Source organism: Rattus norvegicus, chromosome 17 (genome assembly GCF_021556685.1).
Source record: "Rattus norvegicus strain SHRSP/BbbUtx chromosome 17, alternate assembly SHRSP_T2T, whole genome shotgun sequence".
In the NCBI taxonomy this organism is placed as follows: Eukaryota; Metazoa; Chordata; class Mammalia; order Rodentia; family Muridae; genus Rattus; species Rattus norvegicus.
Window position 1 is genome coordinate 3,282,200 of NC_141550.1, and position 72,089 is coordinate 3,354,288.

The following is a 72,089-nucleotide window of genomic DNA, read 5'->3' on the forward strand; positions in this document are numbered from 1 at the left end:
AGGATACTAAGCAGGTTTTTCTTGAGCCTGGAATGTGACCAGAAGTGGTGATTTCCCCATGACCCCAGGATTATCTGCAATTCTGAGTTTCCAGCTCTGTCCCTAGGATTTGAGTATAGAGAGCTGTGGGATAGGTTCAGTTCTAGGCATAGGCAGAAACCAGAAAGTTCCTGTCCTTACTGCTCTTATGTTGCTATATCCAGAGGGCACTAGGCAGGTTCCTCTTGGGCCAGGAATGTGAGCATAAGTGGTGCTTTCCCCTGAGATCTCAAGGTTGTCCACACTTTGAGAGTCCGGCTCTCTCCCACTTGGGATTTGGGTACAGAGAACTGCACTATGGTTCAGTTCTAGGCACAGGCAGAAAACAGAAGTTTCCTGCCTCTGACTGCTCCTAGGTTCTGGTATCTAGAGGGCACTAAGCAGGTTTTTCTTTGGCCAGGAATGTAAGCATAAGTGGTGGTCTCCCCTGAGCTCTCAGGGTTTTCTGCTGTTCTGAGAGTCCAGCTCTGTCCCCCACAGAATTTGAGTACATATAGCTGTGGCAGCCTATGTTTTTTAAAGCTACACAATGCAACTACAGCTATTTTGTCAGTATGGATGGAGAAAATTTCATAATACACCAAGGCTAGATTAAGTGATGAATGCAATCAATGGCTACTGAGATGTAGCAGCAGTTTTCTCCAGTAACCTTCTTGGAGTGCTTTAGTCCCAAGCACTCAGTCTCAAATGCACCAGGTAGATATGATCATCAAATTCAACTAGCTATGTGATGTGATGTGATGTGATGTGATGTGATGTGGTGGTGGTGGTGGTGGTGGTGGTGGTGGTGGTGGTGGTGGTGGTGGTGGTGTGTGTGTGTGTATTTTATATGGAGCAATAATACTTAAGGAAGTGTTTATGAATTTCAGAAGGAGTGGTACACATGTAAGTATTGCAGGGAGAAAATGAAAGGTACAATGATACAAATACAACACTCACATATGAAATTTTGAGAAAAATATGAAGTTAAGAAATGAACTACTTTGTAAACTTTGAGATAATGTACAATTTTAGTCACTGTATTTCTGCTCCACTTTTTTTTCCTGGAAAATATTCCATTTCTAGAAATTGACTCATTACATTCTTCCCATAACTCTAAGTTATATGAACTATATTTATTATAATATTGTTGTTACAGGTGTCTGCCAATATACTCAAGGTTGATTGTAATCTGTACATAGATTTATAAGACCAGGGATGGTTGTTAGTGATGCATTAAAATGAGGGATTCCCTGGTGCACTGAAGCTCCCGGAAACGGCGGCACAGATCTTCCTGGTTGCTGCCGCCGCAGAGAGCTCATTGGCAGCACCCCGTGAGCAAACTTGAGCCTCGGGACCACAGGTAAGACCAACTTTTCTGCTGCAAGTGACCTGCCTGGTGAACTCAAGACACAGGCCCACAGGAACAGCTGAAGACCTATAGAGAGGAAAAACTACACGCCCGAAAGCAGAACACTCTGTCCCCATAACTGGCTGAAAGAAAACAGGAAAACAGGTCTACAGCACTCCTGACACACAGGCTTATGGGACAGTTTAGCCACTGTCAGAAATAGCAGAACAAAGTAACACTAGAGATAATCTGATGGCGAGAGGCAAGCGCAGGAACCCAAGCAACAGAAACCAAGACTACATGGCACCATCGGAGCCCAATTCTCCCATCAAAACAAACATGGAATATCCAAACACACCAGAAAAGCAAGATCTAGTTTCAAAATCATATTTGATCATGATGCTGGAGGACTTCAAGAAAGACGTGAAGAACTCCCTTAGGGAAACACAGGAAAACATTAATAAACAAGTAGAAGCCTACAGAGAGGAATCGCAAAAATGCCTGAAAGAATTCGAGGAAAACACAATCAAACAGTTGAAGGAATTAAAAATGGAAATAGAAGCAATCAAGAAAGAACACATGGAAACAACCCTGGATATAGAAAACCAAAAGAAGAGACAAGGAGGTGTAGATACAAGCTTCACCAACAGAATACAAGAGATGGAAGAGAGAATCTCAGGAGCAGAAGATTCCATAGAAATCATTGACTCAACTGTCAAAGATAATGTAAAGTAGAAAAAGCTACTGGTCCAAAACATACAGGAAATCCAGGACTCAATGAGAAGATCAAAAGGTAGATAATAGGTACAGAAGAGAGTGAAGACTCCCAGCTCAAAGGACCAGTAAATATCTTCAACAAAATCATAGAGGAAAACTTCCCTAACCTAAAAAGAGAGATACCCATAGGCACACAAGAAGCCTACAGAACTCCAAATAGATTGGACCAGAAAAGAAATACCTCCCATCACATAATAGTCAAAACACCAAATGCACAAAATAAAGAAAGAATATTAAAAGCAGTAAGGGAAAAAGGTCAAGTAACATATAAAGGCAGACCTATCAGAATCACACCAGACTTTTCGCCAGAAACTATGAAGGCCAGAAGATCCTGGACTGATGTCATACAGACCCTAAGAGAACACAAATTCCAGACCAGGTTACTGTATCCTGCAAAACTCTCAATTAACATAGATGGAGAAACCAAGATATTCCATGACAAAATCAAATTTACACAATATCTTTCTACAAATCCTGCACTACAAAGGATAATAAATGGTAAAACCCAACATGAGGAGGCAAGCTATACCATAGAAGAAGCAAGAAACTAATCGTCTTGGCAACAAAACAAAGAGAAGAAAAGCACACAAACATAACCTCACATCCAAATATGAAAATAACATGAAGCAATAATCACTATTCCTTAATATCTCTCAACATCAATGGCCTCAACTCCCCAATACAAAGACATAGATTAACAAACTGGATACGCAATGAGGACCCTGCATTCTGCTGCCTACAGGAAACATACCTCAGAGACAAAGACAAACACTACCTCAGAGTGAAAGGCTGGAAAACAACTTTCCAAGCAAATGGTCGGAAGAAGCAAGCTGGAGTAGCCATTCTAATGTCAAATAAAATCAATTTTCAACTAAAAGTCATTAAAAAAGATAAGGAAGGACACTTCATATTCATCAAAGGAAAAATCCACCAAGATGAACACTCAATCCTAAATATCTATGCCCCAAATACAAGGGCACCTACATATGTAAAAGAAACCTTACTAAAGCTCAAAACATACATTGCACCTCACACAATAATAGTGGGAGATTTCAACACCCCACTCTCATCAATGGACAGATCATGGAAACAGAAATTAAACAGAGATGTAGACAGACTAAGAGAAGTCATGAGCCAAATGGACTTAACAGATATTTATAGAACATTCTATCCTAAAGCAAAAGGATATATCTTCTTCTCAGCTCCTCATGGTACTTTCTCCAAAATTGACCATATAATTGGTCAAAAAACGGGCCTCAACAGGTACAGAAAGATAGAAATAATCCCATGTGTGCTATCGGACCACCATGGCCTAAAACTGGTCTTCAATAACAATAAGGGAAGAATGCCCACATATACGTGGAAATTGATCAATGCTCTACTCAATGATAACCTGGTCAAGGAAGAAATAAAGAAAGAAATTAAAAAATTTTTAGAATTTAATTAAAATGAAGGTACAACATACCCAAACTTATGGGACACAATGAAAGCTGTGCTAAAAGGAAAACTCATAGCGCTGAGTGCCTGCCTGCAGAAAGAAACAGGAAAGAGCATATGTCAGCAGCTTGACAGCACACCTAAAAGCTCTAGAACAAAAAGATGCAAATACACCCAGGAGGAGTAGAAGGCAGGAAATAATCAAACTCAGAGCTGAAATCAACCAAGTAGAAACAAAAAGGACCATAGAAAGAATCAACAGAACCAAAAGTTGGTTCTTTGAGAAAATCAACAAGATAGATAAACCCTTAGCTAGATTAATGAGAGGACACAGAGAGTGTGTCCAAATTAACAATATCAAAAATGAAAAGGGAGACATAACTACAGATTCAGAGGAAATTAAAAAAATCATCAGATCTTACTATAAAAGCCTATATTCAACAAAACTTGAAAATCTGCAGGAAATGGACAATTTCCTAGACAGATACCAGGTACCGAAGTTAAATCAGTAACAGATAAACCAGTTAAACAACCCCATAACTCCTAAGGAAATAGAAGCAGTCATTAAAGGTCTCCCAACCAAAAAGAGCCCATGACCAGACAGGTTTAGTGCAGAATTCTATCAGAGCTTCATAGAAGACCTCATACCAATATTATCCAAACTATTCCACAAAATTGAAACAGATGGATCACTACCGAATTCCTTCTATGAAGCCACAATTGCTCTTATACCTAAGCCACACAAAGATCCGACAAAGAAAGAGAACTTCAGACCAATTTCCCTTATGAATATCGACGCAAAAATACTCAATAAAATTCTGGCAAACCGAATCCAAGAGCACATCAAAACAATCATCCAACATGATCAAGTAGGCTTCATCCCAGGCATGCAGGGATGGTTTAATATACGGAAAACCATCAACGTGATCCATTATATAAACAAACTGAAAGAACAAAACCACATGATCATTTCATTGGAAGCTGCGAAAGCATTTGACAAAATTCAACACCCCTTCATGATAAAAGTCCTGGAAAGAATAGGAATTCAAGGCCTATACCTGAACATAAAAGCCATATACAGCAAACCAGTTGCTAACATTAAACTAAATGGAGAGAAACTTGAAGCAATCCCACTAAAATCCAGGACTAGACAAGGCTGTCCACTCTCTCTCTACTTATTCAATATAGTTCTTGAAGTTCTAGCCAGAGCAATCAGACAACAAAAGGAGGTCAAGGGGATACAGATCGGAAAAGAAGAAGTCAAAATATCACTATTTGCAGATGATATGATAGTATATTTAAGTGATCCCAAAAGTTCCACCAGAGAACTACTAAAGCTGATAAACAACTTCAGCAAAGTGGCTGGGTATAAAATTAACTCAAATAAATCAGTTGCCTTCCTCTATACAAAAGAGAAACAAGCCGAGAAAGAAATTAGGGAAACGACACCCTTCATAATAGACCCAAATAATATAAAGTACCTCGGTGTGACATTAACCAAGCAAGTAAAAGATCTGTACAATAAGAACTTCAAGACAATGAAGAAGGAAATTGAAGAAGACCTCAGAAGATGGAAAGATCTCCCATGCTCATGGATTGGCAGGATCAATATAGTAAAAATGGCCATTTTACCAAAAGCAATCTACAGATTCAATGCAATCCCCATCAAAATACCAATCCAATTCTTCAAAGAGTTAGACAGAACAATTTGCAAATTCATCTGGAATAACAAAAAATCCAGGATAGCTAAAGCTATCCTCAACAATAAAAGGACTTCAGGGAGAATCACTATCCCTGAACTCAAGCAGTATTACGGAGCAATAGTGATAAAAACTGCATGGTATTGGTACAGAGACAGACAGATAGACCAATGGAATAGAATTGAAGACCCAGAAATGAACCCACACACCTATGGTCACTTGATTTTTGACAAAGGAGCCAAAACCATCAAATGGAAAAAGATAGCATTTTCAGCAAATGGTGCTGGTTCAACTGGAGGTCAACATGTAGAAGAATGCAGATCGATCCATGCTTATCACCCTGTACAAAGCTTAACTCCAAGTGGATCAAGGACCTCCACATCAAACCAGACACACTCAAACTAATAGAAGAAAAACTAAGGAAGCATCTGGAACACATGGGCACTGGAAAAAATTTCCTAAACAAAACACCAATGGCTTACGCTCTAAGATCAAGAATCGACAAATGGGATCTCATAAACCTGCAACGCTTCTGTAAGGCAAAGGACACTGTGGTTAGGACAAAATGGCAACCAACAGATTGGGAAAAGATCTTTACCAATCCTACAACAGATAGAGGCCTTATATCCAAAATATACAAAGAACTCAAGAAGTTAGACCTCAGGGAGACAAATAACCCTATTAAAAAATGGGGTTCAGAGCTAAGCAAAGAATTCACAGCTGAAGAATGCCGAATGGCTGAGAAACACCTAAAGAAATGTTCAACATCTTTAGTCATAAGGGAAATGCAAATCAAAACAACCCTGAGATTTCACCTCACACCAGTGACAATGGCTAAGATCAAAAACTCAGGGGACAACAGATGCTGGCGAGGATGTGGAGAAAGAGGAACACTCCTCCATTGTTGGTGGGATTGCAAACTGGTACAACCATTCTGGAAATCAGTCTGGAGGATCCTCAGAAAATTGGACATTGAACTGCCTGAGTATCCAGCCATACCTCTCTTGGGCATATACCCAAAAGATGCCCCAACATATAAAAAAGACACGGGCTCCACTATGTTCATTGCAACCTTATTTATAATAGCCAGAAGCTGGAAAGAACCCAGATGCCCTTCAACAGAGGAATGGATACAGAAAATGTGGTACATCTACACAATGGAATATTACTCAGCTATCAAAAACAACGACTTTATGAAATTCGTAGGCAAATGGTTGGAACTGGAAAACATCATCCTGAGTGAGCTAACCCAATCACAGAAAGACATACATGGTATGCACTCATTGATAAGTGGCTATTAGCCCAAATGCTTGAATTACCCTAGATGCCTAGAACAAATGAAACTCAAGACAGATGATCAAAATGTGAATGCTTCACTCCTTCTTTAAAAGGGGAACAAGAATACCCTTGGCAGGGAAGAGAGAGGCAAAGATTAAAACAGAGACTGAAGGAACACGCATTCAGAGCCTGCCCCACCTGTGGCCCATACATATACAGCCACCCAATTAGACAAGATGGATGAAGCAAAGAAGTGCAGACCGACAGGAGCCGGATGTAGATCGCTCCTGAGAGACACAGCCAGAATACAGCAAATACAGAGGCGAATGCCAGCAGCAAACCACTGAGCTGAGAATAGGACCCCCGTTGAAGGAATCAGAGAAAGAACTGGAAGAGCTTGAAGGGGCTCGAGACCCCATATGTACAACAATGCCAAGCAACCAGAGCTTCCAGGGACTAAGCCACTACCTAAAGACTATACATGGACTGACCCTGGACTCTGACCCCATAGGTAGCAATGAATATCCTAGTAAGAGCACCAGTGGAAGGGGAAGCCCTGGGTCCTGCTAAGACTGAACCCCCAGTGAACTAGACTGGTGGGGGGAGGGCGGCAATGGGGGGAGGGTTGGGAGGGGAACACCCATAAGGAAGGGGAGGGGGGAGGGGGATGTTTGCCCGGATACCGGGAAAGGGAATAACACTCGAAATGTATATAAGAAATACTCAAGTTAATAAAAAAAATAAAAAAAAAGAAATACTCAGGTTAATAAAAAAAAGACTTTAAAAAATAATAAGGGATTCCTTAGAACAATAATGAATATAAAATCAGAGCATTTGTATGACTTGAAGTTTTTTAATATTCTGGATGTAAGACACACAAAGATTCATTGTTTATGCATAGAAACACATGGGGTTAGGGAGAAAGAAAGAGAGAAACTCACAAATAATTATCATATAATGTAGGAACAGTGCTACTATAGGACAACAGAGGTTAAAAAATAAAACATCCATATCAGATCAGTAAGAAGTATCTTCCATAGGTTTTAGTCACTGCGGTCCCATATAACCGTCACAATGCAAACTATAGCCAATTCTCTTGGTTACCCCGACAATATGAGTATAAGAACATACTTCTGAAGACATCACCTCTTTGAGTAATAGAACATAGAGAAATCAAGCTGGTACCTTTTAGGAAATTTTGTCTCAACTCTCTCTCTCTCTCTCTCTCTCTCTCTCTCTCTCTCTCTCTCTGTCTTGAGATGTTTTCCAAGCTAATGGGGGAAGAAAGTAACATCATTCATATGCAGCCATCAACTCTGTGAGACACAATAATAACCAACCTGGTAAGAAATATTCACTGGTGAAATAGTGGCATGAATATTGTGAGAGGAACCATTAATTTTTTACATCATAATATAAACCTATAACTGGCACATTATTGGACCAAGGGCCTATTACTAAACAGATCATAGGATGCATACCTAGTAAATGTACATAATATTAAATGTATTTCTAATGATTTATCATTATACCTATAGGTTATTATATTTCTCATCCCTTTTATAGATGTATCTATTTGGAGTAGATGATACTTAGCACTAATATTCAAAATATACAGAACAAGAAACATGCAGAATGTTAAACCCTAAATAGAGAATATTTATCCCACCATCTTCTCCAAAGGCTGAGGATTCAGTATTGAAGAGCAGATGGGAAGAGTGTAAGAGCCTGAGGCAGTTTATGATAAGAAGGAAGTGTCTTCATGTCATAGCAGGACAGCTGCATAGATAAAATCACTTATTGCATTGTCATGCAGTAGACATGTGCAAACCCATGTGAAACCAAACCAGTATGGATAGGGAGACAGAGATCTTACAGACATGTTGCTTTACTTGTAAGTGTTCAGAGCATTTTTCTTTCAATGATATCTTCCTGTTTTCAGACTATTAATTGGTAAGAATTAGAGCTCTCCTGTCTCTGCACCACGGTTTAGTCATATGGGTGTGTCCTTTCAGGAGTTTCATGACATCTTAAAGAATCTACCCTTCTATAAATACAGGATGACCTAGAAAGGCAAAAGAAAAAAATGGGCTATCATTTATCTCCTTGCCCTTCCTGAGTATATATAAGACTCTAGACATTTTAAGTACTGTTGCTGGAATGGCAAGTTTGTGTTTCTGTTAACTTTAGGCAAATGTTTGTCATGCAGTAAATTATAATTATCCTGAATTCATAGTTTAGTTGGGTATCTTTGGTGTTAAACATATAATTTATTCCTGAGTTTTCATTCAGCTGAATCACCCTGGTAGAAATGTCTTCAGTAGAGGTTTGCATATTAGAGGCAGCAGAGGAGTAGAAACAGACAGCAGGTAAATTATGAAGTGGTATGCTTCTTCATTGGAGTGTAGGGGATTCTCTCATTCACATCTACTCAAAATTATCCAAAAGTGTCACATTACTTTTAACTAAAATGAGTATTACATGAACTCACAGTGTAAAGAGTAAGAAGTCACATGATTTCAAATATATATTTATGACTAATTTTGTCAGAAGTGGAGTTTGCAGCCTGAAGTAGCAGTCCATAATGAAAATGTGTGTGGTTAATGCAAGGATCTGGTTTTTGAGATTACCATTTTACACAGTTATTAGTGTGGTACTATTTTATTTGTATTTTGGAGGAAGCCAAGACACCAAGAGGCATAGGTGGCCCAATATCAACATGGGGACTCTCACAAGTATTACTTGTAGATGAGCTATTGGAGTTCATTTCAACATAGAAATAGTGTGTGTGTTTCCAATGAGAAACTCCATGCAACCAGAGACTCTGCAGGCATTGTACTCTAGCCATGTACTATGTACTAATCTAGAAACCTAGATATATCTATTGTGGGATCCAATAAGCTCTTCAGGGTTTTTTTCCTGTGTAGATAAATCTTTTTGTGTTTTTTTCTTGATTTTTTGTTTCCCCTTTACTTCTCCCATTTTCTTCCCACGTCTCCTCCCATTCAGATTCACTCCTTTTCTGTTTTTTATTGGAAAACAAAAATGTTGTAAGGGATAGTAATAAAATAAGACTCAAACTATCACATCAAAGGTGGAAAGCACAAATAATCAGAATAAAAATTGCCCAAGAGAAGGCATAAGAAAGAGGCCCACTAATTCATACACTCAGGGATTTCATAAAAAGACTGAACTGGAAGCCATAATATATATGAAAAGGCCTTGGCGGAGACTATCCAGGCAATAGCCATGCTTTCTCCAGTCTCTGAATTCATATGAACATTGCCCTCCCCTCTTTTCTACCCTTTTTTTCTTTCTTCCTTTCTTTCTACCTTCCTTCTTTTCTTCTTTCTCTTCTCCCTTTCTTTCTTTCTTCCTTCCTTTCTTTCTTTCTTTCTTTCTTCCTTTCTTCCTTCCTTCCTTCCTTCCTTCCTTTCTTTCTTTCTTTCTTTCTTTCTTTCTTTCTTTCTTTCCTTCTTTCTTTCTTTTCTTCTTTCTTTGCCCACTAGAGAGCTGCTTGCTTTATATTAGTTTGTAAACATCATATTTTTTCAGATGTTGTAGACATCCAGTTTTATTTTGTGGTGATCAGATAGGATGCAGGAAATTATTCTATTATTATTATTATTATTATTACTTTATTTTTGGTATCTATTGAAATTTGCTTTATGTCTAAGTATATGGGCAGTTCTGGAGAAAATTTTCTAATGTGAAAAGAAGGAGGATTACTTTTCTGAGTTTGGGAAAAGTGTTCTGTACACATTTGTTTGGTCCATTTGCTTTATAATGTTCTTATTTTTCTGTTTAGTTTTTATCTGGGTGACCTGCCTATTGGTCAGAGTGTGGTATTGAAGGCTTCCTCTATCAATGTGTAATTTGACCTTCAATAGTGGTTTTTGTTGGTTTTATTTTTGTTTTTGTTTTACAGATGGTGGTGGACTCATGTTTGGAGCACCGATGTAAAGAATTGAAATGTCATTTTGGACTGATCAGAACTAATCCAACAGCTACTTGCACCCAAATTCTTTAGGGGTTGAAAGATGAAGACCCAGAAGTTCAAAAAATCCAGAGACTGCAGGGCAGATCATCACTTCTGCCCACCTCTCCCACATAGGAGCAGTCAGTGGCAGGAACCTTCAGGGTCCTGCCTGTGCCTGGAACTAAATTGAACTGGTCACACAGCTCCCTGCACCTAAATCTCAAGGGGGAGAGAGCTGGACCCTCAGAAGTGCAGACACTCCTGAGATCACAGAGGAGACTATTCTCTGCCCACATTCCCAACCCAGGAGGAAATCACTTAATGCCATCTGTGCCCCCTGGGCACAGGGCCCTAGGAGCAGTCAGGGGCAGGACCATTTGGGTTTCTGCCTGCACCAAGAGCTGAAAGCCAGTCGCCAGGAGCACCTATACACCTGAGAGCAGAGCTCTCTATTCCCAGATCTGACTGTTCCCAGGTCTACACAGGTGCTGACACACAGGTCTATAGGAGGGGTCAAACCACTTTCAGAGTCACCAAGACAAGCCAACACTGAGCCAACCTGATAGCAAGAGACAAGTGCAGGAACATAAGCAACAGAAACTGAGACTACTTGGCATCACTAGAGCACAGCTCTTACGACAAAGCAAATATTGGATATCCAAACACACAGGAAAAGCAGGATTTACATTTAAAATCACATTTTATGATAATGATGGAGTACTTTAAGAAGGACATAAATAACTCCCTTAAAGAAATACAAGACAACACAAGTAAACAAGTAGAAGTCCTTGAAGAGGAAACACAAAAATCTCTTAAAGAATTACAGGAAAGCACAGCCAAACAGGTGAAGGAATTGAACAAAACCATCCAAGATTTAAAATTGAAATAGAAACAATAAAGAAAGCACAAAGGGAGACAACCCTGGAGATAGAAAACCTAGGGAAGAGATCAGGAGTCATAGATGTAAGCCAGAAAATCCTGGGCAGATGTCATACAGACCCCAAGAGAACACAAATGCCAGCCTAGGCTACTGTATCCAACAAAACTCTTAATAAACATAAATGGAGAAACCAAGATATTCCATGCCAAAACCAAATTTACACAATATATTTCTACAAATCCAGCCCTACAAAGGATAATAGATGGAAAAATACAAGACAAGGAGGGAAACTACGCTCTAGAAAAAGAAAGTAATTTCCTTACAGTAAAACCAAGAGAAGAGGAACACACAAACACAGATCCACCTGTAACAATGAAAATAACTGGAAGTAACAATCACTATTCCTTAATATCTCTAAATATCAGTGGACTCAATTTCCCAATAAAAAGACATAGACTAACAGACTGGATATGTAAAGAGGACACAGCATTTTGCTGCATACAGGAAACACACCTGAGAGACAAAGACAGATACTACCTCAGAGTAAATGGCTGGAAAACAACTTTCCAGGCAAATGGTCCTGAGAAACAAGCTGTAGTAGTCATTCTAATATTGAATAAAATGGACTTTCAACCAAAAGTCTTAAAAAAAATAAGGAGGGACACTTCATATTCATCAAAGGAAAAATACACCAAGATGAACTTTCAATCCTAAATATCTATGCTCCAAATGTAAGGGCAACTATACTCATAAAAGAATTCTCACTAAAGCTCAAATCACATATTGCACCTCACAAAATAATAGTAGGAGATTGCAGCACTCTACTGTCATCAATGGACAGAACATGGAGACAGAAAATAAAGAGACAGAGAAACTAACAGAAGTCATGAAACAAGTGGATTTAACAGATATTTATAGAACATTCCATCCTAAAACAAAAGGATCCAACTTCTTCTCAGCACCTTATGGCACCTTCTCCAAAACTGACCATATAATTGGTAAGAAAACAGGAATCAGTAGATACAAGAAGATAGAAATAATCCCATGTATCCTATCAGATCACTACAGACTAAGGCTGTTTTCTTTTTTTTTTTTTTTTTTTTGTTTGTTTGTTTCTTCCTTCAGCATTAACTTTTCTTTTTTTTTTTTTTTTTTTTTTTTTTTTTTTTATTAACTTGAGTATTTCTTATATACATTTCGAGTGTTATTCCCTTTCCCGGTTTCCGGGCAAACATCCCCCTCCCCCCTCCCCTTCCTTATGGGTGTTCCCCTCCCAACCCTCCCCCCATTGCCGCCCTCCCCCCATAGACTAGTTCACTGTGGGTTCAGTCTTAGCAGGACCCAGGGCTTCCCCTTCCACTGGTGCTCTTACTAGGATATTCATTGCTACCTATGGGGTCAGAGTCCAGGGTCAGTCCATGTATAGTCTTTAGGTAGTGGCTTAGTCCCTGGAAGCTCTGGTTGCTTGGCATTGTTGTACTTTTGGGGTCTCGAGCCCCTTCAAGCTCTTCCAGTTCTTTCTCTGATTCCTTCAATAGGGGACCTATTCTCAGTTCAGTGGTTTGCTGCTGGCATTCGCCTCTATATTTGCTGTATTCTGGCTGTGTCTCTCAGGAGCGATCTACATCCGGCTCCTGTCGGTCTGCACTTCTTTGCTTCATCCATCTTGTCTAATTGGGTGGCTGTATATGTATGGGCCAAATGTGGGGCAGGCTCTGAATGGGTGTTCCTTCAGTCTCTGTTTTAATCTTTGCCTCTCCCTTCCCTGCCAAGGGTATTCTTTTTCCTCATTTAAAGAAGGAGTGAAGCATTCACATTTTGATCATCCGTCTTGAGTTTCGTTTGTTCTAGGGATCTAGGGTAATTCAAGCATTTGGGCTAATAGCCACTTATCAATGAGTGCATACCATGTATGTCTTTCTGTGATTGGGTTAGCTCACTCAGGATGATATTTTCCAGTTCCAACCATTTGCCTACGAATTTCATAAACTCGTTGTTTTTGATAGCTGAGTAATATTCCATTGTGTAGATGTACCACATTTTCTGTATCCATTCCTCTGTTGAAGGGCATCTGGGTTCTTTCCAGCTTCTGGCTATTATAAATAAGGCTGCGATGAACATAGTGGAGCACGTGTCTCTTTTATATGTTGAGGCATCTTTTGGGTATATGCCCAAGAGAGGTATAGCTGGATCATCAGGCAGTTCAATGTCCAATTTTCTGAGGAACCTCCAGACTGATTTCCAGAATGGTTTTACCAGTCTGCAATCCCACCAACAATGGAGGAGTGTTCCTCTTTCTCCACATCCTCGCCAGCATCTGCTGTCACCTGAGTTTTTGATCTTAGCCATTCTCACTGGTGTGAGGTGAAATCTCAGTGTTGTTTTGATTTGCATTTCCCTTATGACTAAAGATGTTGAACATTTCTTTAGGTGTTTCTCAGCCATTTGGCATTCCTCAGCTGTGAATTCTTTGTTTAGCTCTGAACCCCATTTTTTAATAGGGTTATTTGTTTCCCTGCGGTCTAACTTCTTGAGTTCTTTGTATATTTTGGAAATAAGGCCTCTATCTGTTGTAGGATTGGTAAAGATCTTTTCCCAATCTGTTGGTTGCCGTTTTGTCCTAACCACAGTGTCCTTTGCCTTACAGAAGCTTTGCAGTTTTATGAGATCCCATTTGTCGATTCTTGATCTTAGAGCATAAGCCATTGGTGTTTTGTTCAGGAAATTTTTTCCAGTGCCCATGTGTTCCAGATGCTTCCCTAGTTTTTCTTCTATTAGTTTGAGTGTGTCTGGTTTGATGTGGAGGTCCTTGATCCACTTGGACTTAAGCTTTGAAAAGGGTGATAAGGATGGATCGATCTGCATTCTTCTACATGTTGACCTCCAGTTGAACCAGCACCATTTGCTGAAAATACTATCTTTTTTCCATTGGATGGTTTTGGCTCCTTTGTCAAAAATCAAGTGACCATAGGTGTGTGGGTTCATTTCTGGGTCTTCAATTCTATTCCATTGGTCTATCTGTCTGTCTCTGTACCAATACCATGCAGTTTTTATCACTATTGCTCTGTAATACTGCTTGAGTTCAGGGATAGTGATTCCCCCTGAAGTCCTTTTATTGTTGAGGATAGCTTTAGCTATCCAGGGTTTTTTGTTATTCCAGATGAATTTGCAAATTGTTCTGTCTAACTCTTTGAAGAATTGGATTGGTATTTTGATGGGGATTGCATTGAATCTGTAGATTGCTTTTGGTAAAATGGCCATTTTTACCATATTAATCCTGCCAATCCATGAGCATGGGAGATCTTTCCATCTTCTGAGGTCTTCTTCAATTTCTTTCCTCAGTGTCTTGAAGTTCTTATTGTACAGATCTTTTACTTGCTTGGTTAAAGTCACACCGAGGTACTTTATATTATTTGGGTCTATTATGAAGGGTGTCGTTTCCCTAATTTCTTTCTCGGCTTGATTCTCTTTTGTATAGAGGAAGGCAACTGATTTATTTGAGTTAATTTTATACCCAGCCACTTTGCTGAAGTTGTTTATCAGCTTTAGTAGTTCTCTGGTGGAACTTTTGGGATCACTTAAATATACTATCATGTCATCTGCAAATAGTGATATTTTGACTTCTTCTTTTCCGATCTGTATCCCTTTGATCTCCTTTTGTTGTCTGATTGCTCTGGCTAGAACTTCAAGAACTATATTGAATAAGTAGGGAGAGAGTGGGCAGCCTTGTCTAGTCCCTGATTTTAGTGGGATTGCTTCAAGTTTCTCTCCATTTAGTTTAATGTTAGCAACTGGTTTGCTGTATATGGCTTTTACTATGTTTAGGTATGGGCCTTGAATTCCTATTCTTTCCAGGACTTTTATCATGAAGGGGTGTTGAATTTTGTCAAATGCTTTCTCAGCATCTAAGGAAATGATCATGTGGTTCTGTTCTTTCAGTTTGTTTATATAATGGATCACGTTGATGGTTTTCCGTATATTAAACCATCCCTGCATGCCTGGGATGAAGCCTACTTGATCATGGTGGATGATTGTTTTGATGTGCTCTTGAATTCGGTTTGCCAGAATTTTATTGAGTATTTTTGCGTCGATATTCATAAGGGAAATTGGTCTGAAGTTCTCTTTCTTTGTTGTGTCTTTGTGTGGTTTAGGTATAAGTGTAATTGTGGCTTCATAGAAGGAATTCGGTAGGGCTCCATCTGTTTCAATTTTGTGGAATAGTTTGGATAATATTGGTATGAGGTCTTCTATGAAGGTTTGATAGAATTCTGCACTAAACCCGTCTGGACCTGGGCTCTTTTTGGTTGGGAGACCTTTAATGACTGCTTCTATTTCCTTAGGAGTTATGGGGTTGTTTAACTGGTTTATCTGTTCCTGATTTAACTTCGATACCTGGTATCTGTCTAGGAAATTGTCCATTTCCTGAAGATTTTCAAATTTTGTTGAATATAGGTTTTTATAGTAAGATCTGATGATTTTTTGAATTTCCTCCGAATCTGTAGTTATGTCTCCCTTTTCAGTTCTGATTTTGTTAATTTGGACACACTCTCTGTGTCCTCTCGTTAGTCTGGCTAAGGGTTTATCTATCTTGTTGATTTTCTCAAAGAACCAACTTTTGGTTCTGTTGATTCTTTCTATGGTCCTTTTTGTTTCTACTTGGTTGATTTCAGCTCTGAGTTTGATTATTTCCTGCCTTCTACTCCTCCTGGGTATATTTGCTTCTTTTTGTTCTAGAGCTTTTAGGTGTGCTGTCAAGCTGCTGACATATGCTCTTTCCTGTTTCTTTCTGCAGGCACTCAGCGCTATGAGTTTTCCTCTTAGCACAGCTTTCATTGTGTCCCATAAGTTTGAGTATGTTGTATCTTCATTTTCATTAAATTCTAAAAAGTTTTTAATTTCTTTCTTTATTTCTTCCTTTACCAGGTTATCATTGAGTAGAGCATTGTTCAATTTCCACGTATATGTGGGCATTCTTCCCTTATTGTTATTGAAGACCATTTTTATGCCGTGGTGGTCCGATAGCACGCATGGGATTATTTCTATCTTTCTGTACCTGTTGAGGCCCGTTTTTTGACCAATTATATGGTCAATTCTGGAGAAAGTACCATGAGGAGCTGAGAAGAAGGTATATCCTTTTGCTGTAGGATAGAATGTTCTATAAATATCCGTTAAGTCCATTTGGCTCATGACTTCTCTTAGTCTGTCTACATCTCTGTTTAATTTCTGTTTCCATGATCTGTCCATTGATGAGAGTGGGGTGTTGAAATCTCCCACTATTATTGTGTGAGGTGCAATGTGTGTTTTGAGCTTTAGTAAGGTTTCTTTTACATATGTAGGTGCCCTTGTATTTGGGGCATAGATATTTAGGATTGAGAGTTCATCTTGGTTGATTTTTCCTTTGATGAATATGAAGTGTCCTTCCTTATCTTTTTTGATGACTTTTAGTTGGAAATTGATTTTATTTGATATTAGAATGGCTACTCCAGCTTGCTTCTTCTGACCATTTGCTTGGAAAGTTGTTTTCCAGCCTTTCACTCTGAGGTAGTGTCTGTCTTTGTCTCTGAGGTGTGTTTCCTGTAGACAGCAGAATGCAGGGTCCTCGTTGCGTATCCAGTTTGTTAATCTATGTCTTTTTATTGGGGAGTTGAGGCCATTGATATTGAGAGATATTAAGGAATAGTGCTTATTGCTTCCCGTTATATTCATATTTGATGTGAGGTTATGTTTGTGTGCTTTCATTCTCTTTGTTTTGTTGCCAAGACGATTAGTTTCTTGCTTCTTCTAGGGTATAGCTTGCCTCCTTATGTTGGGCTTTACCATTTATTATCCTTTGTAGTGCTGGATTTGTAGAAAGATATTGTGTAAATTTGGTTTTGTCATGGAATATCTTGGTTTCTCCATCAATGTTAATTGAGAGTTTTGCTGGATACAGTAATCTGGGCTGGCATTTGTGTTCTCTTAGGGTCTGTATAACATCAGTCCAGGATCTTCTGGCCTTCATAGTTTCTGGCGAGAAGTCTGGTGTGATTCTGATAGGTCTCCCTTTATATGTTACTTGACCTTTTTCCCTTACTGCTTTTAATATTCTTTCTTTATTTTGTGCGTTTGGTGTTTTGACAATTATGTGACGGGAGGTGTTTCTTTTCTGGTCCAATCTATTTGGAGTTCTGTAGGCTTCCTGTATGTCTATGGGTATCTCTTCTTTTAGGTTAGGGAAGTTTTCTTCTATGATTTTGTTGAAGATATTTACTGGTCCTTTGAGCTGGGAGTCTTCACTCTCTTCTATACCTATTATCCTTAGGTTTGATCTTCTCATTGAGTCCTGGATTTCCTGTATGTTTTGGACCAGTAGCTTTTTCCGCTTTACATTATCTTTGACAGTTGAGTCAATGATTTCTATGGAATCTTCTGCTCCTGAGATTCTCTCTTCCATCTCTTGTATTCTGTTGGTGAAGCTTGTATCTACAGCTCCTTGTCTCTTCTTTTGGTTTTCTATATCCAGGGTTGTTTCCATGTGTTCTTTCTTGATTGCTTCTATTTCCATTTTTAATTCCTTCAACTGTTTGATTGTGTTTTCCTCGAATTCTTTCAGGGATTTTTGCGATTCCTCTCTGTAGGCTTTTACTTGTTTATTAATGTTTTCCTGTGCTTCCCTAAGTGTGTTCAGGTCTTTCCTGAAGTCCTCCAGCATCATGATCAAATATGATTTTGAAACTAGATCTTGCTTTTCTGGTGTGTTTGGATATTCCATGTTTGTTTTGGTGGGAGAATTGGGCTCCGATGATGGCATGTAGTCTTGGTTTCTGTTGCTTGGGTTCCTGCGCTTGCCTCTCGCCATCAGATTATCTCTAGTGTTACTTTGTTCTGCTATTTCTGACAGTGGCTAGACTGTCCTATAAGCCTTTGTGTCAGGAGTGCTGTAGACCTGTTTTCCTCTCTTTCAGTCAGTTATGGGTACAGAGTGTTCTGCTTTCGGGCGTGTAGTTTTTCCTCTCTACAGGTCTTCAGCTGTTCCTGTGGGCCTGTGTCTTGAGTTCACCAGGCAGCTTTCTTGCAGCAGAAAATTTGGTCTTACCTGTGGTCCCGAGGCTCAGGTTTGCTCGTGGGGTGCTGTCCAGGGGCTCTCTGCAGCGGCAGCAACCAGGAAGACCTGTGCCGCCCCTTCCGGGAGCTTCAGTGCACCAGGGTTCCAGATGGTCTTTGGCTTTTTCCTCTGGCGTCCGAGATGTGTGTGCAGGGAGCAGTCTCTTCTGGTTTCCCAGGCCTGTCTGCCTCTCTGAAGGTTTAGCTCTCCCTCCCACGGGATTTGGGTGCAGAGAACTGTTTATCCGGTCTGTTTCCTTCAGGGTCCGGCGGTGTCTCCGGCAGGGGTCCTGCCGCTCCTGGGCCCTCCCCCACGGGAGCCCAGAGGCCTTATACAGTTTCCTCTTGGGCCAGGGATGTGGGCAGGGGTGAGCAGTGTTGGTGGTCTCTTCCGCTCTGCAGCCTCAGGAGTGCCCACCTGACCAGGCGGTTGGGTCTCTCTCTCACCGGGTCTGGGAGCAGAGAGCTGCTGCGGGCCGGGATCCAAGGCTGTTTTCAATAACAACAAAAAGGATAGAAATCCAACATATACATGGAAGTTGAAGAATGCTCTACTAAAAGATAACTTGGTCAAGGAAATACTAAAGAAAGAAATTAAAGACTTCCTAGAATTTAATGAAAATGAAGGCACAACCTACCTGAGCTTATGGGATACACTGAAAGCAGTGCTAAGAGGAAAACTCATAGCTCTAAGTGCCTGCAAAAAGAATCAGGAGAGAGCATACCTCAACATATTGTCAGCACACCTTAAAGCTCTTGAACAAAAAGAAGCAAGTGCATCCAAGAGGTGTAGAAGGCAGGAAATAATCAAACTCAGGGCTGAAATTAACCAAGTAAAAACAGAAAGGACTATATAAAGAATCAACAAAACCAGGATCTGGTTCTTGGAGAAAATAAACAAGATAGATAAATCCTTAGCCAGACTAACCATAAGGCTCAGAATGTGTATCCAAATTAACAAAATCATAAATGAAAAGGGAGACATAACTACAGAATCTGAGGAAATCCAAAAAATCATCAGATCCTACTACAAAAACCTATATTCAACAAAACTGGAAAATCTGGAGGAAATGGACAATTTTCTAGACAAATACCAAGTATCAAAATTAAATCAATAACAGATAAACCATCTAAGCAACCCCATAACTCCTAAAGAAATGGAAGCAGTTATTAAAAGTCTCCCAACCAAAAAAGAGCCCAGATCTAGATGGTTTCAGTGCAGAATTCAGTTAGAGCTTCATAGAAGATCTCATACCAATACTGTCCAAACTCTTCCACAAAATAGAAACAGACAGAGCATTACCAAATTCCTCTTATGATGCCACAATTATGCTTATACCTAAACCACAAAAAGACACAACAATAAAGAGAACTTCAGAGCAATTTCCCTTATGAATACCAACACAAAAATCCTCAATAAAATTCTTGTATATTAAATCCAAGAACACATCAAAACGATCATCCACCATGATAAAGTAGGCCTCACCCAGGGATGCAGGGATGGTTTAATATATGGAAATCCATCAACATAATCCACTATATAAACAAACTCAAAGATAAAACCCACATGATCATTTCATTAGATGCTGAGAAAGCATTTGACAAAATTCAACACCATTTCATGATAAAAGACTTGGAAACATTAGGAATTCAAGGCATATACCAAGACGTTGTAAAAGCAATATACAACAAACCAGTAGCTAACCTTTAACTAAATGGAGAGACACTTGAAGCAATCCCACTAAAATCAGGTACTAGACAAGGCTACCCCCTCTCTCCCTTCTTATTCAATATAGAACTCAAAGTCCTAGCCAGAGCAATTAGACAACATAAGGAGGTCAATGGGATACAAATAGGAAAGGAAGAAGTCAAAATATCACTATTTGTAGATATGATAGTATATTTAAGTGATCCCAAAAGTTCCAACAGAGAACTACTAAGCCTGATAAACAACTTTAGCAAAGTGTCTGAGTAAAAATTACATCAAACAGATCAGTAGCCTGCCTTAACTCAAAGGATAAACAGGCTAGGAGAGAAATTAGGGAAATGACACCCTTCACAATAGTCCCAAATAATATAAAATACCCCTTTGCGACGTTAACCAAGCAAGTAAAAGATCTGTAGGACAAGAAGTTTGAGTCTCTGAAGAAAGAAATTGAAGATCTCAGAAGATGGAAAAATCTCTCATGCTCTTGGACTGGCAGCATTAATATACTGAAAAATGGCAATTTTGCCAAAAGCAATCTACAGATTGAATGCAATCCCCATCAAAATTCCAATCCAATTCTTTATAGAGTTAAAAAGAGCAATTTGCAAATTCATTTGGAATAACAAAAACCCAGGATATTGAAAACTATATTCAACAATAAAAGAACTTCTGGGGGAATCACCAACCCTGATGTTGAGCAGTATTACAGAGCAATAGTGATAAAACCTATATGGTATTGGCATAGAGACAGGCAGGTAGAGTAATGGAATAGAACTGAAAACTCACACCTCTGGTCACTTGATCTTTGACAAAGGGGATATAACCATTCAGTGGAAAAAAGATAGTATTTTCAACAAATGGTGCTGGTTCAACTGGATGTCAGCATGTAGAAGAGTGTGAATTGATCCATTTTTATCATCCTGTACAAAGCTTAAGTCCAAGTGGATCAAGGACCTCCACATCAAACCAGATACACTCAAACTAATGGAAGTAAAAGTGGGGAAGAGTCTTGATCACATGGACCTTGGGGAAAATTTCCTGACCAAAACACCAATGACTTATGCTCTAAGATCAAGAATCGATAAACGGGATCTCATAAAACTGCAAAGCTTCTGTAAGTCAAAGGACATTATCATTAGTACAAAACAGCAATCAAGAGAGTGGAAATGATCTTTACCAATCCTACACTTGATAGAGGGCTAATATCCAAAATATACAATGAACCCGAGAAGTTAGACTCTAGAGAGAGAGAGAAATAGCCATATTAAAATGAGGTACAGAGCTAAATAAGAATTCTCAGCTGAGGAATATGAAATGGTTGAGAAGTACCTAAGGAAATGCTCAACATCCTTATTCATCAGGGAAATGCAAATCAAAACAACTCTGAGATTCCACCTCACACCATTCAGAATGGCTAAGATAAAATACTCAGATGAGAATTGATGCTGGTGATGATGTGGAGAAATTGAAACATTCCTCCATTGTTGGTGGGACTGCAAACTGAAAAAACCACTCTGGAAATCAGTCTGGAGATTCCCCAGAACATTGGACAAGGCACTACCTGAGGACCCAGCTATACCTCTTCTGGTCATATACCCAAAAGATGCTCCAACATACTACAAAGACACATGTTCCACTATGTTCATAGCAGCCTTATTTATAATATACAGAAGTTGGAAAGAGCCCAAATGCTCTTCAACAGAAGAATGGATACAGAAATTGTGGTACATCCACAAAATGGAGTACTACTCAGCTATCAAAAAGAATGACTTCATGAAATTTATAGGCAAATGAATTGAACTAGAAACTGCCATCCCGAGTGAGGTAACCCAATCACAGAAAAACACACATGGTATGCACTCACTGATAAGTACATATTAGCCTAAAACCTCGACTTACCCAAGATACAACACACAGGCCACATGAAGCTCACGAAGAAGGATGAACAAAGTGCAGATGCTTCACTCCTTTTTAAAATTTAAATATATAAATTTATTTACAAGACTAGATAAGATTGATGAAGCTAAGAAGTGCATGCTGACAGGAACTGAATATAGATGTCTCCTGAGAGACACAGACAGAGCATCTCAAATACAGAGGTGAATGCAAGCAGCAAACCACTGAACTGAGAATGGGACCCCTGTTGGAGAAATTAGAGAAAGGACTGAAAGCTGAAGGGGCTTGCAACCCCATAAGAACAACAATACCAACCAATCAGAGCCCCCATGAACTAAACCACTACCCAAAGGCTATACATGGACTGTTCCATGGCTCCAACTTCATATATAGTAGAGGAAGGCCTTATTGGGCACCAATGGAAGGAGAAGCCCTTGGTCCTGCCAGGGTTGTACCCCCAGTGTAGGGGAATGTTTTGGGGCAGGAGGCAAGTTGATGGTATGGGGAACACACTTATAGAAGAAGGAGAGGGGATGGGATAGGGGCTTATGTCCAGGAAATCAAAAAAGAGAATAACATTTTAAATGTATGGGCTGGAATGATAGCTCAGTCATTAAAGAGTAGGCTCCCAACCAAAAATATAATTTAAAACATCCAATTAAAAAATAGAAATGTCATTTTGGTGGACTTTTGCTTTGGTGAGTATGTAGTGTTCTTTCTTACATCTGTTGATTGGGTTTGATTTGAAGGCCATTTTGTCATATATTAAAATAGCCCCTACTTTTTTCATAGATCCATTTGTTTAGAATGCCTTTGCCGATGAAATGTTGTTCAAAAACTCAAACTCGTCCCTGTCAAGGCCTGAACCTAGCTTTCAGCCTGTACAAATTAATTCTGATATAACTCATGCACCGGGAGGTTTGTGTTCCAGGAACTCTGAGGCCATGAGATTAGATAGCTGTCCTCCAAGGGTGAGTTCTGAGAAAAACGACCTCCTCCACCCAGTATCCAGAGTTCTGAGAAAAGCCACAAAGAACATCTGTGGGACCCCAGATATCTGTTCTGCCCACTCAAGACCTGCTTAAGTTTGAATAAGCGTGGGGACCAATCATGTATTGCCCCGCCATCCTTTTCCCGCTCCTTCTCAAAAACCCTATATAAACTCTGTGATTTTGTGGTTCGGGACCAATCCCTCTGCCTCCTGCGTGAGGTACGTATTGGTCCAGAGCTCTGCCCAAATACAGCTTGTTGCCTTTGCATCAGACCCGGTCTCTTGTCGTTCTTGGGCACCGTTCCCTCCCCAATTGTGCTGGCCGCCGCTCTCCCGAATTGAGCGGGTCTGAGGAATTCGGACTTAACACCAACACTTTATCCTGAAGTAATGTCTATCCTTGAAAGAGAGGTGTGTTTCTTGAATGAAGCAGAAAGATGGGTGCTGTTTTGCATTCATTGCATTCATCTGTGTCTTTTTATTGTAGAATTGAGGTCAGTGATGTTGAAAGACATCAATAAACAGTGTTTTTGTAGGTTGTATTTGTGTTTCCTCTTTTGTTATTTTGGAACTATTTATTTCTTATGTGTGATTAGCCACATCATGTGGAAGTTTTCCTTCTCATACCCTCTGTAGGTCTGGATTTGTAGGCAGTTATTGCTTAAATATGGTTTTATCTAGTTATGGTTATATTATTCTGAACTGACATTCATGGTTCCTTAGATTCATTTTTTGTGTTGTGTCTCCTGGCTTTTGTCTGTGTGTCACTCACAACAAGAGAGGTAGGAATGCCACCAATCCATTTAGGGAGAAATTAACATGAGCTTCCCAATTAGACTGGCCAATCCTATTACATAATGGCAGGCCATTTTGGAGTCTGACTATCCTTGGTGTCAAGGAACAAAACACTTTCATTTACATATGAAATGACTTTTATGGATTAGGCATCAAGTCAGCAGTACAAGGCAGTGAAGAGCCCTTGAAACCTGGTCATTATTGTGGAATGTGAGACTGTTCTTTGTAAATCATCCCTGAACACTTATGCTATTCAGTGCTAGAACATGATTATCTTTTCATTGTTTAGTTTGGTAGGTGAGCTCATTTTTCTCAAGAAGAGCCTCGGTGTGAACATGGATAGGGATGTTGTACAGCAGAGGGAAGTTGTTTGTGACCATCCTGGTGATCTGAACTGTATGCAGGAATACTTGCAAAGCAGTGCAGATGTGTTTTGACCCAGGTGCTGTTCTTCCTTTTACTCATTTCCCTGATGATTGTATCATGCAAATCTCAGAGAGTGCCTAACCTCAGGGGCCAAATTCATGAGTCACTGGGACTCAGAGTGACAGAAGTCCTTTTATCTTTCTAATTACCTTCCCCATAGATCATATGATCTACTAAGGTGTTTCTTGGATATATTGGTTTAAGGTTGAAGATTGTATGTGTTGGTATTTAAGATAGCAACATATGGTACAGATATATTCAGAGATTAAAGAACAATACTATGTTGTCAGGTCCTACATGTGTAGTAAGATAGATATTATGTGAGCAACTTCACAGTGTACATCTTTTGGTGCTAAACACATGGACAGGAGTTCAACTCACTTGATCCTTTTTAATGAATACAGATTTTTTCTTTGTGAGACTTTAAGGGGTGAATGTTATGCTAGAATGTTGCCTGTATACATGTGATCACAGTGGTTGAGAAACTGATTCTGGCCCCAAGAAGGACAATGCAATATTTGAAGTCTCTCATCAGTTCATCTACCAGTGTCCATGTCCTTTGTGTGTCTTGTAGGAGTGAACCAGAGAGTGGTCTCAGATTAAAAGGGAGCATTGGAGACATCTTTTTCACCAGCATTTCTAGGTTTGTGAGACAAGTATACCTAGGATACAATCCACAAAACTCAAGGAGGCTAACAAACAGAAGAACCCAAGTGAGGATGCTTCAATGCCACTTGAGAGGGAGATGAAAGCAATCACAGGAGGCAGAGGGAGAGAGGAATCTGGGTTCTAGAGAGAAGAGGGTGGGAAAAGGGAACAGGTATAGGAGGGGAGGGGGCAGGAGAGAAACCCTGAGGGCCAGTTGAATGAATGGGAATATGCAACTTTAGGGGGTGAGAGGTGGAGGGACTCTCTAGAAAGTACTAGAGACCGGGGAGGTAATAGACTCTCAGGACACAAAGGGAGGGATGGATCTACCTCCTCATCTAACGGGGGGGGAGGGAACTTAATAGAGTCCAACTCCAGCAGAAAGACAGGGCATCAAGTGGAACGATGGGGTTAGGATCCCACACTTAAAAACTCTGACCCAGCTTTGTTCCTGTCTAAAGAACTTCAGGGACAAAAATGGAGAAGAAAATGAGGGAAAGAAGGCCCAGTGACTGGCCCAACTTATAGGGGGAGGAGCTGATACTAAAATCTGTTTCCCTAATTGGTTGTTGATTTGGTCAATAAAGAAGCCAGAAGGCAATTGTTGGATGAAGAGAAAGGTGGGACTTCTGGGTCTCTAGAGGAAGAAAAGGGACACAAGGAAGGAGGAAACTTTTCAGCTAGGCTTTGGAATGGAAGGCATGAAACAACCATGTAAGATCCTGAGTGACTGGAAATAGAAATAAGCTAGCTGATAAGTTTGGGGGTAGGGATTTCTATGCCGAGCAATTGTGTTACCTGACAAATTTTAAAATAATAAAGTAGTCTAATGTTTCTTTTCCCCATGGAGCCAAAGTGGGGTGAGAAAGAGAGAAGGTGAGGTGGTTGTTGACGGCTTGGGAAACCTAGCCATGTGGCCATGGGCAAAGGAGTGAGCATGCTTTTTAATATTACATTCAATAGAGGGTGTCCCACGTTAGGCACCAATTTGTTACAGTAATTCTCCAATCCCAATAACTTCAATCACAGAACACACAACTCAGTTACAATATTTATAAGCTCCACGTTGGACAGATATGCCACTACACTACTCTATTCCTCAGGAATGAGAGCCCTTGCTATTTCTGACTTCTCCAGACCATGAGGAGAAGTCTGCTTCATCTTCCTTCTGCCTCCTCTTCCTCTTTCTTCTCATCTGCCTCTCTCCTTCCTCTCTTCCCCCTCTCTAAAATCCCCAGCCACATCTTTTTCTTCCACTGTCTAATCACAAGCTCTAGTCTTTATTTGACAAGTTAAAATGGGGAGAAGGTTCACATGAAATGACCAGAGTACGTGATCCACTCCTCATTGGGACAGCCTCTCTTGAGCAAGTGGAATTAACACGAACATACAAAGACCACCAGAGAAACTTCCAGCATGATAAGGAAGCTGAATTCCTGAAATGTTATTAATATTGTTGGATAAACAAGATCTGTAATATGATAACACCAATTATTTTGGGAATATACATTGTGTCAAATTTCACAAAAACCCTTTAGATAAGGAAATGTAGGCAATTGTTGTTGAGGGAGGGAGAAGTAGTCATTTTCAAGACAAGCTACCTGATAGGCATTCTAATCCTAAGTGGTCAGCCTTAATTACAAGTTCATCAGATTGATGCTGAATAGATTAATAATATACATATTTATGCATAGCAACAATAATAAAGAAGGGATCATGAAACCCATAGCAAATAGATTTACATGGAGGACGAGTTTAGGGTAGAAAGTGTAAGGGAAAGGAGACATGGTGTAAATATTGCACTTATGTATGAAATTATTTTTTCTTTAATATTTTTATTCAAATTACATTATAATCTCAGAGTCCCTCCTTCCTCTCCTTCCAGGACCACTTTTACAAATCCTTCCCATCACCCTCTTTCCTTTTCATCAGAGAAGCCTCCCTTGGGTACCAAAACTCCTTGGAACATCTAGACTAAGAATATCCTCTCCCACTGAGGTTCAACCAGGCAGTGTATGTAAGGGAAGGGGATCCAATGCCAGGCAATACAGAGACAGTTCTTGTTCCATTTGTTAGGGAACCCACATGAAGACCAAGCTGTACACTTGCTTCAATTGTGTAAGGACTCTATGTCTAACCTCTGCATATTCTTTGGTTGATTGGTGGTTTAAGTTAGTTGACTCTGTAGGTCTTCTTTTGGTATCCTTGTACCCTCCTTCTTTTTTTGTGATTCATCCAGTTTGTTTGTTTAAAAATGTGAAATAAGTTTTTAATGGATTATTTGTGGAGAAAAAGCTCAAAATTCACAATGATTTCAGGTAAACCTAACCTATTTTTGCAATTTGTACAAAGCAACTGTGCTAATAATGTCTGTTGTCTTGACAGCAGCCATGATTTGTGCTTGTAATTATACTTTCTTTTTCTTTTTTAGCTGTAAACTTATATTGTTCCCTTACAGTCATGAGGTCATGGTCCAGCATTATCATTGTCAGACATAATGAGGATATGATTAGAAAAAAAATTCTGGGCAGAGAATCATAGTATATTTCAAGGAGATCAGGAGAAAGTCTGAACAACAATATACAGACATCTTAACACAAAATACATGCACAATTAAAAGTTTATGTTATTTTCAGCTTATGTTTTAAAACTGGATTTTTTTAATTGGATAATTTTTATTTACATTTCAAATATTATCCCCTTTCTGGTTTCCCATCCATAAATCCCCATCCCATTCCCTCTCCCTGTTCCTGCCTTCCCGTCCTGACATTCTCGTATACTGGGAGGGCAGGGAGCCTTGGCAGGACCAAGGGCTTCTCCTCCCACTGGTGCCCAACAAGGCCATCCTTTGCTACATATGCAGTTGGAGCCATGGGTCTGTCCATGTGCACTCCTTGGGTAGTGGTTTAGTCCCTGAGAGATCTTGGTTGGTTGGTATTGTTGTTCCTATGGAGCTGCAAGCCCTTTCAGCTCCTTCAATCCTTTCTCTAACTCCTCCAATGGGGACCCCATTATCATGTCAATGGTTGGATGCCAGCATTTGCCAATGTCATGCTCTGGCAGAGACTCTCAGGAGACAGCTACATCAGGCTTCTGTTGCCATGTACTTCTTGGCATCAGTGATATTGTCTGGGTTTGGTGGCTGTATGTATACAGGCTGGATCCCCAGGTGGGGCAGGCTCTGAATGGCCATTCCTTCAGTCTCTGCTCCAAATTTGTCTCCATATCCTCCTATGAGTATTTTTGTTGCCCCCTTTAAAAGGACTGAAACATCTGCACTTTGGTAGTCCTTCTTCTAGAACTTCATGTGGTTTGTGGATTATATCGTGGGTAATCTGAGCTTTTGGTTAATATCCACTTATCAGTATGTACATAATGTGGGTTTTATTTTGTGATTGGGTTACCTCACTCAGGATGATATTTTCTAGTTCCATCCATTTGCCTATGAATTACATAAAATCATTGTTTTTGATAGTTGAGTAGTACTCCATTGTGTAGATGTACCACAGTTCTGTATCCATTCTCTGTTGAAGGACATCTACCTTCTTTCCAGCTTCTGGGTATTATAAATACAGCTGCTATAAAAATACTGGAATATGTGTCTTTGTTATATGTTGGAGCATCTTTTGGGTATATGCCCAGGAGTGGTATAGCTGAGTCCTTAGGTAAGACTATGTTCAATTTTCTGAGAAACCACCAGACTTATTTCCAGAGTAGTTTTACCAGCTTGCAATCCCATTAAGAATGGAGTGTTCCTCTTTCTCCACATCCTTGCCAGCATCTGCTATTGCCTGAGATTTTTTATCTTAGCCATTCTGACTGGTGTGAGGTGATTTCTCAGGATTGTTTTGATTTACATTTGCCTAATGACTAAGGATATTGAACATATCTTTAGGTTCTTCTTAGCCATTCAATATTCCTCCACTGAGGAATTTTTGTTTAGCTCCATACCCCATTTTTAATCGGGTTATTTGGCTCTTTGGAGTCTAACTTCTTGAGTTTTTTGTATACTTTGGATATTATCCCTCTATCGGATGTAATATTGGTAAAGATTTTTTCCTAGTATGTTGGTTTGCTATTCTGTCCTAATGACAGTGTCCTTTGCCTTACAGAATCTTTGCAATTTTATGAGGTCCCATTTGTCAATTCTTGATCTTCGACCATAAGCCTTCAGTGTTGTGTTCAGGAAAATTTCCCCAGTGCCCATGTGTTCACGGCTCTTCCAAGTGTTTCTTCTATTAGTTTGAGTGTATCTGGTTTTATGTGGAGGTCGTTGATCCACTTCGATTTGAGCTTTGTACAGGGCAATGAGAATAGATTGATTTGCATTCTTCTACATGCTACCTCCAGTTGAGCCAGCACCATTTATTGAAAATGCTATCTTTTCCCCACTGGTTGGTTTTAGTTCATTTGTAAAAGATGATGTGACCATAGGTGTATGGATTCATTTATGTGTCTTCAATTCTATTTTATTTATTTGCCGGCCTGTCTCTGACCAGTACCATACAGTTTTTTTTTATCAGTATTGCTCTGTCATACAGCTTGAAGTCAGGGATCGTGATTTCTGTCATTTTTATTGCTATTGAAGACCAGCCTTATTCTGTGGTGATCTGATAGGATGCATGGAATTACTTCAATCTTCTTGTATCTGTTGATGCCTGTCTTGTGACCAACTATATGACCACTTTTGGGGAAGGTACCATGAGGTGTTGTAAAAAAGGTATATTCTTTTGTTTTATGATGATATGTTATATAGATATTTGTTAAATTCATTTGTTTCATAACTTCTGTTGGTTTATCTATGTTTCTGTTTAGTTCCTGTTTCATGAAATGTACATTGCTGAGAATGGAGTGTTGAAGTCTTCCACAATTAATTGTGTAAGTTACAATGTGTGCTTTGAGCTTTAGTAATGTTTCTTTTATGAATGGAATTGTATTTGGAGCATAGATAATCCTTTGATGGATATGAAGTGTCCTTCCTTAATATTTTTGATAACTTTTAGTTGAAAGTCAATTTTATTCAATATTAGCATGACTATGCCAGTTTATTCTTGGGGCGATTGGCTTGGCAAATTGTTTTACAGCTTTTTACTCTGAGGTAGTATCTATCTTTGTCACTGAAGTGTGTTTCCTGTTTGCATCAAGATGCTGGGTCCTCTTTCCATATTTAGTCTGTGTCTTTGTCTTTTTATTAAGGAATTGAGTCCATTGATGTTAAGAGATATTAAGGAGTATTGACTGTTTGTTCTTGTTATTTTTGTTTTTAGAGGTGGAATTATGTTTGTGTGGCTCTATTCTTTTGAATTTGTTGCAAGAACATTACTTTTTGCTTTTCTATGTTGTAGCTTCCCTCTTGTTTTGGTGTTTTCCATCTATAATCCTTTGTAGGGCTGGATTTGTGGAAGGATATTATGTAAATTTGGTTTTGGCATGGAATATCTTGGTTTCTCTAGCTATGTTAATTGAGAATTTTGCTGGATAGAGTAGCCTGGGTTGGCATTTGTGTTCTCTTAGGGTCTGTATGACGTCTGTCCAGAATCTTCTGACTTTCATTGTTTCTAATAAGAAGTCTGATGTAATTCTGATAGGTCTGACTTTATATTTTACTTGACATTTTTATTTCACTGCTTTTAATATTATTTCTTTGTTTTATTCATTTGGTGTTTTGATTTTTATGTGAAAGAAGGAATTTTTTTTCTGGCCCAATCAATTTGGAGTTCTGTATTCTTCTTGTATGTTTATGGGCACCTCTTTCTTTTGGTTAGGGAAGTTTTCATCTATAATTTTGTTAAAGATATTTACTGGCCCTTTAAATTGGGAATCTTTGCTGTCTTCTATACTTATTATCCTTTGGTTTGATTTTGTTATTGCATCCTGGCTATCCTGGACATTTTGGGTTAGGAGATTTTTGTCTTTACATTTTTGACAGTTGTGTCAATGTTTTCTATGATATCCTTTGCTCCTGAGATTCTTTCTTCTATCTCTTGTATTCTATTTGTGATGCTTGCATCCATGACTCCTGCTTTGTTTCCTACATTTTCTATCTCCATGTTTGTCACCCTTTTTGATTTCTTTATTGTTTCTATTTCCATTTTTTGATGCTGGATGGTTTTGTTCAATTCCTTCAGCTGTTTGATTGTGTCTTCCTGTAATTCTTTAAGGGATTTTTGTGTTTCCTCTTTAAGGGTTTCTACTTGTTTACCTGTTTTCTCCTGTATTTCTTTAAGGGAATTATTTATGTCCTTCTTAAAGTCATCTACCATTATCATGAGATGTGATTTTAAATCCAAATCTTGCTTTTCCAGTGTGTTTGGATATCCAATATTTGCTTTGGTGGGAGAATGGGGCTCTTATGATGTGAAGTCATCTTGTTTTCTGTAGCTTAGTATCCTGTGCTTGCCTCTCACCATCTTCTCACTGGTGTTAGGTGGTCTTGCTGTCTCTGACAGTGGCTCTCTTTTAAGCCTTTGTTTCAGCAGTCCTGGAGACCAGATTTCTCCCAGGGGGATCTGGATATAAAGAGCTGTGTCACAGGGTCAGCTCCAGGCATAGGCAGAACCTGGAAGGATCCTGTGCTACACTGCTCCTGAGTGCTTGTTTTCTTAGAGCTCCAGGCGGGTCCCTTTGAGCAGAAGTGGTGGTCTTACCTCTCCTTTTTTGTGTTTTACATTTTTAATGGTTGTGTCAATGCTTTCTACGATATCCTTTGCTCCTGATATTCTCTCTTTTATCTCTTGTATTCTATTTGTGATGCTTGCATCCATGACTCCTGATTTGTTTCCTAGGTTTTCTATCTCCATGTTTGTTTCCCTTTGTGATTTCTTTATTGTTTTAATTTCCATTTTTCGATGCTGGATGGTTTTGTTCAATTTCTTCACCTGTTTGATTGTGTCTTCCTGTAATTCTTTATGGGATTTCAGGGCTTTCAGGTGTTTCAGAGCTCCTGGGACTGGATTTCAGCTCTATGTGAAGGCACAGACCTGAAGGATTCTCTCTGTGACTATTCCTAGGTTCCTGTGTCCAGAGGGCTCTAGATGAATTCCTCTTGGAACAGGAATGTGAGCAGAAGTGGTGGTCTTCCCTGAGCTCTCAGGATTTTCCACACTTCTGATAGTCCACTCTCCTCCCCACAGGATTTGTGTATAGAGAGCTGAGGGACTGCGACCCTTTCTTCTTGCTCTATTCTACACCCCACTTTCCCATAAGTCTCTCTGAGCTCCACCTTATGTTTGACTATGTATCTCTCCATATTTTCCATCTCTTCCTGGAAGAACAGTAGACAGTTCATGTGAGGTTTCTGTCTGCAAGCATGGCAGAGTATCATTATTAGTGTAAAGGGTTGACTCTTTCTCTTGTGATGTGACTTATGTTGGGCCAGTCATCGTATGGCTTTTCCCTTAGTTCCTGATCCATTTTGATTCCTACTAATTACGTAGGCAAGATAATTCATTAATGAATTAAAGAAAAAGTTATTTTGTACAGTGTGAGAAAATGGATGTTTTAAATTGCTATCTGCAAATTTGTAGTTTGTGACAACCCCTTTCTGCATTCCGTTCTGTCTCTAGAGCCTAATATGTTGCATTATTTCCCAAATACTCTAAGGGCACAAGGGCAATAATAGTCATAGCACTATTGTTTGGGAGATAGTAACAAATTATGAAGATGTGCATTAGTATGTAGAACACGTAATTTTAATCGTTTTAGATTTATATCACAAAAGAAAGAGCTCATGCATTGAAAATAAAGCTGAAAGGGAGAGAAAGAGACAGAGAAACATAGAGAGACAAAGAAAGATGAGACAGAATGCAAATTTTATGTAATGAGGCAGAAATTCCCTTACTAGACAGTAGTTGATAATAAATACAAATGCTAGTGCCTGGAATAGATTAATTCTTTTGAAAAATCTTAGCTAATATTTTCACTCAGACCTCCAACCTGTATAGACTACAGCCAACAGCCTTAGTTAGCCATTATAACTTGATGATAAGACCTTATATGTTGAAACCACAACATATCCAAGCCATAGAATATGGAGAAATGAAGTTGATACTGACTTAGAAGCTTTTTCCTACTGGATAACTTCCCTAGTGTTAGAAGGTGCTATCAAAACTGGCCCTCATTCACACAGAGAAGAATGTACCAAGAGAGTTGGGGAAGGATTGTGGGAGAGAGTAACCAGTTTTCAGGGGGCAGTGAGCAACATGCAATGCGAACAAGTAAAATATGTATAAATAAAAAATAAAATAAAGTTTCTTAACGAAATGGGAAAAAAAGAAGGTGCTATCACACTACTACTATGAAAAAGATTCATTCTTACTCAGCAGTAATAGTGACTAGGCTGGCATGGCATGCTCAAGGGTACAACAGTAGCATAAACATCATGGGTCAAAACAATTTCTAATAGATTTTAAGTCCTGCTTCACAAGATGAAAGACATAAATGGCATCACTACAGAGCTAACTCATGGCTAGGTAGACTATAGGCCTGAGGAGATAATCTACTACTGTATCGCTGTTAAAAACAAAGGTATTAAATGAACTCCTCATGACTTATTATACTCACAAATTTATGGATCTCTCAAACCATTTATGGAAGTTTCCACTTGAAGTGTATGGCAATGGACACAAAGAACTATAATTGGTTAAGAGACTAAGATACTACAGAGAGGTTAGCAGGCAATGGGACAGATCCACACACCTCTTCCTCCATGGTTCAGATATCCCTGTGGAAAGCTGGAAGGATGTGTGAGAGCCATAGGCGGTTGATGACTACAAGGAAATAGTGTCTTCTGAACACATCAGGACAGCTGTATAGATGAACTCATAGTTAATGTGAAAGCACACATGTATGAGACAAAATGAATCCCAGCACAAACAAGTCAGCTAGGCATGAAAATGCATTTCTAGATGTGGAGATAGTAGCAAATTTTAGCTTCTGGAAGAGACAGATCATCAATCTCTAAGACTATAGACTCTGATAAGTCAACCACATCACTGAAAGGCCACACAGTCACAAATATTTGAGGATCAACAATTAGTATTGATGTCTTAGAAAATGTCACAGAAAAGTGTGTAGCTAAGGATGTTCAGATCTAGGAAGGAAAGTTAGAGCGGGATGAACGTGAGTTAATAACTCTCAAGAAATTTTCAAAGAACTAGTTAGAGAAAAAAAACAATATCAGGGATCAGTTTTTATAGATTTTTAATGTTCTGGTGACTAAGGTTCCATTATAGTGGTGGAGTGTGGAAGTCCCTGTAACCAATGTGATAATGTGAACATATTATATACTAAGAGAGTTGCCTACAGCTTGATGCTATCTTGGTTATACCTGATGCTGTAGGGTTTGAAAAATTTCATAATCTCCTTTTCTCTCATCTGAGCACTTTACTATTGTTCTTGAGAGTCTGTGGTAAAATAGCAATAAGGACTGGTTGAAAATTGAGGCAAGTATAAAATATAACATAAACTTGTACTTTATTCTATTTCCTCTTATACTTATGCCAAAAAATGGATATAGCTACTTTTGGCACAGAATTGGATTCAGGAAGCATGATATCAAATTTTACTGGAAAGTACACGTGCGTGCATAGAACAGGTCATTTTATTCACTTTAGTCCTGAACTCCTTGGCTGAAGTCACCTTTTGGTGAGCATTTACATGGGATACAAATATCTTCATATCCTTCGTACATTTGAAAGAATCTATTCACAAAATTTTCCCCAGATGTCTTTCTCACCAATTTTATAATTATTATCTTTCCAAGTCTCTGACCACCATTCAACTAATCCATTGGCTACAGTCCATGTGTCAGTGAACAATCACACATTTTGTCATGTCCTCCTCCAAACAAACTCTAGAACCATGGGTAGTGTCCAATGTTATGCCCACTATGAAGATTTCACTTCACCAGGGTTATCCCTGAAAGAGGTTGTAATGCTGCAGCTGTTTACATCTGGGTGTTCAATCTAACATGTAGAACTATCAGTAAACCAGGTCCTAGTCTTTTCTTCTTCAGTCAGTGTATCATAGGGAACTCTCCATGAGGCTACAGTGCATGATTGGCAGCTGACAGCATTGTAACTGAAGTAGCAACTAGAAGCATTTGGACAACTTCTTCATGTAACTTACTTGTACCTTCAGAACCATCTTGGCTTGATTTTATATATATCACTTCTATTTGATACTAGACTGCTGCTGTGCATGTGCTACTTTATGACTTGTTAGGTCCAATAGCCTTCTGTTCATGATGGACAGTTCAGTCCACACATTAACTTGGTGTTCTCTTGTCAAATATTCACTCCCCACTGTGGTCTAATAGCAGGCCAAGAGCTGTGTTTCAATGGGTGAATAGTTGTCTGCAGATGATGGTAGAACTTTGCTCCAAAATATCAAGGGTCTCTTTTCTGATTCACTCACAGGGGCCTGTCAGAGGCTCCAAACAGTATCTATATCTGCCAGTGACACCTCAAGTACCATGGTATTTGTAGGATCATATAGTTGAGGTAAAGCAGCCTACATAGCAGCCTGAACCTGTTGAAGAGGCTTCTTTATTCCAGGGTCCATACAAAACTAGGAGCTTTCCAAGTCTCTTGGTAAGTGGGCCCATGTAACACATCCGAATGAGAAATGTGCTATCTCCAGAATTCAAGGAGATTTACTAAGTGTTGGGCTTCTTTCTTGGTGGTGGCCAAGGAACTTCTGTCTCCATCTGTGCTGTATTTAGGAGCATATTGTCTCTAAAATTGAAAAATCACAGATTTGTCATTTCTTTCATGGGTTCTAGAATACCTCACAGTATGTTGTTGCCGAGAACAAGAGTTCCCAAGTGTTTAATATTTCTGATTTTTCTCTGGCAGGCTTGTTATTTCATTCCTCTGTAGACACAATGTATGTAAACTCTGCATTTGTTTCAGTTCTTTGAAGCTATGTGAGTCTGGCTTGATTCAGTGGGCCATGTCTTTCTGTTATCTTCCTTTCTTCTGACTCCTACAATCTTTTCTCCTCCTCTTCTCTGGGATTCCAAAATCTATGGAGGAAGGGACTGATAACTCTTGTTGTGAGATTTCAGGAACCACCTTGGATAGGCTAAGGGTGACAGGTAGCCTTCCTGAAGGTTGACTACCAGTTTTGCATTGTCTGAAAAGAGTGAGGTCCATGGCAAGGTTACATTAAAAATGGAAATTGGATGAGGCCAAATTTGTGTTCACAGAGAGACATTCAGGTCTAAGGATGAAGCTACAGGTGTGCACTGTGATAAGGAAAGGCCATTCAAAAATTGTATTTTGAGCTTATAATGAGCATATAGAATGAAAGAGCTTTGAATTTACTATCAACATCCTTCGGTAACTCCCATTTTACTTAGCATTTTATCTATGAGGTAATTTTATAAATAAATTTTTGTCTAAGAAGATACAAGTAGTCAAGAAAAGGAAATAAAGTTGTTGGTTGGACGGTTTGGCTTGGGGGACTCTGCTGCACCCATCCATCTAACCATACATTCATCCATCCATCTACCCAAACATCCATCCAAATATCTATGTCTATTTATCTATATGCACATGTGTAGGTATATGTGATATGTGTGTATGTAATGACGAATATTTGTGTAGTGTATGAGACAGGTGATTGGGCCCAATAAATATGTGAATGTCTTAATGTGTAAATGAGAATTTGAATGAAAATGTAAATGTATATGTGACTTTGCATATTTGGCTGTAAAAAAAAACCTTAATTATTTTCCTTTCCTTTCCCTTTGTCCAGAAAGGCTTAACCAGCCAAGCCAGAGAGACTTTTGGCTGCCTGGACAGACAAGGGAGTGATAGCAGTATTTTTTTTTTTTTACTTAATTCCATGCTGCTAGGCAACAGGTGCTTGTTGTTGCTCAAGATGGTAGTTTTTAACCACAGAATAAACAAAAACCTCTTTAAGTATTTTTAGAAGTTATCAGCAAGCACTCAGTATAATTAGAGAGCTAAAAGAGCTGAGACTATCAGTGTTTAAAGCTACCTCTGAGACTATCAGTCTTTAAAACTAGGTCCAATTCTGTGTCCCACTTTAAACCACTCAGGCCAGGCTGGCTCCAGCCAATGAGTTACCCAGTATTGGTCTTCCTATCAATTTTATAACCACTACTCATAGAGCTTTTTAAACTTCAATTAGATTAGTACTAATCTAGGAATTTGAGAAAACTTAAATATCTGAATATAATTTCCTGCAGTTCTGATTCAGAAGATCATGGGTAGGTTTAAGAATTTGCTTTAGCAAGAACTTGGGGATGAAGTTGCCACTGATCATGAGCTCACATGTGTGAAACTGCATTAATGATGATTGCCTTATATGACCATATTTGTTCATGAAAGCGTTAACTGTGGTGAAAGATGTAGATTAAAAATGACCTTTAAAAGATTATCCTAACTACCTTCCTAATGTGAGAAAATAATATTAACTTAGGTTATGCTAGAACAGTTTAGAAAAGGCAGGCAAGTTTTGAATCCTTCAGCTTTATTCCTTGACCATACTTGATTCTTGAGGCCATCTGAGAAGATTCCTAAGTCTGTACAAGGATATGGTCATGATTTGGTGAATGTGCTTATGCAACTGGTGTTATATTGGGTAAAGAACCTCTAAAGAAACTGTTGCCTAAAAGGAACTGTGACACTCATTTTGCTAAAACTAGGAACACTTCTAGAAATATATTGACTTTAGATTTATACAAACTTGTTAGAGTAGGATGTATGGTAGATATATATCATATATATCATCTCTGATCCAAGGAAACAGCAAAATGCTACATTGAATGTACAAACAGAATATGCAGTGTCAATGTAATAGAACAATCATATAACTTAGATAAAGAGAATGTTTTGACACTAGCTACTAGAGACTGGTTGTTTATTCAATATTACCATAGTAGAATTTTACTTCAAAATGAAAATGTTGAGGTAAAACACTTTACCTATAATGCCATGCAAACTCCTAAACAAAGAAAGCAATGCTGAGATTAAGGACAGGTTTTAGAGAATTATTGTTTAATGGTTCCATGGTTTCCTGAAAGCAAATGTCATCTCCCCAGAGATATACTTGATGATGATTTTTACAATGATGGTGTCCCTAAGGACACTGAGATTTATATCTAATATTGTAAATGTCAGAAATTTTAGGTAATGTCTATGTTACTGAATGATTGATAGGTCTGTTGTTACTTTATGATGGGCGCTCAATTTAACATCAAGCAGAAAATGTCAGTTAGTTTCATGAGACTACAAGTACCAGAGCATTCATTTCCCTCTTTATCTTTGGCTTTGAACAATACTTCCTGTATAAAGACATCCATCCAACCTTGGACTTCTTCCAAGATCTATCTATTTTTCTTGTGACAATTTAACACGGCATGAAAAGGTCCATGTTCTCAAAGGATCATGTTGTAGCTTTAAATTAAACATGAAATATGAAACTAGAATATTTTGACTAGTCCATGATGGTAACCCAAACCTCTTATTTTATTATACAGCTTTACATGGAAAATCCTCACCTCTACTTGGAGCCACTGTTAAGATAAAATGCCCATTTATTACGTGGTTCAAGTCATGAAGGTTTGTTCCCTAACTTCTTGTGTGAATGTCTGTAAGTTCCCCTGCACACAGACCACTCAGACAGTCCACACCCATCCCTCTAGGATAGATAATATCAGATCTCAGTATGACCTTGGAGGCCCAATCCAGTGACTGGACAGTTAATCAGAAAGGAAATAATGATTGGGAGGGCTGAATAGCCAGAGATGTGGGATTTAAAGCCTGAGTAAAGTGTTGTTTGGTCAGATTCTGATACCTCAGCAACCTCTGAAGAACTCTGGAGTACACCAAGGCAGCGGTAATAACCACAGGTGAGGCTTTATCTTTGTCAAGGTAGAAAGGGAAGTGACCTTGGAGGAGAGCCTTGAGAGACTCCTTGGAAATTCAGGAAGAGGACTAGGAATGAGAATGACTTAATTTTTGTAACCTTGCTGTGTGGAGGGAGAGGAGGTTGGGGAAGCCAGAGAGGAACAAGACACCTCCTGTGTCCAGGTTTATATAGGTTCCAGTTCAATGTAAATTTTTGTTCAGGGAGGAGAATGACAGCTGGTACCATGCACACAAGGATCATGTTTGTTTCATCCTGAGCCTACAAAGATCATTGTATTGCATATCACCCCTGGATAAATGTTTGTTTTTTTTATGATTGACATGGGAAGAAGCAGCAGTAGGAGCCATGTCACTTGTCAGTTCTTATGGGGAGTGTTGCTTAAGAGACCCAGCAAGGCTTGATTCTGGGATTACAGGGTATCTTTTGTACTTCAGCACAGTACCTCTGGCTTTCTGTGTCTTTTTCATTTGAGCATTTTCTCCACGAGTTAATGAATGTGAGGTAAAACCCAATGGTTCAATAAAATATTAGGAATTTTGATTTTACCCAATATTTTTAATGCAGGATAGTCCAGAATGTTTTCACTCAAGAGAGAATGATTTAAACAGGCCTAGATCCTGCTCTGTATTAAGAAGGTGTATGACAAAATGTAACTTCTGGGGAAAATTTGAAAATATAATCAGATGACACACAAGAGAAGATTTATATGATTACAAATTCTCAGTTAACTGTTATGTAGAATTTAAAATTTGATGTCCATGTTCTTTCTGACCATGTAAATTTACAGAACATGTCAGTTTACATTTCTAGAATTTTGCCCCATGCTGGGTAATTTTAAAATAGCTGTAAACATGTCAACTCCAAACTCATATTTAGCCATTTCCAAAATCTTGAATAAATATTTGGGAGAGTAGTTAAAATATTTTTATCCCGCATCAATGACTTAATTTCTCAAGAGTGTTATCTCATTCTCTGATTCATTTTTCTCCACTTTCTAGGTGCTTGAGACATGACTCCTGCAGTCTTTCTGGTTATCCTATGGTTGGGAGTGACCTTGGCTGCTCCAACACCTGATTACAATTTGGATGCTGAATGGGAGAAGTGGAAGAGAAGCAATGAGAAAACATATAGTCCAGTATGTCTCATGGACACAAAAAGAGAGTCCTTGCTCAGAATTCTCATTTCTGTTGGGGGTTCATGGATATAATAGCAGCCTTAGACACCACAGCTACCTGAGGTAGAAATATAATATGAGGTGAACACAAGGTAGCCATTGTCTTTCTTAATCAGGGTGTTGAGAGTGGGTTACAGTATTGTACTGAAATTGCTCTATATGACCTCTATATATTTGTAGTAATGGGTTCACCTTATATACTAGGGTAGAGGCATAACAAGAAGTAAATACCATCCATTACATTTATTTCCAGGAAGAAGAAGAACAGAGGAGAGCATTGTGGGAAGAAAACGTGAAAATGATCAAACAGCACACTGTGGAGAATGGCCTGTGGATGAACAACTTCACCATAGAAATGAATCAGTTTTGTGACATGGTGAGTTTCACTATAGAAATGAATGAATTTGGTGACATAGTGAGTGTGACTCAAATAGTTTCACAATTCTGCTTTTGCTGTTTTGTTGTTTAAATGGAGTCTTGATGTTCTTTTCTATAAAGACTGATGAAGAAATGAGAATGATGATAGATAGTTCAGCCCCGACTCTAAGAAAGGAGAAACGTGTCCAGAAACGCAATGTTGAAATTCCCAAAACCTTGGATTGGAGAAAAGATGGGTATGTGACTCCTGTGCGAAGACAGGTATGACAACATCACATGGCTGTATTACCCAACTACTAAAGGTACAACACATTATTGAAAGTCTGTGTTATTTGACTGTGAAATGACATGCTATTCACAAAACACTTTTCTATAACCTGAGAGCCACAGGTATTGTCCTTAGCATTCTGTGGCTAGTAACAAATATTTCTTGCTTGTCCCAAGGAACCAGGAATTCCTAATGCATGCATGCCCTAGCACTTGCAGGGGATATACACATACAGTATCATTTCCATGCATTACTTACTCTTTTTTATTTCCGGAGCTGTGGAGCGAACCCAGGGCCTCGCACTGTGCTAAATCCCCAACCCCGCATTACTTACTCTTAAATATCTACTTATGCTTCCATTGCATTTCTCTCCAGACTTTATTTAAGGGCATTTATCATACTTGGAGATTAATATATTATGACTGCTTGTTCATATGTGTGTGTTTGTTGGGTGATCCACTGTAGCATGAGACACCTCCCTATGGAGACTGACCATTCTTACCTAGGCATCCATCAAATGTTGACAGTTCATTATTTGACAAAGAACTCAACTGTATGAATTATTGTTTCATTGAGTATTTTTTTGGTAGATAACTGTCTTTTTCTCCCTGATCAGGGAGCATGTGGTGCATGTTGGGGTTTTGCTGTGGCTGGTTCCATAGAAGGACAGCTGTTCAAAAAAACAGGCAAATTGTCTCCACTGAGCGTTCAGAACCTAGTGGACTGTTCTAGATCCTTTGGCACTATGGGATGTAATGGAGGCAGGATTTATAATGCCTTCCAATATGTGAAGAACAATGGAGGTCTGGAGGCAGAGGCAACCTATCCATATGAAGCAAAGGTAAGTGAGCTTCCTATATTGCCTTTCAGTTAAGATTGGGCAAAGGATAATATCAGATAAATACGCTGCATTCTGAGTTCATATTGAATGTGGAATCTCCTTGAATACCATCAATTTTGCCATTATAGTATCCAGAACTGTAAAATTTTCTGATTCCATGGTTTTATGTAGTTGTTCATGCTTCTTTGCATATGGAGAATGTGTTAACATCTTTATGTATAATCTAGATCCAGTTCCAAATATCCCCGAAATATTTCATTTCCTGGGATAATTTATACAGTCCAGATGTTGGGATGTCAAAGTAAAGTGCAAAGTACAGACCACTGTGCTTTTGACTCATGATATTAAGAGGGTAGTTGGAGGTAACCTAGTCTCTTTACTTTTTCCCTTTTAAAGGAAGGAAACTGCAGGTACCGTCCTGAAAAGTCTGTTGTTAAGGTCACTCGCTTTTTGGTTGTCCCAAGGAATGAAGAAGCCCTAATCAATGCTCTAGTAAATATTGGACCCATTGCTGTTGGAATTGATGCTCAACATGAATCTTTTAAAAAATATGCAGGAGGTAAGTTTATGTTCTTCTAGATATTGATAAAGAATGCTTGCGACCCTTTTGGACATGCCAGGTCGGTGTCTTAATATTGTGATAAATTTGATGTGAACAATAGGCTTTGTAACATTTGCACTTGCTCATGGAAAAAAGTAATCATGTGTGGTATCTCTTTATGACATGACATATAATGCATTTGAACACTTCATTAATTATCATTATCATTTAGCTTTATTTACTCCACTTTTCTCTACTTGGTATATTTCAAGATGTGAAGGTATTTTCTTTCTGAACTATGTTCTAGAAAAGCATTTTAAATTAATTACTTATGTTCAGTTGTGATTTCCTGGAGTGGAGGTTAATTAGAGAAAACATAACTCATGAAAATGAAGTGTCAACACAGTTATGCTCATTTATATATATTTTTTATACTTTGTTGAGAACTTACATGAGGATTTCTGTCAAGAGTGATTTCTATTTTTGCTGTAATTTCTGTCATTTCAATTAAATTAGAAAATGACTCCCTTGCTGATATTGATCATGGTCACTATTAGACTCCTGGTGTGTTTCATTCTGCTTATCTTACCTTTCAGGTATATATCATGAGCCAAACTGCAAACGTGATTCTCCCAACCATTCTATGCTATTGGTTGGCTTTGGTTATGAAGGTCAAGAGTCAGAGGGCAGAAAATATTGGTTGGTAAAAAACAGGTATGAATTGCTAAAATTATTTCTACTTTAGGTTTCAAATGGACATTCTATATATAGTTGTAGTTTACATACAAACCACAGAAAGCATAGTTAACATTAAGTTGAAAAAGTAACATTTTCTTTTCTTTGGTCAAAAATATGTGATGTGTGTGAGGGCATGCATTTCTGCATAGATCTGATGTTGACAAGCTGTTTTCCACCTTATGAATTGATGTGGTGAATATCACTGATTCTAGATTTTTCTGTTTTTGGGTAGTATGCTTGTATAGTACCTTCTATTTGTTTCCTAATTTCTGCAAATACTGATTAGCTGCAAATATATTCTGGCTTTAAGTGGGTTACTTTCATTTATTTGTAAGTTTGGGTATTTGTATGAGTGAATACTGTATGTGAGGAGAAGCCCTTGTAGATCAGAAGAAGGTATCACACTCTATGTCTATTTTCAGGGAAGTTTGAGCTTAATGATATTGGTGCTGAATAGGAACTATTGTCCCATGGAAGAACTCCAAGTGCTCTTAGGCACCACGCATATCATCAGCTTCATCTTGGCTTTAAGAACTTGAACTCAAACTCTAGAACTTATACTTGCATGATCTGGCTTTACGCTCCAGTATTTTTCTATGCATAGAAGAATCATTATTTAATACATTGTCACAGAGTTTGGATTCTGTCACTGGTTTCTTTAGAACCAAAATCATATTTGTTCCAGTGATTTCCTGTTTCCCATTTGTTATGTCCAAACAACCTGTGAGTTGAATTTTCCTGCTGAAATCTTTACCACTTTTGGTACCCCATCATTGATCCTCTGAATTTTCCAATGCACTCTATTAAGTTGGTCTCCAGCTCAGTGCTCAAACCCAGATTTATTGTGATAATCTACTGTACTGTGTCTTTTCTACTAAATGGAAAACTCTATTTCTTTCAGCTATGGTGAACAATGGGGTGAAAAAGGCTACATGAAGATTCCCAGAGGTCAGAACAACTACTGCGGAATTGCTTCTTATGCCATGTACCCTGTATTGTGAGCTGCCTGGAGATAACAGTGTAGGAAAAGGCAACACATCCAGAACAGACTCATAGTCCTCAAAGTGGTGATTCTACTGTGCGTAGAAAACACGTGAATCATTAGAAAGGCAGGGTAAGATGTTAGTTCTGTGTTATGATTACTCTAGTAAGATATGGCTGCTGGTGTAATTGATGCTTTGCATTGGTTTGTATTAAGAAATTTTGGAATCACTTGATTTTAAGTTTTCATTGTACCAAACAATGTTTTAAGCAATGAAAGTTAAATTAAAATGTAGGATCTACCATGTCTTTTTGTGAGGTGATATTTTTGTGAGCAAACAATATTCATCTTAAGGACCAAAGTGGATGGGATGCTGTGTTCTAGGAGTTAGAGTGAAAGAGCTTTCTGTATTGTATGCTTTTCTATCATTGGCTATGGTTGCTTTGGAGAGTTCTGTTTATATACAAACAATTCTTCTCTGAAAGGCTATATGAAAATGTTGGTATTTGATCTTTTTAGTTGACATGAATTCAACCAGTTTCATTTCTTTGCCACTCTGTGGAAGGTCAGTACTCTGTCCACACTGCAGTATTTTGGGTTGTGTCTCCATGTTTCCAGCACCTTGGCCCTGTACTAGCTGCTTTATGACTATGCTCTAGAAATCAAGGTGACCATGTCTGCTGTTACAGGAATAAATATTCAGAAGATTCAGTGATCAGTGTACTGAGTACTGACAGGACCATTTTAATATAGGATGTTGCACTCACTCTCTTCTTAAAGTGTTGTATACATTTGTTAAGCATTGAGTTTACCTATCTGATGCATTTAACTTTGTCAAAGATATGTACTTCAGAAAATAGCAAAACACACTACTATACACACATTCCTTAACTATATACTATTTAGTATTATATGAGGCTCAATCATTTAGGGCAGGCATTAGAATGTATCCCCAATTCATAATAAATCACTAGGATAGTCAGATCTCATTTAACTTCCTCTTTTGTTTGACATCTATCTACACAGGAAATGAAGCACCCACTGCCATCTTATTGCTGGACTCCATATAAATAACCTCAAATAAATAATAAATTTGTACTTTTTCTATATCTATATTTCACTGTTTGGTGCAGCCTTCTAAACAGATATTTAGTAATGATCATGACATGATTCTTCTTAAACTGTAGTACCCTCACTTTTTTCTTCTTATAATGTGCTAGAGAAGCAGACATCATAAACAAATGTAGACCATGTTTTTCGTAAGCGTGGATTCTCAATTCCTGTAGGAGTTGCAGTTTATTTTATTTCTTCTAGTACTTCATGATCCCAAAGTTATGTAGGAAAAGAATATAGTGAATGTTATATGGTGGTAAAGAGTGAAGGTAATAAATATTAACACCAGTTTCTGAAGCCAGATGTTCCAATGCTGTGTGCTTTCCCTTTGGAAAGAGAAAAAGGATCAATGCTCCCAGATGGGTCATGAATGATATTTGCTGCCCATTCAGTTTATTCAATGGTTCCAAGGTTAAGTCTTAATCCTTTGAGGACTTGCCTTTTGTTGCATACAGAAATATTAAATGTCTGTGGATATAGCAAAGAAGCAACTGAATGCCTTAGGATATTAGCTCCTTAATAACCAGTTACAGGCCTTTTGTCTAGGACTTATATGTCCAGGAAAAATAATATGTTGATTTCAGTGTTGTCGTTTTGGTCTATTTAGTAATTCATGGACATACATCGAGAGAATTGCTCCCTTAAGAGTGTTATGTCCTGGGTTCAGTTAGGAGAGGAGCAATAAATTCAGAACCTTGAGATGTCCCGTGAAGAGATACAGAGATGTGGATTGTCCCTTGTGGTGCACTTGAGGATATGCCAGTGTCTCACATATGTGAGAGACATAAAGTGAAACTTATTTGACAGGGATGTTAGCCACTAAGATATTAAAATTAGTATGGTCATTTGAGAGTTCCATGATTAATCAATGGATACAGGAAATTGAAATTTGGCCAATCTACAATGGACCTTTCATATATACAGCCAATTGTATTTGAGGTCTTTCGATGTATTGGCTATAACACTTTCAGGATTTGAATGGAGTGACCTCGAGAGAAGACTTGGTGGCTTAGTTGAGTTTTAGCCTTTGAAGGTCCATGGTGACCTTATCTCATTTCTTGTATAATTATTGACAGTATGTAAGTTCCTCTCTGAGTATTGGGAATTAAATAATAAATTTGTACTTTTTCTTTACAGGATAGGGGTTTTGTAGATATTGGATCTGACTGAAAGTCTGGATCACATATGGGATACTTGCTAACAGGCTATAAAGGCCTCATAAGAACTTTGAGAAGGTTGAACATTGAAACAAGTAACAGTAAAGAGTATTATTTTAGGTTAAGAATGCGAGAGAGCAATAATGGTGGCAGACATAATGAAGACAGTGATGCCTAACCTGGGTGGCTTATTCATGTGGACTTATCTGACTCAGAAGGAATTGATATTTGAAGACTTGTCTGAGGTCCTTTAATGATTCACAGGAATAGCCGGGAATGGCAATTAGTTGGTGCTCCATTGTTATCTCATAGGATCACAAAGTTGATAAGGGTTGAGCAACTGCTCCTAGGCATGCAGGTCACCCTTCTGCTTCATAATGTTTTTTGCATAGCTATCCTCCAGGTTTAGTAGAAGGGCCCCTGAATTTGGTAATTACAACTGTTTCTCAATATAAATGTGAGAGTTTGCCTATATGGCAAACCCAAGGGGAAGTCCTTGATTAGTAACTTAGCTTTTTCCCCTGTATTTGAGATACCCTGGTGACCTAACACAGAGGCTCATCTAATTTTCCAAAACTAAAAATGGAGAACTGTGATAAGTGCTAACTCTCAGGAATTCTCCATTGTCTTGAGTTTGGGAATTTGAGATGGCCAGTGTAGATCTGTCTTTCTCTGACTCCAATGCTCTGGCTCCTTGAAAAATGAATGACAGAGTTGATTTTAGTTTCAACAGTTGAGCCTTAGCTTATAACATCTTGTAACTTCTGAGTTAGGAAATTTTGAAAAGATTATTTTTTAAAAACATTTTATTGAAGTTACAAAGCATGCACCTCAATTTGACTCATCTCCCTGTTCCTTTGTATCCACTTTTGAAAGCTCAGGCCAAAAATACAATATTAAAACAAAAATAAAGAAGCAAAACTAAAACAAAACACAAAAAAATCTTATTGTGGAAGCTTTAATGTTCCATAATGTCTCCCAAAGTATGCCCTTTTTATCCATCCAGCTTTATTTACCTCATTGCAAGGTTCATTGGAACAAGTCATTGGTCTGGTTAGAGGCCTCTGACTTCTGCTGTTCGATCAACACTGAATTTTCACTGGACCTTCTCTCAGATATCCTATTGTTGCCCTGAAATGTGGAGTTCATAATCAAGCAGTGTTGGATCTGCAACACAGGCCTTTTCTCAGACTTCAGCAGTTACATCATAAATGAGGTAGAAGTTGGGGTTGAGGTAGATGTTGGGGTTGAGGTAGATGTTGGGGTTGAGGTAGATGTTGGGGTTGAGGTAGATGTTGGGGTTGAGGTAGATGTTGGGGTTGAGGTAGATGTTGGGGTTGAGGTAGATGTTGGGGTTGAGGTAGATGTTGGGGTTGAGGTAGATGTTGGCTCCAACTCAAAGCCTTGGATCTGGGCCTTGGTGGTAGCTTAGTTGATCAGTCAGCCAGCTCTCCAGCACCTATATCACCGGGCAGGTGAGTTCTCCAGCACCTCCCTGTCTACCTTATCCAGTACTGCAGCCAGGTGAGGGGTTGGGCCAGTTCTTTCACTTTAACACCCTCACACTGAGCTGGATAAAAAATCTACTGTGCTACCCAGGCAAGGTTTAGCGCCTACTCTCTAGAGTGTTCCAGATGGAGAGAGGCAGGGCCAGCTCTTCCACTTTCATAATGAGAAGGCATCCTTCCCACACCCATGCTATCATCACAGGTGAGTGGTTGGGCCAGCTCTTTTGTGCTAGTGATATGTGGGCCCTTTCTAATCTACTTGAAGGAAGATTTCTACTGTGCTGCTACAAGGTGCAGGATCTGTTTTACCTAGAGTGTAGTGGTGAGGAGGAGAGCCAACTTTCCTTCTCTTATTCCCCTTGGACCAATTCTCCCGATATCCACAGATGGTAAGGGGCCTTAGGGGGTGAGGTAGAAAAATTGTTTTTCCCAGCAAATATTCTCAATAGTCCACATGAGGAAAAGTCTAATCTTTTAAGTCTTTGGGTTGAACTAAGCCAAATGAGGGGAATGGGTCCCCAGAGGGTTGCAGGAGTAAGATAATAGGCCACTACTGTAGCCCTCAACTGATTCCAAAAGAACTTGTCATGAAAAATAAAGAAATGAAGCAAAAACTGAGTAATTAATCCTAACTGGATAAATGAAACTAATGAGTATAATAATTTTGTTGTACTAGGAGATGGACCACTATATCTATAATGAGAGAACCTAGACTCAGCTCCATTTGTTGTGGCTTTCTCTAACACCAAGGATGGGTTGTTACATGGACTAGAATATTTAATTTTATAGTCTTTATTTCTTGTACTTTTGACCAATTTCTTCCCCTCTTTTTGTTTGCAAGGATAATGTATTTGATGTGGGAGATGGGGACTCTTTTTTATTTATTACCACTTTAATGACAAATTTTGCAAACCCTAAATGTATTTACACATGTCTATTATGGCATACTGACATCATTCTCCACTCATAGAGGTCAGAAAGTCAGTAATAAGTTGAGTTCCAGTTCGGTGGTGCCTTTAAGGGAGAGATGATACATCCCTTTAAGGGAGAGAGGATAATACAGTAACATTAAGAGTCTAGGGGAAATAATAGAATGGGAAGAGTTAAATTGGTGTGGGATGGGAAGTCAAGATAGGTCAGGGAAAGATGAGAATAAATAAATAAATAAATAAATAAATAAATAAATAAATAAATCTAAACACCATTTCAAAAATATGGAAATTTGTCTATTACTATAGAAGCTGTTAATGAGTTCTAATAGACTCCTAAACATTATATATAGGCTTTTGTCCATGTGCTTTTCTTACCCCCAAGAACTAGATGTTAAGATCCTATTGCTGAAGACACTTTGGGTTTCAGAACAATGAGCTATCAACCTGGTACTGACAGGAAACATTGATTCCTCTAACTAGCTTTCACAGTGCTGGAATGTGCTGTGCATACTACTGATGAAGAAAAGTAGCCATCATCTTTACAGAATCTTATGAGCTCCAGTGAAGTTTAGAGTAAATATTGGAAATACAATCCATAGGTACAATAGTTGTACAAGCACCATTTTAGTTACCAACCATCTTTTAAATTGAACTAAATCCTGCTCCACAGGATGAAACCCAGACATGACATAATTGTTGGGTCAGAAATCACTTACTATGATTCAGTATTGGCTATTTTTCTATTGGTTGATATGTCTGCTTTTGTTCCAGTATCATGTTCCTTTTGTTATGATGGCTCTGCAATGTATTTTGAGATCTGGAATGGTAATCCCTCCTACACTGTTCTTTTTTACTCAAGATTTTTTAGGCAGTCCAGAATCTTTTGTCACTCCATGTGAATTTTAGGATAGTTTTTCTCTTTCTATGAAGAAACATATTGGGATTTTAATTGTGATTTTCATTGAATCTGTAAACAACTTTTGGCAAAAAGCTGTTCTTTGCCTATCCTATCCTATTCTCCCATCCCCCCTTTTTCCTCCTCTCCCCTCCCTTCTCCTCCTGTCCCCTCCATTCCCCTCCTTTCCTCTACCCTACCCTACCCTACCCTACCCTACCCTACCCTACCCTACCCTACCCTACCCTATCCTATCCTATCCTATCCTATCCTATCCTATCCTATCCTATCCTATCCTATCCTATCCTATCCTATGCACAGAGCAAATGTTACCAAAAAGATATAGGATATCTTTCTTTTTTCAAGGGTTTTTGTCTATCTCTTTCTTTAGAGATTTAATTTTTATTGCAGTGTTTGTTCACTTTCCTCATTAGCTTTATTCCTAGGTATTTTTTGAACTCATTGTGCATGAAAATGCATCAATGATATCTTACTTTTTATATTTGTGTAATGGAAAGCTATTGTTTTGTGCAAGTTGATTATATTTTTATCTTTTGCTGTATTTATTATATTTCTTGAAGCTTTCTTTTTTATTGGTTATTTTGTGTATTTACATTTCAAATGTTATCCCCCTTCCCAGTTTTCCCTACACAAACCCCTCCCCCTGCTTCCATGAGGGTACTCCCCCACCTACACACCAACCCTAACCCTAACCATAACCCTAACCATAACCCCTCACCAAATTACCATTCTCCTATGCTGTGGCAGTGAGCCTTCACAGAATCAACAATCTTCCCTCCGTTGATGCCAGATAAAGCCATCCTCTGGTACATATGCAGTTGGGGCCATAGATACCTCCACGTGTACTCTTTGGTTGGTGGCTTAATCTGTGTGAGCTCTGGGCTTCTGGATGATTGATATTGTTGTTCTTGCTATGGGTTTGCAAACCCCTTTAGCTCCTAGTCTTCCTTCTAACTGCTCCATAGTGGTCTCATGTTCAGTCTGATGGTTGATTACAAGCATCTACATTTATATTGGTCAGGTTCTGGCAGGGCTTCTCAGGAGACAGCAATAGCAAGCCCCTGTTAGCAAGCACCTTTTGGCATCAGCAATAGTGGCTGGGTTTGATGGCTGCATATGGGATGGATGCCCAAGTGGGACAGCTTCTGGATGTCCTTTCTTTCAGGCTCTACTCCACTCTGTCCCTGTATTTCATTTAGACAGGAACAATTGGCAATGCCTAAACTCTGGATCTGGTCTCTACAGGTTCTCTCTCCCCTTTGTTAGGTATTTCAACTAATGTCATACCTTTGGGTCCTGGGAGCCTCTTGCTTTCCTAGCATCTGGGACTTTCTAGTGGCCACTCTCAGTTCCCCATTCCCCTCATTGCTACACATCTTTGTCCAATTTCCTGTCCTTCTGTACCTCTCCCCCATCTCCTCCCACACCTGATCCTGCTCCCCTTTCCTTTGCCTCCTCTCTTCCTCCCAAGTCCCTCATAACCTTTGTCTTCTGTGATTATTTTGTTTTGCCTTCTAAGTAGGACCAAAACATCTACACTTTGGTCTCTTTTCTTTTGAGCTTCATATGGTCTGTGAATTTTATCGTGGGTATTCCAGCATTTTGCCCAATATTCACTTATCAGTGAGAAGACCATATATGTTCTTTTGTGAGTGGGTTATCTCATTCAGGATGATATTTTCTAGTTCCATCCATTTGCCTACAAATTTCATGAAGTCATTGTTTTAAATAACTGAGTAGTATTCTGTTGTGTAAATGTACCACATTTTCTGTATCCAGTCCTCTGTTGAGGAACATCTGGGTTCGTTCCAGGTTCTGGCTATTATAAATAAGGCTGCTATTACTATAGTGGAACATGTGTCCTTGTTATATTTTAAAGAAGACCTTGGAATATGGAAAGATCGCCTATGCCCATGGACCAGCAGAATTAATATAGTAAAAATGGCCTTCTTACCAAAAGCAGTCTACAGATTTAATGCAATCCCCACAAAAATTTCAACTCAATTCTTCACAGCGATAGAAAAAGCAATTCTCAAACTCATTTGAAATAAAAACAAACCCAGGATAGTGAAAACTATTCCCACCAATAAGAGAACTCCTGGGGGAATCACAATCCTTGAAATCAAGCTCTACTGTAGAGCAAGAGTGAAAAAAACTGCATGCTATTGGTACAGAGATACAAGGTAGGTCAATGAAATAGAGTTGAAGACCCAGAATAAAATCGACACACCTATGGTTATTCTTTTTTTTTTTATTAACTTGAGTATTTCTTATATACATTTCGAGTGTTATTCCCTTTCCCGGTTTCTGGGCAAACATCCCCCTCCCCCCTCCCCTTCCTTATGGGTGTTCCCCTCCCAATCCTCCCCCCATTGCCGCCCTCCCCCCATAGACTAGTTCACTGGGGGTTCAGTCTTAGCAGGACCCAGGGCTTCCCCTTCCACTGGTGCTCTTACTAGGATATTCATTGCTACCTATGGGGTCAGAGTCCAGGGTCAGTCCATGTATAGTCTTTAGGTAGTGGCTTAGTCCCTGGAAGCTCTGGTTGCTTGGCATTGTTGTACTTTTGGGGTCTCGAGCCCCTTCAAGCTCTTCCAGTTCTTTCTCTGATTCCTTCAATAGGGGACCTATTCTCAGTTCAGTAGTTTGCTGCTGGCATTCGCCTCTGTATTTGCTGTATTCTGGCTGTGTCTCTCAGGAGAGATCTACATCCGGCTCCTGTCGGTCTGCATTTCTTTGCTTCATCCATCTTGTCTAATTAAGTGGCTGTATATGTATGGGCCACATGTGGGGCAGGCTCTAAATGGGTCTTCCTTAAGTCTCTGTTTTAATCTTTGCCTCTCCCTTCCCTGCCAAGGGTATTCTTTTTCCTCATTTAAAGAAGGAGTGAAGCATTCACATTTTGATCATCCGTCTTGAGTTTCGTTTGTTCTAGGGATCTAGGGTAATTCAAGCATTTGGGCTAATAGCCACTTATCAATGAGTGCATACCATGTATGTCTTTCTGTGATTGGGTTAGCTCACTCAGGATGATATTTTCCAGTTCCAACCATTTGCCTACGAATTTCATAAAGTTGTTGTTTTTGATAGCTGAGTAATATTCCATTGTGTAGATGTACCACATTTTCTGTATCCATTCCTCTGTTGAAGGGCATCTGGTTTCTTTCCATTTTCTGGCTATTATAAATAAGGCTGCGATGAACATAGTGGAGCACGTGTCTCTTTTATATGTTGAGGCATCTTTTGTGTATATGCCCAAGAGAGGTATAGCTGGATCCTCAGGCAGTTCAATGTCCAATTTTCTGAGGAACCTCCAGACTGATTTCCAGAATGGTTTTACCAGTCTGCAATCCCACCAACAATGGAGGAGTGTTCCTCTTTCTCCACATCCTCGCCAGCATCTGCTGTCACCTGAGTTTTTGATCTTAGCCAATCGCACTGGTGTGAGGTGAAATCTCAGGGTTGTTTTGATTTGCATTTCCCTTATGACTAAAGATGTTGAACATTTCTTTAGGTGTTTCTCAGCCATTCGGCATTCCTCAGCTGTGAATTCTTTGTTTAGCTCTGAACCCCATTTTTTAATAGGGTTATTTGTTTCCCTGCGGTCTAACTTCTTGAGTTCTTTGTATATTTTGGATATAAGGCCTCTATCTGTTGTAGGATTGGTAAAGATCTTTTCCCAATCTGTTGGTTGCCGTTTTGTCCTAACCACAGTGTCCTTTGCCTTACAGAAGCTTTGCAGTTTTATGAGATCCCATTTGTCGATTCTTGATCTTAGAGCATAAGCCATTGGTGTTTTGTTCAGGAAATTTTTTCCAGTGCCCATGTGTTCAAGATTCTTCCCCACTTTTTCTTCTATCAGTTTGAGTGTGTCTGGTTTGATGTGGAGGTCCTTGATCCACTTGGACTTAAGCTTTGTACAGGGTGATAAGGATGGATCGATCTGCATTCTTCTACATGTTGCCCTCCAGTTGAACCAGCACCATTTGCTGAAAATGCTATCTTTTTTCCATTGGATAGTTTTGGCTCCTTTGTCAAAAATCAAGTGACCATAGGTGTGTGGGTTCATTTCTGGGTCTTCAATTCTATTCCATTGGTCTATCTGTCTGTCCCTGTACCAATACCATGCAGTTTTTATCACTATTGCTCTGTAATACTGCTTGAGTTCAGGGATAGTGATTCCCCCTGAAGTCCTTTTATTGTTGAGGATAGCCTTAGCTATCCTGGGTTTTTTGTTATTCCAGATGAATTTGCAAATTGTTCTGTCTAACTCTTTGAAGAATTGGATTGGTATTTTGATGGGGATTGCATTGAATCTGTAGATTGCTTTTGGTAAAATGGCCATTTTTACTATAATAATCCTGCCAATCCATGAGCATGGGAGATCTTTCCATCTTCTGAGGTCTTCTTCAATTTCTTTCCTCAGTGTCTTGAAGTTCTTATTGTACAGATCTTTTACTTGCTTGGTTAAAGTCACACCGAGGTACTTTATATTATTTGGGTCTATTATGAAGGGTGTCGTTTCCCTAATTTCTTTCTCGGCTTGTTTCTCTTTTGTATAGAGGAAGGCAACTGATTTATTTGAGTTAATTTTATACCCAGCCACTTTGCTGAAGTTGTTTATCAGCTTTAGTAGTTCTCTGGTGGAACTTTTGGGATCACTTAAATATACTATCATGTCATCTGCAAATAGTGATATTTTGACCTCTTCTTTTCCGATCTGTATCCCTTTGATCTCCTTTTGTTGTCTGATTGCTCTGGCTAGAACTTCAAGAACTATATTGAATAAGTAGGGAGAGAGTGGGCAGCCTTGTCTAGTCCCTGATTTTAGTGGGATTGCTTCAAGTTTCTCTCCATTTAGTTTAATGTTAGCAACTGGTTTGCTGTATATGGCTTTTACTATGTTTAGGTATGGGCCTTGAATTCCTATTCTTTCCAGGACTTTTATCATGAAGGGGTGTTGAATTTTGTCAAATGCTTTCTCAGCATCTAATGAAATGATCATGTGGTTCTGTTCTTTCAGTTTGTTTATATAATGGATCACGTTGATGGTTTTCCGTATATTAAACCATCCCTGCATGCCTGGGATGAAGCCTACTTGATCATGGTGGATGATTGTTTTGATGTGCTCTTGAATTCGGTTTGCCAGAATTTTATTGAGTATTTTTGCGTCGATATTCATAAGGGAAATTGGTCTGAAGTTCTCTTTCTTTGTTGTGTCTTTGTGTGGTTTAGGTATAAGAGTAATTGTGGCTTCGTAGAAGGAATTCGGTAGGGCTCCATCTGTTTCAATTTTGTGGAATAGTTTGGATAATATTGGTATGAGGTCTTCTATGAAGGTTTGATAGAATTCTGCACTAAACCCGTCTGGACCTGGGCTCTTTTGGGTTGGGAGACCTTTAATGACTGCTTCTATTTCCTTAGGAGTTATGGGGTTGTTTAACTGGTTTACCTGTTCCTGATTTAACTTCGATACCTGGTATCTGTCTAGGAAATTTTCCATTTCCTGAAGATTTTCAAGTTTTGTTGAATATAGGTTTTTATAGTAAGATCTGATGATTTTTTGAATTTCCTCTGAATCTGTAGTTATGTCTCCCTTTTCATTTCTGATTTTGTTAATTTGGACGCACTCTCTGTGTCCTCTCGTTAGTCTGGCTAAGGGTTTATCTATCTTGTTGATTTTCTCAAAGAACCAACTTTTGGTTCTGTTGATTCTTTCTATGGTCCTTTTTGTTTCTACTTGGTTGATTTCAGCTCTGAGTTTGATTATTTCCTGCCTTCTACTCCTCCTGGGTGTATTTGCTTCTTTTTGTTCTAGAGCTTTTAGGTGTGCTGTCAAGCTGCTGACATATGCTCTTTCCTGTTTCTTTCTGCATGCACTCAGCGCTATGAGTTTTCCTTTTAGCACAGCTTTCATTGTGTCCCATAAGTTTGGGTATGTTGTATCTTCATTTTCATTAAATTCTAAAAAGTTTTTAATTTCTTTCTTTATTTCTTCCTTGACCAGGTTATCATTGAGTAGAGCGTTGTTCAATTTCCACGTATATGTGGGCATTCTTCCCTTATTGTTATTGAAGACCAGTTTTAGGCCGTGGTGGTCCGATAGCACGCATGGGATTATTTCTATCTTTCTGTACCTGTTGAGGCCCGTTTTTTGACCAATTATATGGTCAATTTTGGAGAAAGTACCATGAGGAGCTGAGAAGAAGGTATATCCTTTTGCTTTAGGATAGAATGTTCTATAAATATCTGTTAAGTCCATTTGGCTCATGACTTCTCTTAGTCTGTCGACATCACTGTTTAATTTCTGTTTCCATGATCTGTCCATTGATGAGAGTGGGGTGTTGAAATCTCCCACTATTATTGTGTGAGGTGCAATGTGTGTTTTGAGCTTTAGTAAGGTTTCTTTTACGTATGTAGGTGCCCTTGTATTTGGGGCATAGATATTTAGGATTGTGAGTTCATCTTGGTTGATTTTTCCTTTGATGAATATGAAGTGTCCTTATCTTTTTTGATGACTTTTAGTTGGAAATTGATTTTATTTGATATTAGAATGGCTACTCCAGCTTGCTTCTTCTGACCATTTGCTTGGAAAGTTGTTTTCCAGCCTTTCACTCTGAGGTAGTGTCTGTCTTTGTCTCTGAGGTGTGTTTCCTGTAGGCAGCAGAATGCAGGGTCCTCGTTGCGTATCCAGTTTGTTAATCTATGTCTTTTTATTGGGGAGTTGAGGCCATTGATATTGAGAGATATTAAGGAATAGTGATTATTGTTTCCCTTTATATTCATATTTGGATGTGAGGTTATGTTTGTGTGCTTTCATTCTCTTTGTTTTGTTGCCAAGACGATTAGTTTCTTGCTTCTTCTAGGGTATAGCTTGCCTCCTTATGTTGGGCTTTACCATTTATTATCCTTTGTAGTGCTGGATTTGTAGAAAGATATTGTGTAAATTTGGTTTTGTCATGGAATATCTTGGTTTCTCCATCAATGTTAATTGAGAGTTTTGCTGGATACAGTAACCTGGGCTGGCATTTGTGTTCTCTTAGGGTCTGTATGACATCAGTCCAGAATCTTCTGGCCTTCATAGTTTCTGGCGAGAAGTCTGGTGTGATTCTTATAGGTCTCCCTTTACATGTTACTTGACCTTTTTCCCTTACTGCTTTTAATATTCTTTCTTTATTTTGTGCGTTTGGTGTTTTGACAATTATGTGACGGGAGGTGTTTCTTTTCTGGTCCAATCTATTTGGAGTTCTGTAGGCTTCTTGTATGTCTATGGGTATCTCTTTTTTGTAGGTTAGGGAAGTTTTCTTCTATGATTTTATTGAAGATATTTACTGGTCCTTTGAGCTGGCAGTCTTCACTCTCTTCTATACCTATTATCCTTAGGTTTGATCTTCTCATTGAGTCCTGGATTTCCTGTATGTTTTGGACCAGTAGCTTTTTCGGCTTTACATTATCTTTGACAGTTGAGTCAATGATTTCTATGGAATCTTCTGCTCCTGAGATTCTCTCTTCCATCTCTTGTATTCTGTTGGTGAAGCTTGTATCTACACCTCCTTGTCTCTTCTTTTGGTTTTCTATATCCAGGGTTGTTTCCATGTGTTCTTTCTTGATTGCTTCTATTTCCATTTTTAATTCCTTCAACTGTTTGATTGTGTTTTCCTGGAATTCTTTCAGGGATTTTTGCGATTCCTCTCTGTAGGCTTCTACTTGTTTATTAATGTTTTCCTGTGTTTCCCTAAGTGTGTTCATGTCTTTCTTGAAGTCCTCCAGCATCATGATCAAATATGATTTTGAAACTAGATCTTGCTTTTCTGGTGTGTTTGAATATTCCATGTTTGTTTTGGTGGGAGAATTGGGCTCCGATGATGGCATGTAGTCTTGGTTTCTGTTGCTTGGGTTCCTGCGCTTGCCTCTCGCCATCAGATTTTCTCTAGTGTTACTTTGTTCTGCTATTTCTGACAGTGGCTAGACTGTCCTATAAGCCTGTGTGTCAGGAGTGCTGTAGACCTGTTTTCCTCTCTTTCAGTCAGTTATGGGGACAGAGTGTTCTGCTTTCGGGCGTGTAGTTTTTCCTCTCTACAGGTCTTCAGCTTTTCCTGTGGGCCTGTGTCTTGAGTTCACCAGGCAGCTTTCTTGCAGCAGAAAATTTGGTCTTACCTGTGGTCCCGAGGCTCAGGTTCGCTCGTGGGGTGCTGCCCAGGGGCTCTCTGCAGCGGCAGCAACCAGGAAGACCTGTGCCGCCCCTTCCGGGAGCTTCAGTGCACCAGGGTTCCAGATGGTCTTTGGCTTTTTCCTCTGGCGTCCGAGATGTGTGTGCAGGGAGCAGTCTCTTCTGCTTTCCCAGGCTTGTCTGCCTCTCTGAAGGTTTAGCTCTCCCTCCCACGGGATTTGGGTGCAGAGAACTGTTTATCCGGTCTGTTTCTTTCCGGTTCCGGTGGTGTCTCAGGCAGGTGTCCTGCTGCTCCTGGGCCCTCCTCCACGGGAGCCCAGAGGCCTTATACAGTTTCCTCTTGGGCCAGGGATGTGGGCAGGGGTGAGCAGTGTTGTTGGTCTCTTCCGCTCTGCAGCCTCAGGAGTGCCCACCTCACCAGGCGGTTGGGTCTCTCTCTCACCGGGTCTGGGAGCAGAGAGCTGCTGCGGGCCGGGATACGCGGGTGTGGGACTTCTGGTAAACACAGAACGTGCCCGGTCCTAGAGAAATTCTGCTTCCGTGTGTCCCAAGCTCACCAGGCAGCTTTCTTGCAGCAGAAAATTTGGTCTTACCTGTGGTCCCGAGGCTCAGGTTCGCTCGTGGGGTGCTGCCCAGGGGCTCTCTGCAGCGGCAGCAACCAGGAAGACCTGTGCCGCCCCTTCCGGGAGCTTCAGTGCACCAGGGTTCCAGATGGTCTTTGGCTTTTTCCTCTGGCGTCCGAGATGTGTGTGCAGGGAGCAGTCTCTTCTGGTTTCCCAGGCTTGTCTGCCTCTCTGAAGGTTTAGCTCTCCCTCCCACGGGATTTGGGTGTAGAGAACCACCTATGGTTATTCTTATCTTCTTGCACAAAGCTGAAGTTCAAGTGGATCAAGGACCTCCACATAAAACCAGATACATTGAATCTAATAGAAGAGAAAGTAGGAAAGAGACTTCAACACAGGAGCACAGGGGAAAATTACCTGAACAAAACACCAATGGCTTATGCTCTAAGATCAACAATTGACAAATGGGACCTCACAACATTGCAAAGCCTCTCTAAGGCAAAGGACACTGTCAATACAACAAAACAGTAACCAACAGATTGGGATAAGATCTTTACCAATCATAAATCTGATAGAGGGCTAATATAAAATATATACAAAGAACTCAAGACAACAGAACCCAGAGAGCCAAATAACTCTATTAAAATGGGGTACAGAGCTAAACAAAGAATTTTCAGCTGAGGAATATAGAATGGCTGAGAAGCACCTAAAGAAATGTTCAACATCCTTCGTCATCAGGGAAATGCAAATCAAAACAACCCTGAGATTCCACCTCACACCAGTTAGAATGGCTAAGATAAAAGTTTCAGGTGACAGCAGATGCTGGCAAAGATATGGAGAAAGAGGAACAGTCCTCCATTGTTGGTGGTATTGCCAACTGGTACAACTACTCTGGAAATCAGTCTGGCAGAAAGTTGAACATTACACTACCTGAGGACCCAGCTATACCCCTCCTGGGCATATACACAAAAGATGCCTCAACATACAACAAAGACACATGTTCCACTATGTTCATAGCAGCCTTATTTATAATGGCCAGAAGCTGGAAAGAACCCAGATGCCCTTCAACAGAGTAATGGATACAGAAAATGTGGTACATCTACACAATGTTGTACTACTCAGGTATCAAAAATAATGTGTTCATGAAATTCATAGGTAAATTGAATGAACAAAAAAAATCATCCTGAGTGAGGTAACCCAATCACAGATAAACACGCATGGTATGCACTCACTGATAATTGGATATTGGCCCAAAAGCTCTAATTACTCAAGATGCAATCCATAAACCACATGAAGCTCAAGAAGAAGGATGACTAAAATGTGAATGCTTCACTCCTTCTTAAAAGGGGGAACAAAAATATCCATAGGATGGGATATGGAGGCAAAGTGTAGAGCAGAGAATGAAGGAACGGCCATTCAGAGCTACCCCACATGTGGCCCATATATATAAGCCACCAAAACTAGACAAGATTGATGAAACTAAGAAGTGCATGCTGACAGAAACTAAATATAGATCTGTCCTGAGAGAAACAGCCAGAGCATGCCAAATACAGAGGTGAATGCTAACAGCAAACCACTGAACTGAGAAAAGGACCTCTGTTGGAGGAATTAGAGGAAGGATTGAAAGAGCTGAAGGACCTTGCAACCCCATAAGAACAACATTGGCAACCAACCATAGCTTCTAGGGACTAAACCACTACCCACAGACTATACACAGACTGACCCATGGCTCCAACTGCATATGTAGCAGAGGATGGCCTTTCTGGACACCAGTGGAAGGAGAAACCCTTGGTCCTGCTAAGGTTGGACCCCCAGTGTAGGGGATTGTCAGGGAGGGGCGGTAAGAGGGGTTGAATGGGGAGGGAAACACCCTTATAGAAGAAGGGGAGGAAGAGGGATAAGGGGCTTTTGGACAGGAAACCGGGAAAAGGAATAACATTTGAAACATAAATAAAGGAATATGCAATAAACAAAAAAACACCTTAAAAAAGATGGAAAACTTAGGTGACAGCAGATCCTGGAGAGGATGTGGGGAAAGAGGAACATGCCTCCATTGTTGGTGGGATTGAGTATGGTACAACCATTCTCTAAGTCAGTCTGGTGGTTCCTCAGAAAATTGAGAATAGTACTACCTGAGAACCCAGCAACACCACTTCTGGGGCATATATACAAAAGGTGTTTCAACATATAATGACACATGCTCCAAAATATTGTAATTTTCATGTAGACCCTTTGGGATCACAAAGGCATAATATGATGTAATCTGAAAATAAAGATAGTTTTCCATCTTTTTCCATTTATTTCTTCAGTTTACATCTCCTGACTTATAGCTCAAGCTTAAGAATGTAATGGTTAGGGTTTCTATTCCTGTGATGAAAGACAATGACCAAGTGCCACTTGGCAAGATATGGGATTAAATTGCTTATATTTCTGCATCACTGTTGAACATAGAAAAAAGTCAGGACAGAATCTCAAATATGGGGGAAACTTGGAGGCAGGGGATGATGCAGAATCTATGGGGTAGTGTTTCTTACTTGTTTACTCTTTATGGCTTGCTCAGAATGCTTTGTTACAGAACCAGCTCAAGATTAACCTTAGCCACTTGGTGCTAGGACCTTCTTTATCACCACTAATTATGAAAATGCCTTACAAACTTGCCTATAGTACAATCTTATGGTGGCGTCTTCACAATTCAAGTTCTCTCCTTCCTAATGAATCTAGCTTGTATCAATTTGAACACAATCTAGCAAACACAGATAAAATCACAAATAAAATATTAAAAATGTGTGTTTGTGAAGAGTGGACAGCCATCTCATGTTATTGACTTAATTGCCATTGCTTCAAGTTTTCCTTCACTTAGAATGATAGTACTTGTAGGTTTCTCATATATAACTTTTAGTATGTTGAGGTGTATTCTCTCTGGCTGTATATTATCTTGGATATTTACATGAAGACTTACTGAATTCTGTCAAAAGCTTTTGCTGCATCTATTTACAAGATTACGTGTTCCTTTAAATTTTTATTACATTTACTGATTTGCATATGTTAAACCATCCATGTATTTCAGGGTTAAAGACAATTTGGTTATGATATATGATCCTTTTGAAACATGTTTACATTCTCTTGGTAGGTATTTTATTGAGCATTCTAAAATCTATATTCATCATGAATATTGGCCTATATCTATTTTTAAATTAATCTACTGTGACTGCTGTTGTTGGTGATCATCCTATGGTACTGGAATCTCCAATACACTGGGATCTTCCATTTTACCAATAGCCTTTCATAGTGTCTTTCTATTTTCTTCTCCATCCATTCTTTTAAATCCAATACCCAGTTTTGTCAAAAGTTCTGTAGCAATCTTATCACTAGCTCTTCCTCCCTCTCTGACCACATTCCCATTGGACAAGAAAATATTTTTTGTTAGCTTACCGGCTTCCCAGGCAAAAGTGGGCAGTTTGTTTTAAGAAACTGCCTGATGGGAGTTGGAGACTGTGCCAAAACAATAGGTTGAGAGAAGGACAATTGGAGGAAAAGATTTATGTTAATCACTAGATATAGGTGCAGTGGGAAAATGGAGGTTTTACTAGGTGTCCTGCTGCAAAGGTGGGCATGACACTGGCCTTGGAGGAAAAGATGGAGAGTTAAAAATCTGCAGCTAGCCTATCTGAACAGGATAGGGCCTGTTGAAGTTGGGGGCCTGGATAAAACATGGAATCAAGAGAGGGAGATCTGTGGAATCCATTGGAGGTGGGTACGAGGAAAAAGGAAGCTGTACCAAGTGTTCTGCTGAAGAACTGAGGATCAGACTGTAAGATTGGATACGGAGTAACAGATGGATAAGTGAAGATCTGCAGTCAGACTGCCTGCTTCCCAGGTCAGACTGCCCTCTGGGTTCTCAGGGAATGGATTTTATTTCTTGAGTCATTCATTATATATGTTTTGAATGATAATTAAGTTTGTTATATTCTCTTATGAAGATATGAATATTAATTGTGGCCATTTTGTTGTTGACTTTTATTGTTGCTTATGTTCTCTTTGTGTTTTGGTTATTATGGCTTTTGTTTCCTTTCACCATCTGGTGGCTATGATTATTCCTCTTTAGGTTGAAATAAAACTTTCTATATTTCTTTTGGTTTTGTTCGTTTGATATACACATTTTAGGTTGTTTATATCACTGAAATGTTTTCAATCCCATTTAGCTATGGTGGATAGTTCTACTTGATAAACTAGTCTAGGTTGGCTTTTATGACACTTAGTTTTTTGAAGGCATTGCATGAAATTCTTCTGTCTTTTAAAGTTTCCACAAGAAAAAAAAATCAACTACTATTCTCATGGGTTTTCATTATATGAATTGGACTTTTATCTTTCTGTACACTTTTTTGTATAATTAGTTTTTTAGTTATGATATACTATGGCCATTTCCTTTTAGAACTTGTCTATTTTGTGTTCTTTGTGTCTTGTAGATATATGGATATGTCTTCCCTTAGTTTGAGGAAGTATTTTTCAGTGACGTTGAACATTTGGTCTATTTTATTGATTTATGATTCTTCTCCCTCTTTTATGCCTTAAATTATAAGGTTTGGACTTTTCTTGATGGATAAGATTACCTGTATGTTATTTTTCATGTTTAAACATTTTTATATTCCTTGCTCATTTGATCTAGATTCTCTACTGTATCTTTGAGTTTTCTGGGTTTTTGTTTTAGTTCCACCTATATTTTAGTTTGATTTTTCTTTAATATTTATGTCTATTTAATTCATTATACTTTCAAATTCTATATTTTCTTTGTCATTTCTTTCAGACTTATGCTTGTGTTTCCTTGGGAGCCAGCCAAGCCTTTATCATCCTTATCTCTTATCATTTTACTTACCTATTTTTGTGTCTTCTTTAAATTCTTTGAATTTGTTGATAAATTTCATTTTTAAAAATTTTCTGGCTCTTGTAGTTCATCTTGGAAATTTTCAGGGCAGATATTTCTACAGGACTGTTAGGTAGGGAGAGAAGATACTGGGCTGGAAGCAGTGCTTTCCTTGAGGAAGCGGCAGTGGAACTTTGAACCTGGATCTTGAGTCTTTCCAAGATTGGGTATAGACTGTGCAGAAACATTATAAATAGTGAAAGAAAGGGGTCTGCCAATAGATTGACACGTGGATGATACCAGAACATCCTCGTGCTTGGCCTGGTATGACTAAGTTATTTTAAGTCTTTTAGACTGAGACAAAGATAAAAAGAGTAGGGCCTCAAATCATTCTCTCTTTAGAATTACAAGTTTGATCCTTTTGTCTTCTATACTCAAAATTAACCATGACACCTTTATATTATACTGAAGTGGTATAGAAGGATCCAGTATGTGAAGTCCTGAATCTAGTCATTATGGAGAAGATAGTAATGAGGGAAAATTTGGTTGTAGTAGCATCAACTCTTCCAACCTTTCCCTTGCAGTTTGAGCAGGATCCACATAGGTGGTTTCTGCTTCTCTGGACACTGTCATTGAAATTTTTCTTCTATCCTAGAGATGAATCATATTTATAGCTTATACTGTGTTTTCAGGAGGACTAGTTTTGTCAAATTGTTTCTCATTATAACTATTCATGTCTTTGACATTTAAAATTTCTTGTTTTAGACCATAAATCATGAAGAATGCTGCTTGCAGGAAAGCATGAAGAGTAATGCTTAGTCCAATCATAAGCTCTTCATACTTCTTATAAAAATCTTGGTGCAACTGTATTAAAGTTTGTCTTTTAGGAGATCATCTTCTTCCTGTAACATGACTTTGTTAGTGTACATCCTCACACTCTCCTATAATCTACCATGGGATATCTGAGAATAATTGAAGGGTTTCATTTTTAACATTTCTAAGACTCTTTATGGTTTAGTAAATAAAACTACTATTTAGACATTTCTCTTTGTTGTTTGAAACTTATTCTTGATTCAAAAGTGGATAGCTTTATTGTTACCTGCCCTTTCTCCTTTTTCCTAATTGGTGAGATGTATATTCTTTTTTTTCTATTTACTTACCCTATTTGAAGGTGTTATGTTTTCCCTAGAGTAATATCCCACTTGCCAAAGCTAATTCACTGACTGGTTTAGGTGCTCAAATAATATGGCATTTGATCTGGGTTATTGGTATAGCACCCCAGAGTGTTTTGATTCCTTTACTTCTCCCACTGATATATATATATATATATATATATATGTATATATATATATGTATATATATATATATATATGTATATATATATATATGTATATATCCCCAATCCTTCTTCTAGGCATTTTCCTTCAGGGAACATCTTTCTGGGGATGGGGATGGGGTGGCGATGGGAGTAAGGATAGGATTAATTTGCCCTGCAATAGTAGATAGAGACTGCTCCCAATTAGGGAAATTTTGAAACTTTTAGAAGTCAGGTTGAGGGGTTGGGGATTTAGCTCAGTGGTAGAGCGCTTGCTTAGGAAGCGCAAGGCCCTGGGTTCGGTCCCCAGCTCCAAAAAAAAGAACCAAAAAAAAAAAAAAGAAGTCAGGTTGATGTATGAGGATCTCTTACTGAGTAATAACAATTAGTAAGATGAGGATTCCCCTTTTATTACTTGTCTTTCCTTCTCATAACCTAATCCATGTCAGAGTACTCTGCAGCTAAAACTTGAGAATCTGTCTTTCAGGACTTAGTTGATTCTGGGTTAGCTCATAGATCAGACAAGAGTTGAGCTTATTTTCAGCATATTTGAAGCTTCTCGGTGTGCTACAGAATACACCTAATTGTGTGATTACTTTGTTAAACACTGCCATCTGGTGACTACTTTCCCCCTGCCATCCAGATGATGCTCAGTCCAGCCATAGAACAACAACAACAACAACAACAACAACAACAACAACAACAACAACAACACCCAGAAAATTTAAAGCATGGTTTCTTAGCAACTCGATATCTAGGTCCCTGTTGACTTGCTTTTCCCACTCATGTGTCAAGGAATGCTGCTCTGACTAATGTGGTTGCACTGGGTTAGGTAAGTATTCAAGATGGATGTGGCTTGAGGTATGTGCTTTCTCAAAACTACTCTCCTGGCTCTTGCTATTTTTACTTGTAGCTTAGATATGTATGATGCCTCCATTCCAGAAAAATATCAATTCCTTCCAGATTCTTTTGTAGAAGGATTCATCATTATAAGGCTAACTTGGTGTGTGTGTGTGTGTGTGTGTGTGTGTGTGTGTGTGTGTGTGTGTGTGTGTGTGAGAGAGAGAGAGAGAGAGAGAGAGAGACAGAGACAGAGACAGAGACAGAGAGACAGAGAAGAGCTATTCTCTATAGAGAGGTTTAAGGACCATTTTATTTGTCTGGTGAAAACTATTGCAATTTCTCATCACATGCAAAGGGGATCAGTAGTATGTATTAAATAATAAGTTGCTCAAGTTATTAGCTAGTAAGAAAAATACCAGACTCTTGGTTGGGCACAATCTGTGAGACTTCTTGGCTTTCTAAGGGGATGGGGAAAGGCCTATGATGCTCTAGGTAAATAGGTAAAAAATTCCGTTCCTTAGGGTCTTATTGGTCCCTTGTCCAACTTCTTTCAGATGTTGAAAAGGATAAGCAAAGATGGTGATATAATTGACAGACAAGGAACCAAAGTTTCTGTCTGTCTCACATTTAGTGGTATTTTCTCATGTATCTCTACAGAACATAATACTTTGCTTTTCAGGGACAGTGTATTCTCATTTCTCTAAGAAATGTTATTTCTTTGTCTCTGACCAATTTATTACAGGTTGTCACACTTCACAGTGCAGAAACTATTCCTTTCTAGCCTTTAAACCTTTACCCTTGATCTGCATGGATTTGTGGTCTCTCTCCTTCCAACAACCAAATCAGCTATCACCATGAAAGGTCTTGTTGAGATTACACTACAGTGCAAACCAGGGCCCAGCAGGGGGCACTTTGTGTCTGCTCACTAGTCAGTTTTGGATGCTTAATGTCACCCAATTCACCAAATAGTTTAGCTTGCTAAATACTTTTGCAGTTTTTTATTGGATATTTTTTGATTTATATTTCAAATGTTATCCCCTTTCCTGGTTTGCCATCCATAAACTCCCATTCTATCCACCCACCCCTTCCTGCCTCCCTGCCCTGACACTCCCTTACACTGGGTGGGTGGGGGAGGCGCTTGGCAGGACCAAGGGCTTCTTCTCCCATTGGTGCCTAACAAGGCCATCGTCTGCTACAAATGCAGTTGGAGTCATGGTTCTGTCCATGTGTACCCTTTGAATGATATTTTAGTCCCTAAGAGCTCTGGTTGGTTAGTATTGTTGTTCTTATGGGGTTGCAAGCCCCTTCAGCTCCTTTAATCCTTTCTCTAACTCTTCCAAAGGGGACCCAGTTTTCAGTTGAATGTTTGGCTGCAAGCTTCTGCTTCTGTATTTGACATGCTCTGGCACAGCTTCTCGGGAGACAGCTATATCAGACTCCTGTCAGCATGCACTTCTGGGCATCAGCAATGATGTCTGGGTTTGGTGGCTGTATGTGTATGGGCTGGATCCCCAGGTGGGGCAGTCTCTGGATGACCATTCCTTCAGTCTCTGCTTCAAACTTTGTCTCCGTATTTCCTCATATTAATATTTTTGCTTCCCCTTCTAAAGGACTGAAGCATCCACACTTTGGTAGTCCTTCTTGAGCTTCATATGACTGTGGATTGTATCATTGGGTAATCTTTTCTTTTGCACATTTTAACAAAGGAAAATTAAGGACTCATTTTGATTCAAACAAGCTTGGTGAACATGAAGATACAGAAAGAGTGCCAGAGAGCATTCGTTCATGTTTACTAGGATGAATTAGAAAAGCATTCTCCTCTGGGATAAAACCCAACAAATCTCCTTGCAGCCCATAGTTAGTAATGAATTCCAGGAAATCAATATCAACTCACAAAGTCTGGGTGCAAATTGAGTATGTCTGTAAGGTCTATTAAATACCTCTGTTGACCTTCCACACAAAGATATTACAGTTGGGGTAGGGTCTGAGGAAAGACCTTCTTCATTAGAGAGAAAAAGTAAACCCAATGATAGCCTGTCCATAGACCAGTCCTTGTTTGGCTGAGTGCTTCCCTTTTCAAGGAATTTTTTTTTAGAAAACACAATCTCTAGTTTGACATGGCATGTACTTAGCTTGAATGTGTGCAGAACAGTTCTCCAAAATATGTCCACATAATAAGTTTATCATGGGGATGGAAAAATACCTTGGCATTTAACAGCACATACTGCTCTTACAGAAGACCCAAGTTCAATTGTCCTCACACACATAAGACCTTTACAACCACTTGTAACTCCAGCTCTTGGAGAATCTGACATTTCTGATCTCTGTGTGCACCTGCACTCACAAACACCTCTTCATAATGCACCCAATTAAAGGCAGGAAAGACAAAGCCACTTTACTTGCCATATTTTATTGAGATAAAACAATACATACCATACAACAACATGCAAAGAAACACACTGCCTGAGAAGCAATGAGAAATTCAATCAGAATCTAACTCCACCTATAAGATTAGGATTCTATGTTTGGTATCAGATGGTTCCCTTTCCTCTTTGGATTGTCCGGTTTTGGGTTAATAGATTGGGCATGTTTGAGAAATTATTCAATTGTGATTGATTTTCAGCAAAGGTGTCCAGTAACAGGAGATTTGAAACTCTCATGGAATAGTTTCTGTTAGTCAGAGAAAGCAGGAGAGGTTTGTGCCATGGTAAGGAAGACCAATATCTCTTTAGAATTATTTTTATTTTCATACCTGTTTTTTATGTTTTGGGTATTTAATATAATGTATTTTGATCACATTTCCTCATCCTCCAACTTTTTCCAACCATACCCTTCTATCCCACCCAACTCCCCAAATGTCTTTTCCTTTCTTGAAATTAAAAAAAAAAACCCAACCATACAACACCCCTCCCCTACTCAAACAAGAACAAAAGCAAACTGAACCAGAAACAGCACACAAAAAGTAGTTCAGTTATGGGTTGCTCAACTACACCTAACTATTGCTTCAGCTCTTGAGTGTATATGATCTACTTAAGATTACTCATTTGAAGAAAGCTGAGTTTCCCCTCTTCCAGCATCTATCAGTTAAAAACAGTTTCTTGTTAAAGGTGAGACATTGTGCCTATTTTCCTTTTTCTGTGTCAGGATTTTGTGTTGCTTGAGCTTATGTAGGATTCTGAAAATGGACACAGTCGATGTGAGTTCATATGTGCATCATTGCTGACATGTCTGAAAACTCTGTTTCCTCAGGGTTGTCAACCACCTCAGCTCTTGTAATCTTTCCAATTCCTCCATTGCATAGATTCCTGAATCTTGAGTAGAGAAATGCCATGAAGACAATTTATAGGGACGATTTGTTCTGTCTTTCTGTCTTTGCTCAGTATCTAGGCATAGAAGACCACCAAGTTAAATATTGTAAATGATGTAAAACAACAACAGCAGCAGGAACAACATAAATCCACAACAACCAAAACCAAAACCATTTTTATACTTAAGACCCTGTTTCATGACTGTGGGAATACCAGGGAACTACATCTTTACTATGATTCCCCCAGTTAATTCTTTTATACTTACTGTGTTATTTTAAGCTTCTTGAACTTGCATTTACAAAACACTTATACTATTTACTTTTCTCATTGTGATTAGATAACACCTTACTAAAGCAACTTAGAAAAAGAAGAGTTTATTTTTGCCTCACAATCTGAAGGTAGAGACTATAAAAGAATGGAAATCATGGTTGCATGGGTGGGTAAACTTGGTCCTTTTGAATTCACAGTAAGAAGCTAAAAACAAAGATTGTTGGTGTTCAGCTCACTCTCCTTTTTTAAAAATTGAAAATAGATTCTTCTTTTGTATATTACATCCTGACCATACTTTCTCTTCCACTCACCCTTCCCATCTGCCCCCACTTCCTCCTCTCCTATAAATTCATTCTTCCTGTGTTTACCTTCAGAAAAGAGCAAACCTCCATTAGAAAATAACAAAACAGGACAAAACAAAATACAGTAAGACAAGGCAAATGTCCTAATATTGACGCTGTTCAGTGCATGCAACAGGAGAAGAGAGTTCCAAGAGCAGGCAAAAGAGTCAGAGATACACCTTCTCCCACTGTTAGGAGTCTCACAAAAACATAAAATCAAGAGCTAACATGCACAGAGGGCCTGGTGCAGATCCATGCCGAACCCATGACTGCTGCATCAGTCTCTGTGAACCCATGTGAACCCTGTTTAGTTTGAAACAACTAAGTGAGACATGCTGTCCTGGTGTCCTCCATATGTTGGGGCCCCTATAATCTTTCCTGCCCATCTTCTGTGAGGTTCAACAAGATCTTAGGGGAAGGGAAGAGTGGAAACCCCCAATGTAGATACTGTCCTCCAAATGTATGGCTGTGAGTCTCTGTACCCACAAAGCCCCTCCGATGTTGAATGGATATGGCACTGATCTATGAGTATAGTAGGAATCATTTCATTGATTGTTTTTGATAGTTGTGTTCAGTTCTACCCTATGTCCTTAGGCTATCAGTTTCCAGTTCTTAGCTATCCAAGCAGTATTGAACATGGTTTTGTAGAATGGGCTCCAAGGTAAATAAGACATTGGCCATACCCATACCCATACATAGTGCTGCATCACTATTGTCCTAACAGATCTTGAAGGCAAGACAGATTGTAGGTCAAAAATTTTATGTTTGGTTTGATGTCCCAGTTTCATATTTAGTGGCATGCAGAGTACTTTCCCACATGAAATAGACTAGAATGTAGTGTGTAAAAGCTTTATGTGTGCATCACCTCAAATCTCTCTATGTTAAATGAATTAAATAGGTGTTTTACTCAGCAATGTGGCCCCACTGCCATTTCTGGAGGGTGACTCTCTGTCCCACCATTGGTTTCTGTTTGTTTGCTCTGAGATCCCAGACCACTGGAATGCTCCCACCCACATCAGGATATTACACATCAAGCTAAACCATTTAACAAACATCCCAAGAGCATATGCAGAGATGTGTGCCCATGGAGAAAACTAGTCCCCATCACAATTATTAAAAATGTTTGATGTTGGGGTTGGGGATTTAGCTCAGTGGTAGAGCACTTGCCTAGCATGCGCAAGGCCCTGAGTTCGGTCCCCAGCTCCGAAAAAAAAAAAAAAGAAAAAAAATGTTTGATGTTATAAGTTCCCCATATTAACTTTACAAACAAACATATCTGATTGAACATAGACTCTAATGCTTTAAAGACACATTTACTCTGGCAGTGTAAAATCTACTCAGTCCATCTAAGAGTCTGCAGTCTTTATTTGTCCCAACAATGTCTGAGTGCCCAAAGATTCTTCCAAGACTCAACACATCCTCCTAACATTGCTCTCATAATAAAAAAAAAACCCAACCCAATACTGAGAGTATACTCTCCAAATCTGAGAAGGAGAAATGAAGAGATGAAACAATACCTAGATCTAGTAGGACAAACACTAAATTCTGAAACCATGTTTTTTTAAACTGTTACTTTCAATGGAATCATTTGAGATCTAACAGGTGAAGGAATTAATGCCTCTCCAAGGTTATAATCTATACCAAATTTCTTTTCCTGAGAAGCTTGTAAGACCTTAATTTTTTATATTTAAGTTGTTCTCATCTTGAGGCCATAGTTTATAAACAAATCTGTATCTAGAAAAAGCCCCTCTGTACCATCAATAAAGGATAAAGTTTTAAGTATTCTCATCATTTTTTTCTCTAGAAGGCCTATTTATAGCAGGCTGTTAGGAATTCAACAGTTGTGTTTATGTGGTCTGCCTTGCTACTGAGGAATGTGAAATCAGCTAATTCAGACAAAGCATGGGCTGCTAAGCTGCATTTGCCCTACACTCAAGGGAAGCTCCAAAACACTGCTTAGTATGTGGGAAAATGTAGCCTAAGGTGGGAGCCTCAGCTTGAGTGGGAAACAACATTGGTTGAGGCTGAAGATGGGATTCCATGACTCCGGGACATCCAGATCATTCTGGAAACTGTACGGAGGATTTAGAATGGAGGAGGGCCCACAGGTTGAAGATGAGTTTGTGGTTGGGGGTTTCCAAACTCTTGGACATTCAGATGCCACTGGGTCATGGGGAGTTGGGAACCGACACTTACTGACAGTAATCTTTAGCTTGGTGGCTATTGCCTGTGAGCATGGGGCTGGGGATTGGGTGGTCATCTGCAGGAAGTTTAGTGCATCTCTGTAGATGAAAGGCTTTCTCCATGCTTCTTATGTTGGTTCTTGATGAAAAAAAACAGTCCTTGGTTTCAAACTGTTTACTGATTGTTCGTGGAAAAAAGGGTTGCATACTATCTCCTCAGAGTGGACCCAAGAATAAATATATTTTGCAGAGTGAACAGTCTTAGAAGGGATACTTACTATCTAAATCCTTAGGATCCATCTAGATACCTTATTAACTTGAAGAACTTTGTTGTGATATATGTAACTATGGGTCACGTTTCCTATGTGGGGAGTGTGGCACATGTTACAGGCCAGTAAACCGGTGCAAAGCAGGGATCTACCTACCATCTCAGGTGGGTGCCTAAGTGCCAATGTCTCTGAACCCACTCACTCTTACCAAGTCTCCTGTCACAGTCTACTGCCTCACAATCTCACAAAATGCCTTTAAAAGAATAGCATTAACAACTAAATTTCCAGCTGACTATGTCTAACTTATGTAGATGATGAGGGATCTAAGAGTCATAAAATACTTACAATTCATCTCTTTTGTGAGTGAAGATTCAGTACGAATGGTAAGGAAATGATGGACCTAATTCTCTTTAGTGAGTAAATATAGTTCATTTCCACTGTTTTCTCTTTTATTTTTCCTTTTTTATTGGATATTTTAAAACTTACATTTCAAATGTTATCCCATTTCTTAGTTTACCATCCATAAACTCCCTATCCCATTTCTCCTCC

The 72,089-nt window shown here is 39.1% G+C and overlaps 1 protein-coding gene across 2 annotated transcripts; it reads left to right on the forward strand.

Annotated features, from left to right (window-relative positions):
- The first annotated feature begins 39,878 nt into the window (after window positions 1–39,878).
- Window positions 39,879–43,810, forward strand: Cts7l1 (cathepsin 7 like 1). Of its 2 annotated transcripts, none has more exons than XM_087591942.1 (7): window positions 39,879–40,004; window positions 40,297–40,419; window positions 40,542–40,682; window positions 41,306–41,534; window positions 41,931–42,089; window positions 42,668–42,785; window positions 43,711–43,810. In XM_087591942.1, the coding sequence occupies exons 1-7, from the start codon at window positions 39,879–39,881 to the stop codon at window positions 43,808–43,810; spliced, it is 996 nt and encodes a 331-aa protein (XP_087448068.1). The 2 variants fall into 2 exon arrangements, with proteins under 2 accessions (XP_087448068.1, XP_087448066.1); XM_087591940.1 differs by having other exon boundaries at window positions 41,306–41,530; window positions 41,927–42,089.
- Window positions 43,811–72,089: the final 28,279 nt, after the last annotated feature.

Bases quoted from the DNA above. Each gene is read 5' to 3' on its own strand.
- Cts7l1 (XM_087591942.1), top strand. From the start codon at position 39,879: ATGACTCCTGCAGTCTTTCTGGTTATCCTATGGTTGGGAGTGACCTTG. The intron at 40,420-40,541 runs GTGAGTTTCACT...TTTTCTATAAAG, and splicing joins TGAATCAGTTTTGTGACATG to ACTGATGAAGAAATGAGAAT. The intron at 40,683-41,305 runs GTATGACAACAT...CTCCCTGATCAG, and splicing joins TGACTCCTGTGCGAAGACAG to GGAGCATGTGGTGCATGTTG.